This window comes from Mixophyes fleayi, chromosome 4, assembly GCF_038048845.1.
Source record: "Mixophyes fleayi isolate aMixFle1 chromosome 4, aMixFle1.hap1, whole genome shotgun sequence".
Classification (NCBI taxonomy): Eukaryota; Metazoa; Chordata; class Amphibia; order Anura; family Limnodynastidae; genus Mixophyes; species Mixophyes fleayi.
The window spans coordinates 161382604-161454692 of NC_134405.1; the positions used below are offsets into that span (position 1 = coordinate 161382604).

General features: G+C 39.8%; 1 long non-coding RNA gene across 1 annotated transcript; it reads left to right on the forward strand.

Moving 5' to 3' along the window:
- The first annotated feature begins 6046 nt into the window (after window positions 1-6046).
- Window positions 6047-37798, forward strand: LOC142152260 (uncharacterized). The gene is made up of 3 exons (XR_012691311.1): window positions 6047-6096; window positions 12036-12173; window positions 35871-37798. It is a non-coding gene; the product is annotated as an uncharacterized LOC142152260 (long non-coding RNA).
- The last annotated feature ends 34291 nt before the right edge of the window (window positions 37799-72089 follow it).

Genomic DNA, 72089 nt, shown 5'->3' on the forward strand with positions numbered 1-72089 from the left:
GAGATAGTAAAAACATTAGGTGTGGCCAAATCAACTGTTTGTAACATTCTTAAAAAGAGCACCGGAGAGCTCAGCAACACCGAAAGACCCGGAAGATCACGGAAAACAACTGTGGTGGATGACAGAAGAATTTTTTCCCTGGTGAAGAAAAACCCCTTCACAACAGTTGGCCAAATCAAGAACACTCTCCAGGAGGTAGATGTATATGTGTCAAAGTCAACAATCAAGAGAAGACTTCACAAGAGTGAATACAGAGGGTTCACCACAAGAAGTAAACCATTTGTGAGCCACAAAAACAGGAAGACCAGATTAGAGTTTGGCAAACAACATCTAAAAAAGCCATTACAGTTCTGGAACAACATCCTATGGACAGATGAGACAAAGATCAACTTGTACCAGAGTGATGGGAAGAGAAGAGTATGGAGAAGGAAAGGAACTGCTCATGATCCAAAACATACCACCTCATCAGTGAAGCATGGTGGTGGTAGTGTCATGGCGTGGGCATGTATGGCTGCCAATGGAACTGGTTCCCTTGTATTTATTGATGATGTGACTGCTGACAAAAGCAGCAGGATGAATTCTGAAGTGTTTCGGGCAATATTATCTGTTCATATTCAGTCAAATGCTTCAGAACTCATTAGACGGCACTTCACAGTGCAGATGGACAATGACCCGAAGCATACTGCAAAAGCAACCAAAGAGAGTTTTAAGGCTAAAAAGTGGAATGTTATGCAATGGCCAAGTCAATCACCTGACCTGAATCCGATTGAGCATGGATTTCACTTGATGAAGACAAAACTGAAGGGAAAATGCCCCAAGAACAAGCAGGAACTGAAGACATTTGCAGTAGAGGCCTGACAGATCATCACCAGGGATGAAACCCAGCGTCTGGTGATGTCTATGCGTTCCAGACTTCAGGTTGTAATTGACTGCAAAGGATTTGCAACAAAGTATTAAAAAGTGAAAGTTTGATGTAGGATTGTTTAGTTTGTCCCATTACTTTTGGTCCCTTAAAAAGTGGGAGGCACAGATAGAAACAATTGTAATTCCTTCACTGTTCACCTGATTTGGATGTAAATTCCCTCAAATTAACGCTGAAAGTCTGCAGTTAAAGCACATCTTGTTTGTTTCATTTCAAATCCATTGTGGTGGTGTATAGAACCCAAAATATGAGAATTGTGTCGATGTACCAATATTTATGGACTTGACTGTATGTATTGTTTTGTGTTGTTTTACTAATTTATTATCCTGCTGTCCTTTGAGGACACATGAATAAAACTACTGCATCTTCATCTTCATGACCTGTATGCTTTAAATGTACAAGCTGACAAAAGTCACAGTAAAATACTGGAATAAAATATACATGAGGCGTTTTTATATTTAAAGATATATCCCTCATCTGTTTGTCTCCGGTTACCTGCACCCCACTCTCTGTATCTCTTGTCCATCCCCATAAATTCCTTTTCTGTGGTCTTATCTTGCTTCTATGCTGCTCTTATCTCTTTTTCATTACAGCACCATGTCTCTTGTTGGCTTTTTAGTCCCCACACGTTATTTCTTTGAGCAGCCAAGACCTGCGACCTCACAGGTTTAAAGCTCTGTCATCATTATCAATTTATATAGCGACACTAATTCTGCAGTGCTGTTCAGAGGATATTTGGCACTCACAGTAGTACCTGCCCCATTGGAGCTTACAGTCTAAATTCCCCAGCACACACAGACACACAAATTTAGGTAAATTTGATAGCAGCCAAGTGTGGGAGGAAGTCAGTGCACCCACGCAAACACGGGGAGAACATACAAACTCCACACAGATAAGGCCATGGTCGGGAATCGAACTCATGATCCCAGAGCCAGCACATTAATATAAATTATAGGGGAGTCCATGTGGATGGTGCAGATCTACCTTGTGTGGGGGCACATGTCGCATCACCCCAAATATGAGTCCTCTCCACTGCAAGCATAAATCCCAATGGTCCTGATTTTGGAGGGACATCCCGATTTGCAGACTGCAAAAGTGGCAGGGCTTATCAGGGAACTGGTTGGAGATTTACCCACATTTTGCCCATTGTGGGTGGAGTTTGGACTAAATGGGGTATGCTGCAAGTGACTGGTGACCCCCTGTCATTGGGGGCCTACTGTGGATTTCCCCAGTGTCTTGTGGCCAGTCCAACAGTTTACAGTTCTTACAGTACAGTAATAATTAGTATGTAGAGAAGGAATAAAGCTCCAGTAGATTAAGTGCAAATAACTTAGTGGTTGGACAGTGTTTTCCACAACTCTTATGTCAACATAGATCAAAATTTTAATAAGTATTGTTTTAATTATTTAATCATTGTTTTATTATGTAATTGCCCATCTTTATCATCGGGAATATAAAGAGTTTCCGTGGTTTACAGCAGTCAGTTCCTATATCTGAGGATGACAAATACACTAGCCCATTCTAGTTTAATACATCAATGGATGTGAGTTATGTTTGCAAAACAAACCTTCTGGATCTAATTTGCACATTTATATGCAAAGCAAAAAAAATACAATGCCTAAGTGATATACCTACCCATGTAATCAAATAATGTAGCTAAAAAAATAAGTATTTCTAGAATAAATAGCATGATACATCAGTAGTTTGTATATACTATATATTCAGAAAATATGAATTCATGGCGACAAGTACTTTTGATCTAAATTACTTCCATGAATATCTGCAAATATATTTAAACAATCATTTCACTTTACTCAATTTTAATTTTTAAAATGTAGGTCAACGTGTCTCTTGTGACTCATCAATCATAGATGCTGCACACTTAATTTGCACTAGGTTCATTTGATTTTCTTATGGCAAAGTCTGCCTGTTCATTCGTTAAATAATTTAGCTTATTAAATAATATCTATTTGCTGAAAATATACTAACTTTATCTGTTCTGTTTATTGGATCAGGCATTATTTAATTAATTGCTAATATTGCTCCCATTTCATAGAAAGATGTAGAGGAGAGTCTAGTAAAAAAAAGACAAAGGGGCCGATACAATTCTGCCACGAATAACGCGCCGTTAATACGGTAAAACTGCGCCTAATTACCCTTAATACGGTAATTTCAATGCTGGATTTTAACTCACAGCTCCCTGAGCCACGAGAAGAAATACAGGTTAAAATTACTGTATAAACGGTAATACTGTTAACGCCACGTTATTCGCGGCAGAATTGAATCGGCCCCAAAGAGTCAGCAATATCCTACACTGTATCTGGCAGGGCTTATTTTGCTGTACTCTAAAGTAAAACACATCTGGGTGTGATCACATCATCTTAGCATTAGAAAGAGGGACAATAATTTTAAGCTGCTTTTTGTAGTTTGTGGCAGAACCATTGGGAAAGAAGTGAATGACAGATATGTATCTAAATTCCTGTCATTTGTATTTTAAAACACCAGGGAGATTGTTTTTGCCTGAGGAAAAGCTTCTCGAAGTTTTCTCAGCTGTAGGAAAATATGGTAAGGGTCTACTGCTCTGCCAGTCTCACAGCAGACTGATCAGGAGTTGCACCTGCAAGGTGCTGTTAATAGGCTGCTAGGCAGTTCAGTGAGCCTCTTGTGAGCATCATTGTCTGGGGAGGAGATCAGATGGCTCCTGAGAGAGGCTGCAGTTTTGATCTATAAGTTCCACTGTTTGGTTTAAGTGAGGGACACTAGAACCCTCACTTTAGAAGGGGAATATCTCTGCATTAGCTAGTGGCCAGACGACAAGAATTTTTGTTTATGTTGTGTTTTGTGTACAACCTAGTGAATAAAAACTACTTGCGACTATTGACCTTAAGCACTGGACTTGTGTGAATTATCTGGCTGAAGTGCAGCCGTCTATCCCAGAGGACGGTAACCCCTATATGATCTTATGGCAAGTTATATTAAAGCAGGATGTTGGAGAAAGACCAGTTGAGACACTAAACATTTTATCCCATTATTACTCAAAAAAAAGTCTGCAAACAAAACAAATTTGAGAATGCTCCAATTAACAGCAAGATTTCATCACCTTCATCATCATTTCATCACCATATCAGTGTGGACCAGTTCTTAGCTTAAAATTTGGCATAGTCTAACATAGGTACTATTATCTTTCATATTGTATCAACTGGTAGTTTTTGTTTTGTGACTGTTTAATAACTCTATCACTTCATAAAGAACTAATTTTAAAAACTGACATATTTTTATGAACTTTACCCAACCACCTAACTTGAAAGTTGCCCCAAACTACCTGACTTGTGGATTTTTCGTTGCTCTTTATATTATTTTTTTCTATGAATTGTATAAAATTTTTATATTCAGAAAACTTACATTTCAAAATTGTGAATTAGTATTGAAGCACACAGGAATTTGATTAGCCAAATGATAGTTTATCTCAGAGACATAACCAGTGCTACTGAAATTTTTTAAGTTTTGTAACATATCATTGGCCTTACTCATGTAAATTATAGTGTTTGCAGATTGGTTTGCTAGAATTCCACATGACTTACTTAAATATAGTTGTGTGGTATTCTACTGCTGACAGGCACCTATAATAAGGATCTCAATATTGCCTATTAACTTTAATTGTACAAAAGAAAAATCGCTCTCCTACTTAGATTTGGTGTTTTTAACAGTGTTGCATATCTTTACCTATTTTGTAGTTACGCATTGAAGTTAATTTTCTTGTATGATTACATTTATTGATGATGTAAAGAAAATAATAACAATAATAGTGGACTGTTTACAGAGGGATAAATAAACAGAATGGAATGCAAGACAGTAGGCTCTATAATTGCATGGAGAATAAATATACATAGGAACATATATACAAAATGCTTTTTAGATTTAGATACTCTAAATATGTTATTTTATATGGGTAGGGGGATGTAATCACATTGCTGCCTTATACAGCAATAAAAACAACACTTTTACCATTACTTGTACAAACAATTGTGTTATTTTAGTGCACAATATAACATACAGTTATTAATGCTGCTTTCAATTCAAGATCTATGACTATTGGAGAAACTACTAATTCTATGGAGAGAATTCAATTCTGAGTGAAGTCCCGTCAGAACCTCTCGTGATGAGATTCTGTGGGATGTTAGGGCTCTGAAACATTGCAGATTGTTGCTCATACCTCAAAGAGCAAAAATAAGCAATGTTTTATTTACTGTAATAACTGGAGCTGCTTGCAAGGTGCACATCATGCAAGGCTCCAACAGGACTTTGCTCAGAATTGAACTCCCCCAATGTAACAAAAGGTATCAGTTAATTTTGAGTCTCTATGTAATCAGCTAAGCAGTTCTCAAATGTACAGATGTATATTCTAAATGACATTCAATATATTTTCAACTTTTTAAACCGCTTTTAACCATTAGTTAAATGTTTGTAAATTGATGCACTTAAAATCAAACTATTGTATCAGTATCACAAATCATACGGCACATAGACTAAGACCGCCTCATTATCTTGGCCCATCCCAGGATTTCATACGTGCTGACTATGAAAGTCCTCAAGGAAGAGTTAAAGGATTTGTCAACTGAGCCATTGATTCTGATGTTAGGCTACTAGATTATATAACCTTACATTAACTTTGTGTATTTTAATTGCTTAAACTTTTTTTCTATTAATAATCCTTGATCTTATATGCAATTCTTTACATCAACAACATATTACTGGAAATTGCGCTTAGCAGCCAGACCTTCATTTGTTAAAGGGATTTCTGTACGTGACTTATAAAATGTCCTAGGACAAAAGAGAGAAGAGAATGAATTTGTCAGTCTGACAATAACATCTGTACTTCTGTTTCTATGACAAATGTTAACAATGCCTAAGGGATTTTGCTTAATTAGATATGTGATCTTATGTGTAGAAAGGCAGAGAGAATAGTCTAAAAATTCAGAATGGAAAAGTTAAGTAACCATTTCCATAAACAAATTTGTGTAATTACCCAGTAGAAATGAATGTGTATTTATAAGAGTAACTTATCTCAACTACATTTTAGTTTAATATGTTATTTTTTTTTTCTTTTCATTGTCTCATGATGATTTGTCCTTACAGGGGAGAGGAGAGTCATCTTGTATGGTGAGTCTATCCAGGTATGCAACTAATCTCTAAATAAACCTGTCTGTGGTCATTCTCACTTCATATAAGCTTTGGGCAGAGGTGTAACTACTGCCAGAGCAGCCCATGTATCTACTATGGGGCTGGGGATATGTGTCCATCTGCTATGAAGGTTTCTGCTCTCCGTGGGCTGCATTCGAGCCCAGTTTTGGCTACTAGTGCCAAATGCATACAACTGCAGGCCCAGAAGAGCTGAGATCCACGGTGTGGAATTAAAAGCCCAAACGAGGCTCAACTGAACATTTGCCGATCCCCACACATTCTAAGAAAAGCAGATCGGTGGCCTACTAACATTAGTTAAACATATCTGAGCCCCCCCCCCCCAAAAAAAAAGATTGCACTGAGGTATGCCGATTGCAAGTTATGTCCCTGCCTCTTGGTTTTGATTTACTCCACATTTTCCATTTCCTGTTCTGCTATTTATTTACTTATATTCAGTTTGATGCTTAGCTGCGTCTTCTCATTCACTGATCACACAGCTCTAGGCTCTATTTCTCAATAAACTGAAGTTGCAAGCATATAATTTGTGCAACACAGTTCCTGCTATTTAAAAAAGGGCTTGTGCAGATCTGTCAACCCAGCTGTGCTCACCGGTTATTTAGTTAGCACACTGGCTGGCTGGTGGACAGCTGATGAAATCCATGACCTGATTACTGCTCAGTAAATAGTATTTAAGGACAGATTTTATTTGAGCAACAGAATAGAAGGAGAAATGATGCGTTGTTTTCACAATTTATTGGCTGTATGTTGTCTTATTATTTCTTGAGGTCACTTTCTTCTGATTACCATCATCTTCTGTTAAGTAATATGCATAGAGAAAAATACAATTGATGTACAGAGAAAAATACAATTGATCATACCCAGTAGTAATCAGATAAGCAATTTAATTTCACACTCTAAAAGCCTGTATAGACCACACCAGATAGCAATGTATAAACTGATTGATAGAATTTGCAAACCATAAGAATGGCATTGTTACTGTTTGGCAGCATAAAGATATGCAGTATAGCATACCACAGTACTATATATGGTGTACTGTACAATGCATGTTATTGCCAGAAAACCTAGATACCTAGATGTTTTATTTTATATTGGTTACAAAAATTACATTAAAAAAAGAAAATTTGCAACAGACTTCCTATCTACGCTATTTTCTTGTCATTTTCTAGAACTGCCTATGTTTTAATAGACCTTCAAAGTTAGGATGAGAAAAGAGTGAACAAAATGCACAAGGAGAGTTCTCATTCTGTGTATTTGCTATAGTCAATGTTGCCAGACATCTGCATTCAATTAGTAACTGAGCATGTCAATCAGAAAAGATGACCTAGATTTCAGTACCACTAAAACTAGCTAGCACTGAACACAGTTTTCATTTAAGAAACCTTGATTGTTGTACATAGCTATTAAGGGGGATACCTGCATACATAATATGTATTAACAGCTAACATATATTATGTATGCATATAATAATTAACATATACTTTGATACCAATCAATCTGCAGTCTCTTGTTTCAATAAGGATGGTATTTTTGACATGTTTGCATATTCCTACAGTACTGTCCTTTCAAATGACCTGTGAGCAGTAAACCTAAATAATGTGCAGCAGAGAGTTTCATACAAGCAAAATATAGAACTCCTTTATTCCACAAATTCCTCAAAGTGCAATTCAATTCATTGGGTTTGATTTCTATTATATAATATATTCATTTCTATTTAACATCTATTTTATTGACGATTAGATTTTATCATTTACAATTAATACCTAAGTCAAGTGGTTCTTAACGCCAGTCCTCAAATTGACCTCCCATTATCACCAACAGTCTAGGTTTTAAGGATATCCATGCTTGAACACAAATGTTTGAATAAATATGTCAAATCCACCAATTAAGTTACCTGTACTCTAGCACTGGCAACCTTAGTACCTGACTGTTAGGGGAGCTTGAAGACTGGAGTTGGAAAATACTGTCTTCCACTACACTGCTTCATAGTAATCGCAATAATATTTGACAATATTATTTAATTTTTAAACAGTCATATACCTAACAGAAAATAGGCAAGATGTACTCTTATAGTTCATACAGTGTGGATGCTATCCAAGCTTCACAAGATCAGTAAGTTGTATATTCATGTCAATACAACTGGTCTGTGGGTATTATGACAAGAGAGGCAATTCAGCCCTGCCACAAAAGGACCAACTAACATCAAGTCAGTGATTCTCTTGTTAACACAGGTGAGAGTGTTGACGAGGACAAGGCTTGAGATCCCTCTGTCATGCTGATTGAGTTAGAATAACAGACTGGAAGCTTTAAAAGGAGGGTGAAGCTTGAAATCATTGTTCTTCCTCTGTTAACCATGGTTACCTGCAAGGAAATACGCGATGTTATCATTGCTTTGCACAAAAAGGACTTCACAGGCAAGGATATTGCTGCTATAGTAAGGTTGCACCTAAATCAACCATTTATCTGATCATCAAAAGCTTCAAGGATAGAGATAATCGGGAAGAAGGCTTCAGGGTGCCCAAGAACATCCAGCAAGCGCCAGGGCCATGTCATAAAGTTGATTCAGCTGCGGGATCGGGGCACCACCAGTGTAAAGCTTGCTCAGGAATGACAGCAGGCAGGTGTGAGTGCATCTGCATGCACAGTAAGGTGAAGACTTTGCAGGATGGCCTGATGCCAAGAAGGTCAGCAAAGAAGTCACTTCTCTCCAGGAAAAACATCAGGGACAGGCTGATATTCTGCATAAGGTACAGTGATTGGAGTGCTGAGGACTGGGGTAAAGTTATTTTCTCTGATGAATCCCCTTTCAGATTGTTTAGGGCATCTGGAAAAACGCTTGTCCGGAGAAGGAAAGGTGAGTGCTACCATCAGTCCTGTGTCATGCCAACAGTAATGCATTCCTGAGACCATGCATATGTGGGGTTGCTTCTCAGCCAAGGGAGTGGGGCCACTTACAATTTTGCTTAAGAACAGAGCCATGAATAAACAATAGTACCAAAAAATCCTCCAAGAGCAACTTCTCCCAACCATCCAAGAACAGTTTGGTGATGAGCAATTTTTGGGTCCATGGCCAGGATACTTTCCATACATTAATCCCATGGAGAGCTTGTGGTCAATTCTCTAGAAGCGAGTGGGCAAACAAAAACCCATAAATTCTTACAAACTCCAAGCACTAATTAGGCAAGAATGGGCGGCCTTCAGTCAGTATGTGGCCCAGAAGTTGATTGACAGCATGCCAGGGCAAATTGTAGAGGTTTTCAAAAGGAAGGGTCAACACTGCAAATATTGACTCTTTGTATAAACTTAATGGAATTGTCAATAAAAGCCTTTGACACTTATGAAATGCTTGTAATTTTACCTCAGTATACAATAGCAACATCTGGCAAAAAGTTCTAAAAACACTGAAGCAGCAAACTTTGTGAAAAACAATATTTGTGTCATTTTCAAAAATTTTGGGCATGGTTGTACAAGGCAGCAGGGTATTAACGTCATTCTATTACTGACCAATAAAACATTGTTCAATGCTATTGTTGTGGCTCCAAAGCACAAAGATATTTAATTGCAAGATGCAACAAATAACAATTCAATAAATAAAGTACAGCCGATACATACACCAATGCCCTGGATCCAGCATACAGTCATTGAATCCTGAAGTCTGTGGTCAAGGTAGACTGTATGATGGTCTCATAACCTGGTTTATATACAGTTTATGGTACATAAAAAACAGTAGTGATGTCATTGCATATTTCCATTGGGATTAGGATTCAGGACAGTCCAGTGTAATGCAGATCATAGGTCAGTTCAAACAATGCCCTTCAAGGGTGGGGGTCAACTCTCCAACAGCTGCATATGTGTCTTCCCTCCGAAAAGGTAGTTTAAGCTGGTCTATTTGCATTACACACACACACACACACACAATATCATTCTGATCATTAATCCTCTGTCTTCCATAACTTGCATATGCAAGGTGTGATCGCTTAGCTCAGTGGTCCCCAAAGTGTGCACCACGGCTCTCAGTGGTGCCGCGGCGCTGTCACAGAGGTGTCGTGGCCAGGACGAGGGAAAAAAAAAAAGAACCTTACCAATCCGGCGGCGCCCAGGAGCCAGCATCCTCCTCCCTCCTTGCTTCTCACTGAATGTCGGCATTCAGTGAGAAGCGGCAGGAGAGAGGATGCTGGGTCCCGGGCGCCGCCGAATCGGTAAGAAGACAGAAGACAAGACAGAAGAAATAGAAGAAAAAAGGTCAAGTATGGTAAGTAAAGAAACGGAGGGGAATGGTGATAGGAAACAGCAATAAAGAGGCAAAAGAATGAAGGATGGGACAGAGTGAGGATGCAGAAGGGGCAGAGTGAGGATGCAGAAGGGGCAGAGTGAGGATGCAGAGGGGGCAGAGTGAGTGGATGCAGAGGAGGCAGAGTGAGTGGATGCAGGGGCAAAGAGTGTGTGGATGCATGGGGCATAGAGTGTGTGGATGCATGGGGCACAGAGTGTGTGGAGATGAAGGAGGGCACAGAGTGTGTGGAGATGAAGGAGGGCACAGTGGGAGTTTGCTGTAAATTATTCTTTGACAGAAATATAATTGAAAAAAATATATAAAAATATTCTTTTCCCTTGGATTTATGTGTATTATTTTTGCATACAACTAAATAAGTATTTCTTCTCCTGACCTAAATACTTATTATGTTTTTTTGACCCAACTACTTATAAAACGGGACTGCTAATTATTTTGGAGCGGTGCCTTGAAAAAATTATGGAGACTCTAAGGGTGCCACGAACTGCAAATGTTTGGGAACCACTGGCTTAGCTGATTGTAGCGGATGTCTGGTGGTAAAAAGGGAATTAAAATGCCACTAAACATGATATGTTTCCTATATCCTGAACCTTAGATACCAATAAAGTGGATTTAACATTATTATATTAAACTATTAAATCTATTACATTCTCTTATAAATGACTGTGTGTTGGTACTTTATTAAGGTGAACTATTTACATAATGAATGTGTGAGTGTAAATGTATGTGTGCGTTATGTATCCATGCGATTGCGTTATAGCACGTGGCGTACTAATCGCAATCGCACTGTAAAACAATTTTAATCAATTTGATTTACTTCATCCAATTATTTGACTTTCACAAGGGAAACCTGCAGGTCCCTAATAGATAGTGTCCCCCCCTCCACACCAGCATCAACAGAAGGGGGGTTCACACCCCACAATCCCTTTTCAAGTTCATGAGATCTTAAGAAGGGGAAACAGTCACCGTATACCATTCACCCCCTCGCCACATCAGAGGTCCAGCCTTATCAGTATGGGAGGTGCCCAGCCCCCTTTCCTCCCAGCCCTTTTTTGTCACAGTCTAGATCAGGTGGTCCCTTTTCACAATCAACCCCCTCCCTCATATCCCCTGCCATCTCAGTTTCCCCCCTCCTCTTTTCCCTGGAAGCCCACACAGGGGGTCTGTCACATTCCCTTTCCCACACACCTTCTCCCCACATCCACGTTCATTCCACTGGTTAACGTCCATGGCACCACGTACCCCCTCTTTCCCGCCCATGTGCTCAGGTTTTCCATCAACCCCTTTGCATCAACCTCTGCCAACCCCCTGTATCCCTCTAATTCATGGCCCTTCCCTCTACCTGCCCTTTAGAACCCTGTCATTCCATCAGACTCATCCAGCTGGGCTCTACCCCATCCTCCTCCTACTAACTGATACAGCGGCCATGAGATGCCTTGATGGTCTGCCCCTTATCCCCCTTCGCCTTACCACCCTGTCCTCAGCGCTACATTCACGTCCACTCCTGAGATGCTCTTGGTTTTCCCCTTCCACCCCTGGGTCATGCCCCCCGTCCATCACGCGATGTTGCCCTCAACTTGTCAGCATCGGGAGAGGTGCCTTCTAATTCTGTTTCTTGTCCAGTTTTACAGGCTGCACATCCTACTGATGACATTCCGGGTTCTAGCCGTGAGCAGTCGGATAAGAATCCACGGGTGTCGCAACCAGCGGCGTCAGAAACAACACGAGAGGAAAATTTTGGGGGACAAACAGGTCACGCTGGTGAGTATGAATAAAGTTATGTTGTCTGTGAGGACTTGTCTGATTTAGAGCAGGGCCTGTGCACACTCTTAAAAATTTTACATGCACACTTCGGGGGCGGCAAGGTACCGAAGCCTGTAGATTCAGTGGCGGCTGGTCCCTTGACATTAGGTGGAGCAATGGCACTGTGTGAAAACACAGCATTCCTATCTGCCGTACGACCTAGTTTTAGGGATAAGATACGTAAAGGTTATTATGTGGATATATTTTTCTGGAAATGGCCAAAAAAAGAATTTACAGTAGTCTGCAAAAAAGAGGGATTCGGTGAAGAAACATTTTGCAGTTTCTCTTATGTGGAGGACTCCTTGACATGCCTTGAGTGGGTGCGCCAATATCGAGTCTAGAAGGCGTGAAGGCACCCCATTAGCAGTATTTAACACCAGTCAATCGTAAAGGATTTGCTCCTGGGATCAGTGGGTAATGGTCTGACCTTCCACTGTTAGACTTTGCATTTAGATTGCTGACTGCCCTGATCTTGCCACTACCAATGAGTTTACTTTCAATTAAATAAAATAAACTGTGACCAATGCCAATTTACATCTGGTGTATGTGGGGTTATTACATTACAAATACAGTAATAATAAATAACATATGAAGGGAGTTGGGTACATGAAAAAGAGACATTTACACTGTGCAGTTTATGGGAATTCATACACCTGTACTAATCAGAATAACAAAAGACTCTCCAGTACTCAGTATTCCAGATTTAATGGCTGATAAATCCAGTACACAGAAAAAAAATTGTACAACCATAGACTTATATGGTGACTCTAGGAAAACATTTTTAATGATATTAAACTCTGTCATAATGGACATTCTATTAATATCAAACTGTCTCTTGAATATTCACCAGTTGTGCAAGGCTGCTCGAGAGTAAGATCAGTATATTTTCAATAGAGCTGGTGTGGTCCAGGGTGCATGCTGGAAATGGCTAAACCTCCCAACATCCTTCAATGACACCAGAGTCCTCCACTCCAGTAATTTCAGCATATTCACACCTACAAGACTTTTCTTGAACAGCAGTTCATCAATGGCAGAGGTGCTCAAACCTAGTCCACAAGTGCTACCCAACAGGTTATGTTTTCAGGATTTCTGTCTGTAGAAATAAGTGGGATAATTACTGACCCAAAAAAATAGGTTAACTCACCTGTGCATGAATAATAAAATCCAAAAAACATGAACTGTTGGTAGCTCTTAAGAACTGGGTTTGAGCACCTCTGATCTATAGAATACATTACTTTAAAATGTCAGACTTTATTCCACCTTTAAATTTAAAACTTCTCTCTTCAGACAAGAATAGACACATACTCACTCACTAGCTTGGCACAACTGTTTAACCTTCTTCGCAAGTAGTGTTTCAACTTTTAAAGTCTCACTACATTATGTTTAAACCCTTGTTACTAAGACAAAACATCTACCCTTCCAGTCTCATGCCTAAACTTCCACCGGTCGGCTACCTCTCTTTCTCATCCCTTCTTCCCTTCTCCCCCTTCCTCCCATCTCTCCGTCTCATCCATGTGTCTGTCTGTCTTCCCCTCCCTTTAGATTGTTCGCTCCTTTGAGCAGGGCTCTCCTACCTTCTGTTTCCATCACTTTTAACTGCGCTCTCCAGCTACTCAGCTCACCTCCTCTCAGTCCCTCTGCCCTCTGTCTCCTCTCGCTTCTCTCCGCTCCCCTCAGTGACTCTCAACCTGTCATCCGTGCCCACCCTCTTGGGCCATAGTTACCTGCCTGTACTCACTTTTCCCCTCCCTCCCTCTCTTTCATGCTGTGCCTGAGCCCCCAGAGTTATAGTGCTTACTGTTACTTGTACTGTGCTGTTTCACCTTGTACTGTGCCATTGTTTGTCCTTGTACGGCGCTACGGATACTTTGTGGCGCCCTATAAATAAAAATTAATAATAATAATACTCTTTCCTTGTTTCTATTTATTGTAAGAAAAAGAACAGAGCAGTGTTCTCTTCTGAGCTGTGCATGCTTACATGTGGCCCCCTGTCTTCTTTTTTCAGAGCAGAGCAAGGGGTCCAGGAGGTTTGCCAGACCCCTAACCAAACTTTGCTATGGAGACCGGTGATGCAGGATCCCGCCCCTGGCTACAATCATTAAGGGATCAATATTTATAGTTAATAAAGAGCTGTGGGGATAAGTGTCATAGTCGCCAAGGACATGACCGAAAACGATGAACCATGCCACTTAGATCAGCTGCACACAGTTTTCGCACTGAAGTCCTATTACATTACAATGAAGTCACATGACAAGCCACTCAGGGGAAAGAGGGGAAAAATGTTACTGTTTTAAAAAGTGACCAAAATAGATTTTAAAAACCTATTAGGAATGCAGGCGTGAGTGGTGATGTGGACAGTGATGGTTCAGGGCACCAGCAAAAGTCTGCAACAAAGAGCATTTTCATACTTATACATATTTGGCACAATTTAAAAAATAAACAAAAATGGAATAAGCATATAATAAGCTCATGCATAAACAGCAGAAAACTTTTTGTTTGTTTAAGAAAGATAGACATTTGAAAATGTAGACGGTTTCTAAGATTTACCATGTAATACAAAAGAACATGTGCATATAACAAACAAAGCTAAAACATTAAAATAATAGTACAAAATATGAGTTCCTGTCCTATTTATCTGGTGAAGAATTTTGATAGACAGTAGCATGTTGACATACTACATATTTACTACATACAGCTAAATTACTTCTAATTTTATAAAACATGCATATTTTTAACAGAAATAGACATGCTTTGGAATTTCCATTGACAAAAAATCCCTAAACTATTAAGAAATGTATTAAAATGATTATTTTAACATGTGTATATACCAAACAAAGCTAAAACATTAAAATAATAGTACAAAATGTGTGTTCCTGTCCTATATATCTGGAGAAGAATTTTGATAGACAGTAGCATGTTGACATATTGCCAAATTTACTACATACAGCTAAATTACTTCCAATTTTATAAAACATGCATATTTTTAACAGAAATAGACATGCTTTGGAATTTCCATTGACAAAAAAAGCCCTAAATTATTAAGAAATGTATTAAAATGTTTATTCTTGAAACAGCTGGAGTCATGCATAATGGAACGACTGAAGGAAAGATTCAGAGCAGAGACTTGTAAAAAGGGAAATTCAGAAAGCTGCCAGGCTTTAGTTATAAATCTGATTATCTGGTAAAAGTGGATTCCTGTTTAAATAACATGTCACAATCTAACTGTAAACTCAAATATTCAAATACTTCCCACACTTCCACACAATGTGAACATAAGGGACACTTGACATATCTCATATTCTCAGTGATTTCTCTTTAGATATTAGATTTCATTCATTATTCACGGCATGTTGGTACCCAGAGATCACTCCTTTAGCTGTCCATTGTTGCAAAATTTTATAAACATACACTTTAAAAGGTAAAGAGCAAAGACTATGTAGTGTATGGTAGGTATCTAAAATCCTTGATCTATTGTTCCATTGCCTAAAACAATAAAACAAATCTTTCTAATTAAAGTGAAGATATTACAAATTATTGCTATATGCAGTGGTTGAAGTGGGGGTGTACACTGTCAAACTCCTAGCCTACACATACACACGCGGTCTAATGAGGTAATTATACCAAAGGGAGAATACCTGTGTATTTAAGCCCGTCTTTCAGTTATTAGGTGTCACTGATGCTGAGCAAGTCGGTTAGTTTAAAGAGACCTGGATTGTGATAGCCTGCATTAGGGTCACTAGGAAGTGTAGGCAACTGGGTATTTCTTACTGGTGTCTTCCTGAAATTAATGTATGTTGTTATTGTAATGTGAACAATAAAGCACCGATTGATTTCAAGCAAGAAGCTGTTGGTGTCTAATGTCTGTGGGGTGTCAGTGTCACAAGGTGAACTTCTGACACCCCTTGTGACACTCAGGGCCATCTTAACAACATTATGGGCCCCTGGGCAAAGCAGTGCATCGGGGCCCCTAGATATAGATATATAGATGTATACAGATACAGATATAGATATAGATAGATAGAGATAGATAGATGTAAATGCTCAGTGATCCTTGAAGGTTTTATTTGCAGGTTTTTTTCTTTTGCAGGATTATTTATTCTCATTAAGAGCCGTGCCTATGGGGCCCCCTTGCCCGTGGGGCCCCCGGGCAGCTGCCCATCGTGCCCAATGGAAAAGATGGCCCTGGTGACACTGACATCTGCAGACGTCAGTTACCAACAGCTTCTTGATTGAACTCAGTGGTGCTTTATTGTTCACATTACAATAACAGCATACACTCTTGTCAGGATGACACCAGTAAACAACATCAGGTTGCCTACAGCTTCTTGTTACCTTAATGCTAACTAACACATTGCAGCTCTCTAACCACTGGCTGACATGTTCGGCATCAGTCACAATACATAGCAGCACAGTACAGGTTTAAATACTATAAATCCCTCACTTTAATCTAATTACCTCTTTAGACCATCTGTGTGAGTTCAGCCTAGGAGTCTTGCTATGCAAATATTTAACCCTGTCTGCTACCTTAAGCTGCAGATTCCCCCAGACTTCACCTATCCCTATGCAGAAAAGGTGTGGCAAATAAGCCTCTTTGCTACTATATATCTTCTTGTGCTGATTTTATTGCAATAGTGAGTATAAACACTATTATATATTATTATAATTATAATTACTATAATTACTGGGCTCTGGCATTCCCCCGCAGCACTCCCAAATCTAATGGTTGATTAATTGGCTGCTACCTAAAATGGACTTGTGTGTTTTGTGCGGTAGGATGGTTGAGAAATTTTATAAGCTTACCTGAAGGGGTTGGTTTTCAGAAAACGCTTGAAGGTTTGAAGACTAGAGGAAAGTATTTTTGTGCGGCAACAGGACACCCCCCAAGCCCCGTTGCCACCGCCCCCCATCCCATCAGCCTTTACAGCATTTCGGCGCATGTAAGTACCATTGCCTGGCAACAGAAAGCAATCTTGAGCTCCAGCGCCGGTCTGTGATGTCACTGGCTGCTGGAGAATCCCAATTAGCTACCCTATTTAAACAGGACTCTGGCACCATTAGGGTTAATGTGTGCTAGGTCTCTCCTTGCTCCAGCACACATTCCTGTTCCAGTGTACTGTATCTGCTACCTCCTTCCTGTTTCCAGCATCTGGTTCCAGTTGTTTAGGACTTCTCTCTTGGATTTTAATCCCTGTACTGCAACTACTACTCATCTTTTGACCTCTGGCTTCCTGTCCATTCTTGGATATCGATTCTGTACTTAACCCCCAACTGGCTTGAAACCATACAGTCTTGGGGGCGTGGTCTGACAGCCATACCAGCTAGCTATGCTTTGGGTGTGCTCTGTGTCAATTTCCCTATTCTGGGCCTCTCACAGCCATTCCGCCACTGGGGTTTTATCTGTTTTGATCCCCGGCTCCTGGGACTACCCGACACCATCCGGTCATCTACTGGCGCAGTCTCCTAGCATCCAGCCGCCTGAGTGCTCCTGAGGCCTGCTAAGGCCGAAGAAACACGTCCTCAAGTAGGAGCCGCAGGTGCCCGCACTGCCATTGGACGTCTCTGCTCCACTGGGGCCCCTTACAGTTGGCCCTCCTGGGAGATAACTACCTCGACCTTTCCCCTTCAGCAGAGCTAAGCTCTGCTGTGGTGCATGGCTCCTGGAAGACAGATAGCTCCTCTCTTGGACTGCGGACCATGGGACCGGCAGCTCACAGCCTGTTTAATCGGCCTGCTTCCTCAACAATCACCTTGAAAGAAGTAAGTGCCAACTTATTCCCCTGAATTGCTCCATCAGTCAGCAGGCTTCAGCCTACCATCCGGAAAGAGACTCTGCAATTTAATCTACAGTGATAACTCACTCCTTTGGGGACTCAAAAAGTTGTCTACCCACTGACTCTAACGTGCCCAGCACTCATTCAGCCTGGCAATACCTTCCACCCTGGTTTGCTGAACCCCCTGCACAATCTGATCTCTGCAATTTGATTAGCCGACATGGTCTACCTTTTGCTGAGCTTATGCTGCCCCCTGTGGCTACTGTGTATAATTGCAGCTCTTATTTACCTCACTTGTTGTTACAATAACTATACATATTAACAGCTACTTACAGGCACAGTGTATGGACACTTTCTCTTTTAACATGTCCTGATGGCCTGAGTGACTACCTTCTATGTGAGCGTCTGCTATATGGTTGCTGGAATGTCAATCCCCCTTCCCTGTCCGGAATCCGCTGGGCCTTTATCAATTCTTCATAAATCGTTGTGCATCATTTCACCCTTCCTGTCACCCCTCTTAACTCATCTTGGCCTACCATCACTAGGGATCCAATGTAATTTTTCCTTCACCATGTCTCAGATGAACAAGAAGCCAGCCAGCAACTCCACTGCTAACTTCTTTTGAGCAAGGAATAAGGTCTCGATTACACAATCAATTGAACCCAGACCGTCTGACCATTCTCTGCTCACCTATCTACTTCACTAGTAACTGACTCAGAGAACCCCGACCTGTGCGTCCCCTTGCAGCTAAGCTCAAACCTCCTTGTGGCAGTCCCTGGTGAACACCCGTGACAGGTTATACTCCTCGCCAATACTGGCAAGTAGCTACCATCTCCTGCCTAAATCTGTGACACCAGGACACTTTTCAATATCCAAGATCAATTTGTGGTTGTTTACCTAGATGATATCTTCATATTGCAAAGCAGTCTTGGAGCACCGGAGAATCCATAGCTTGTATGCAAAACTGGAGAAATGCACTTTTAAAACCATTTCTATAGACTTTCTTGGGCACATTGTGTCTACCAAGGGACTAAGTATTGATCCTAGCAAGACACAGGCAATTGAGGAATGGCCTGCACTTCAGGATTTAAAGGCAGTACAAAGCTTTTTAGGAATTGCAAATTATTACAGGCAGTTCATCAAAATTCTCTCCTAGATTATTTAACCTATTTCAGCTTTGACAAGGAAGGCTTACTGTTATTCTGGATTATGTGAGCTCAAGAAGCTTTTTGGTAATTAAAGAAAGGTCTTTTGATCACTCCAATTCTGGTCTCTCCGGATTCCATTCAACCATTCATTTAGGGGTGGATGTTTCTGAAACCACAGTGGCAGTGGTGCTCTCTCAAATGGAGGGTGTGAAGGACTTACTACATCCCTGCATCTATTTTTCCTGAAAGCTGACACCAAACGAACAAATCAATTCAGTGGGAGTAAGGAAATTTGCTTGCTATTGTGTGGCCCTTAAAGAGTGGCAAAATTGTCTTGATTATTATTTACATTGTTTATAGCAACCTTGAATAGTTAAAGTCTATCAAGACTAAATTCTTGTTAGGCGATTCTTGTTCTTCAGCATGCTTCACTTTGTGGTCACATATAGGCATGGCTTTCCTAATGGCAAGGTAAATGCTTTGTCCAGAGAATTTGAAGGACCTCAATACTAGAAAAAAATATCTATTTATACAGCAAATAAGATTCTAGCCGCATACAATCTTACAGGAGCAAGATAGCAGCAGCTATTCAGAGGTTATAGGGTCGTTCAAAGATCAAGTTCATATATGCTATGGGACCAATCCAGCAGGAACTGTTTTACTCAGTTCTCTCATGTCTTTGCCCCTAAATAAAATTAAGAGCCACTTATAGGGGCAATTACAAGTTTGTTCAGGGTGGATTCCAATTGTAAAAGTTATAGTACAAGGGAAATGATCACATGGTCAAAAACAGGATATTCATTGGCACCTTCCTAAATTTTGTGGCATCTACAAGTTTATATATGCATATAACGGCAAGTATCTAAGTTTTTCAACCATACTTGTGCCACTGAAGGCACTACTCAATTTGAGTTTATGGCAGACTTTAACTTAATCTTGGTTGGGTAAACTGTATTGCAGCTCTTATAGATTTTTATAAATACAAATATGCAGATAAAAGTGGTTATCTATGTAGAATAACAAATACCCACTTGTTTACCAAAATGTATGGGAATGTAAAAACAATATCTGCTGATGTATAAATAATATTTTAACTTTAAAGTGTTTTTCATCTGCTAACTTGAACCTAGTTTTATAACAAGAAAGCACTGCTTACACTGCTTTCTGTGCTATTTCATGAAATGTCTTTGCTCCTGTTGAGTTAGAGTCCTGCTGAAGCTAAAAAACAGTGTTCATAATAAATCCATTACCCACAGCAACTGCTGTACTACTTTATCACTTTTCCTGCATTGATCCTTACCAGTAGCCCTAATTTGTGTAATGTCATGGTGTATATCTTTATTATATCTGTCAAGCTAAATTCATAAATTAAAATTTCAAACACTTGTGTTTCTGTAAGGCTGACTTCAAGAATGACATGAGCCAGGCCTTCGAAAAATCCTCTCCTTGTATTTCCAAAGTGAGCTAACTGTCTGAAACATATAGAAAATACAGTTCTTTTTCAGACCTTTGTAAATGACAAATAGCACAATACTAATGTAGACATTCCTGCTGATTTGCATGGTAGATATGCCTTTGCAGGGTAAAATGCCTTTAAAAAAGATTTAGGGGCATGTTGTTGGAACAGTTAAAGTGATGAAACTTTTCAAAATACAGGATTCAGCCTCTCAACGGGAATAGACACATAGATAATACACACATTTTTGGTAAGAGCTCCAATTTAAATGCAAGTCCATTTAACAATGCTCTGTATAGTGTAAGAAATGGGGTGGCCAACTATTCAGAGCCTAAGTGTCACGAAGGAGAATGCTGTACCTGCAGGTATTGGCACCGCTTAACTAGGAGGCGCGGAGTCTAACACGCCGCCGGTCTTCGCCAGGGACCCCCGGAAGGAAGTTTGGACTTCGCGGCGAACGACGTACAGGTCGCGGCCCTCCCAGGGAGCTTCCTGCGAGCTGGCGAGGAATCGTAGTTGTACAAGCTGGAGTCAGGAACCGAGCGGGCAGATGAAGTACAGAATCGGAAGGCAGAGAATGACAAGCCGAGGGTCAATCCGGAGAGAATTATGCAGAGCCGAGGAAGAATCCAAAGGAGGGTCAGGAGGAGCCGGGTCGGTACACAGGGAAGCAATAGGAGTAATATATATAACTATATAAACGCTGGAGGCTAGATTAAATAATAAACTAGTTGCTCTGGCACCAATATGGTGTCAGAGCCATCCTTATATAGGGAGAGGAAGGCTCTCATTGGCGGCCAGAGGGCGGTGGTCTGACCGCCGACAAGTCGCGCAACGCGTCCCGTTGCTGTGGCAACGGATGCGCATGCGCGGGCTGAGAACAGGAAGGAGCGTCTTCTTTGCCTGGCAACGGAGCGCTCTGTGGGAGTAAGACGTCCGTCCCCGGCCAGCGGGGATGCATGGGGACGGCGTCTGACACTAAGACACAAAAAATATCCAAAAGAGACAAAAATAGCATCTCTGGGAGATGCGGGGAGCAGGTGAGTGTGTGGGGACGGGGCCCAATAAATTGCATCGTTTGGCCCCGCACCCGAAAAACGCATCATCAGTTCTAATATGCCATCAAACCTCTTCACATGCACATAAGTCTGATCACATGCTCCAGACATGCCAACATGCCTCCCCACATGCCATGAGATCTACCCACATTCTTCATACATGTCATCAGATTTCCAAACATGCCCTTAATATGCCATAAGACCTCTCCACATGTCCCTTACATACCTATCAGCCTCCCCACATGCCTCCAGATCTCACCACATGCTCCTTAAATGCCATCAGAGCTTTCCACATGTCCCTTACATGCCCATCAGCCTCCCCACGTTTCATACATGATAATCAGCCTCCCCACATGTTATGAGATCTACCCACATTCCTCATACATGCCATCAGACTTCCACACATGCCCCATAAATGCCAAGCAAACCTCCACAATTCCATCAGATTTCCTTACATGCCCATCAGCCTCTCACATTGTTGTGGTATGATTCTTTTGGTGCACTGTCTTTACAGGTGCAGTTCTGCATTTTCCCCACTAGTGGATGCTATGTGGATTATGTGTCCTGGAAGCAGCTGAGCTGCCTCACTCAGCTGTAAATTGGTATGCTGATGACTAGACTATAAATACTCATCCTTGGCAATCAAGCCTTGCTGTATCATTGTGTTTTGCCACTCTGGAGCATTGTGTTTGCAGTTCATGTTGCGCAGCTCTAAATTATTGCTATTTCTGGTTACTGCTTTACCTGGCTTTTTGACTTTGGCTATTCCTGACCTCACTCCTGATTTTCTGGTACCCTGACCCAACAGCTAATCTGACTTTGCTGCATTTATGGAAACCTGATGCTAGCAAGTTTAAAGGACTTTGTTTATGAATATTATTTCTGGACTTTTGTTGCATACCTTGCCTGGCCCTTCAGCCAAAGAGATCCTAACGTGCTTGTAGTAACAATAAACATTTCTTAAGTTCATTATCACCATTGTTTTTTGTGTGATAATATTGTGTGATATACAAGAGAGCCGTGACACACATGCCCTTAATTACCTGTCATGTCTGCCACACAGATGCTGAAGCCTACACAGATAAAGGAAGTAGAGCACACTACACACTCTCCTCCTCCTCCTTCCCTAATTGGATTGCCTGTCACATGGCATGCATAATAATGTTTCACATGCATTTTTAGCTATATGCCATTCTCATTTTCAAAGTAGTTTTTCGCTATGTTATTTTCGCATAGAAACTATAGGGCTTGCAGTTCATTACATGCAATATTTTTGATTAAATCAAAATTGTTATTGAAGACAAAAGATAGGTTGGCGCTCTAAAAAAAACACCACATACATAAGTCAGAGCATTTTGTGTATAATATGGCCATTTCTGACTCTCTCCTTCTCTGTATGTGTATATATCTATCTATATATATATATATATATATATATATATATATATATTGCTTAGCATTCCATATATTCTTTAATAGAAGAGTCAATGAGAGGCAGTGGGGTCAGACATAAAGGCAAGGATGCAGACCATCAAAGGGGCAGACATAAGGTATGAAGTTCAGGGGTGCTATGGACCGAAAACTGAAAAAAGATCAGAATAAGCATGGAAAGCCTGTGATCTGAGAGAGGTTAGAGAGCAAAGAATGAGTTTCGTCAGGGGCCCTGGACCAGACCAGCCTGAATCCAGCTTTGGTAAAGTCTGAGAATCAGTAAATCTCAAATATTTGTAGGAATAATAATACATTTCTTCATTTTACACCTATCTGCATATTTCACTGTAAATGAGTAATGTAAATGTAGTTTTTTTCTTTTGAGCACGCCCCCAACACCCCTTGCAGCGATACATGCAGGGGCGCACGCAGGATTGTCAGGGGGGGTTCCCCCCCCCGACCAAAAAAAAAACAAAAAACAAAACCACGAGAGAGAGCTGCTGCGCATGCGCCCGTGCATGCGCAGCAGCTCCGTTTCGGCAGCACTGTCCTATACAGCAGCCACGGCGCTGCCAAAGAAGCGTCCACGTCGGTGTTGTATACACCGCCGCGGACGCTTCTTTGACAGTGCCGCGGCTGCTGTATAGGACAGTGCCGATATGGTGGGCACTGAGTTAGCGCAGGGGGGGTTTCTGGAGACTCAGAAACCCCCCCTGCGTGCGCCACTGACATGGTATTTGGTGGGTCTTGTCATTGGTTTCCCCGGTGGGCCCTTCAGGCCCTAGTCCGACACTGAATTGCCACCTCTAGGCATTCCCTGATTTAATATCTTATCATATATTCATATAGTCAAACAATATATCACCACTATTTCATGAGGAAACCTCTCCTAATTACCTTTACCCGTCACAAGTCGTTCTCTGCACACTCTTGACTTGGAAGCTTACTGTAAGGGAACCTCACATTTACCTCTCTCACAGGCTACAGATTTAGCTTTCCCTTTGCCAAAACAGACACACGCTTCTACACTTCTCTGCAACTGCCACCAGATACGTATTGGCCCGTAGCAAACCTAAGACTTCATTACCCAATTGCGCACACTCTGTGCTCTGGTAGCTAAACAGTTAACACACTTCACACACTGATATCTAAAGAGTTACCCCAGCCAAGCAATCTATCTCTTCTAAACAGGCAGTGAATTTGTTTAGAGCAATAAGGACATCACTAATAAAATGTTTGGTTTATTATATACAAAAAGTACAATGCTTGCAGGTTATAGAAAAACAATTAATAAACAAATGACATGATATACATAAGCAAAACAGATTTAAAATAAAGGGATTAAATTCTAAGTATTACTTACTGTAAGTATTACTTACAGACAAGTGGAAATTGCAAAGGGAAATTGGCTTGAAGAGGGACAGCTTATCAACGATGATTGATTTCCCAAAAGACTGACAATTTCTTGTAACTAGTCTCCGCTTTTTGAAGATACTTCCACACCTGTCCCCACCTTCAGGGGTTGTGGTCTATGACACTGTTTACGATCACCATTTGCATTTACTACCCAGTTCTACTATTTGACCTAACTCTCCTGTAGAGTGTCATGCAGACCCAATTTTATTATTAATAGATCCACTATGAATTTACCAATTTATTGGTACCAAACAGGCCTAGGTAGCCAGCATATTAGTTGAGCTTATACTCATTTCCTTAAACTTTTCTGTGTGACAGAATGCTTTATTTAGAGAGATATAGCACACCACAAGTAAGTTATTAAGACTCCCCAAATAGGTACAATTTAAACATATATTATTATGTAACTTATATAATATACTGAGGGAGGGTGCACCCACACACTTTAATAGGTCATGTACTGAAAGGGAGAAAAGAGAGTGTGCTTTTCTTGAGGCACTCTAATGACAATAGTATTAAGTTAAAATCTCAATCTTTATTATAATCTATTAAAATCAAGACAAATCGTGTTGAAAATTCTTCATATTCATAAGAAATCCTAGACATATTCTTTCTATTAAAAGAAGATTTAAAATGCAATGATATAATTATCCGGTAAGTATCTTCATACTTATATCATATTCCCATTATTGTATAGAGTGTAGTAAGGTTAATATACCAATCTAAATCTGAAAAAATTAATGTAAACTCCTACTAAAAGTGTTAAGGGGTACAAAATCCTACCATTTCATCGATTGTATAATAGGACTCGGTTCTAAAAAGAGCTCCCAAATTTATAACAGTAACATACTTATTATGTAATGAATGGATTATTTTAAATTGATGTACTACATCAAAAAATAAGTGACCCATGAGTGTTTATGAGTATATGATTATGCAATTTTAGCGAAAAAGATGTGTGATGCCAAGTGAGCAATAATAATTGTGAAAAGGTTTCTGTAATATTCATTAACTGTGAAAATAGAAATAATTAATAAAAAATAAGACTATAAAAACCCAAAACCTAAAAACCATAAGGCATAAACGCAAAAAACGTGATTGGTTGTGAATTAGTGATAAATTGATGAGTAGTATATAGATTTACATTAACATATAAATTAATGTGCCATGGTGAAGTGACTAATTTATATTCTCGTCATTGATTTAATACAATATTTATTATTACTGATTTTAACAGTGAAAAAGTTGTAGGAGCTTTTTGATGACAAACTTTTTTGTCATTAAATCCCATAATGTTAAATTGGAACCTGAGATAAGGAACAAGAAATATGTCTTAGATCAACTGTTATTAAAAAAACAGTATAATTATTATGGTCATTAAGCCCATGAGGGGCCATACTACCCATTAAGAATATTTTCTTGGCTTCTCTTTTGAGGAGCTCATTTTGAATATCTCCTCATCTTAGGCCTAAATTTACTTGTTCCATTGCGAAAGCAATCAAAGCTTTAGGATCACTTTTATGAAACTTCAGAAAATGCCTGGCAATTGTAGTTATTTATTTAAAGTTGGCAATATCTCTGGTCTCCCCACAAATTAATTAACACCATCCACCATTAAATAATTAGCTCCAACTCACAGTCCACTATTAAATTAATAGCCTACCTCCCACCCAATTGCAGTAGAGACTGCCACCCACCCCAGCAAAAAAATTATATGATTACGTTTAATATATATACCTATTTCCAGCAACCATCACTGTCATTAAATAATTAATATTCACATTTAATATATAAATCTCATTCTCCCCAAACTCACCCCCACTTCCAATTAATAGCCCACAAATCACCCCATCTTAAATTAATAGGTCCTACTATTAAATTAAATAGTCCCACCATCACCAGACAAACAAAATAGCACCCATTAATTAGCCAACACCCACCTCACACACACATTACACTGCCACAAGCCCCCCTTGCCATCACACATTGTCACGGTTTGGTATTTTGGACTCTGGATCTGTTCATAGATGTTGTGGGAACAGATCCTCGGGGAGTGAGAATATGGTAATACACTGGTAAGTGGTAATGATAGCCTGAGGTTCAAATAGATGCCAGATGCAGGATAAAAGTACAATCAGAGGTTTAATGGTGACTGGATGAATATACAGGAAAGTCTTGATATATGTATATATATATATATATATATATATACACACTAGGAGCGTAGTACAAGGTGAGCGGAGCCACCGGCAATATCATATGCAATATGAACAATCAGCATATAATTAGATATGGTTTTGAATGCACAGTCCAGCAATAAGGTGGAAAGAATAAGGCAGCAGGTATATGGTATCACAGTTGAGCAGCCCACATCAGAGGAGAGATTAACTGTTCAGGTAGCAGTATATGCACAATAGATGCGGCAGCAATCAGGAACCAAATAATGCCTTAATGCTTTCAATAATACATGAACAGTTCAGCCAGAGAAAAGAACAACAAGCAGCTTGATGATACGACCTGTGGAGTGTCATACAGCAGAGATAGTTGCAGCATGAGCTGAATAGTCTGTGGAATAGTACACAGCAGAGACAGTTGCAGTTTGATCTGTATGGTCTTTAACAGCAACACAAGCAGCTTGATGATACGACCTGTGGAGTGTCATACAGCAGAGATCGTTGCAGCATGAGCTGAATAGTCTGTGGAGTAGTACACAGCAGAGACAGTTGCAGTTTGATCTGTATGGTCTTTAACAGCAACACAGCAAGGCACTGACGATCCAGGTGAGAGCTCACAGAGTAGGTAGGAACCTAATCAGACTGGTAACATGATCAACAGGCCCAGAGGAAAGGAAGGAAGTGCCTTTTCAAGTCTGGAGCCAACGCAGGAACCAATAGGAATCTTAATTAGAAGTAGACAGATAATCAGTCTACACCTGTGCAGATCAGAACTTGGAGGTTTGAAGTCTGTTAATGAGACACCTGTGAGTGTCTCAGTCTTTGTCTGTGGAAGCCAAATGAGCAGTGTGTGACAGTACCCCCCCTATTAAAGGTGGGCACCGCACACCTAGGATTCGGCTTAGAAGGAAAGTTCTTGTGAAAGTTCTTAACCAGAACTGGAGCATGAACATCCGCAGCACGGATCCAGGAACGTTCCTCAGGACCAAACCCTTTCCAGTCTACTAAATACTTCAAACTTCCTTTAGAGATTTTTGAATCCAATATTTGTTTGACCTCGAATTCTTGATCCAAGTGAACTTTAGGTGCTGTAGAAGAAGTATGGGTAGACGAAAAACGGTTAATGATCAATGGTTTCAACAAGGAGACATGAAACGAATTGGAGATCCGAAGAGCAGCTGGTAAAGATAATTTCACAGAAGCTGGATTAATAATTTTTTAAATAGTATAAGGACCAATAAAGCGAGGAGCAAACTTCATACAAGGAGTCTTGAGATGGATATTCTTTGTAGAGAGCCATACTCTATCACCTATCTTGAAGGCAGGTGCGGCCCGACGTTTTCTATCCCCCGCAAACTTGTAACGTTTGGAAGATTTCTTAAGACAGCTCCTCACTTGATTCCAGATAGAAACAAATCTCCGTTGAACGAGATTAACAGCAGGAACCTGGGTGGGCGGGAGGGAAGTAAACCTGGGAAAGGATGAATGAATCCCATACACAATGGAAAATGGTGATGCAGAAGTTGACTCATGAAGGGCATTATTATGTACAAACTCTGCCCAAGGTAGAAGATCCACCCAATCGTCCTGATTGGCAGCAGAGAACATTCTAATAAAAGTCTCTAAATCTTGGTTTACACGTTCAGTCTGTCCATTAGACTGGGGATGGTAGGATGATGAGAAGTTTAATTGGATACCAAGAATTTTACACAAGGCTCGCCAAAACTTAGACACTAACTGAACTCCACGATCTGACACAATTTCTGCGGGACAGCCATGCAACCGGAATATCTCTTTAACGAAATATGTGGCAAGAACAGATGAGGATGGTAGGCCAATAAGTGGAATAAAATGAGGCATTTTTGAGAACCGATCTACCACAACCCAGATGGTATTATATTTTTTGCTAGGGGGTAGGTCGGTGATAAAGTCCATGCTCAAGTGGGTCCATGGTCTGTCTGGAATAGGAAGTGGGATTAATTGTCCAGCAGGAGATTGGCGAGATGACTTGTGTTGACTACAAATTTCACAGGAAGCAACAAAGTCCTTAACATCACAATGAAATTTTGGCCACCAATAATTGCGGGAGACCAACTCAATGGTTTTACGTATACCAGTATGGCCAGCAAAACGAGTAGAGTGGAACCAAGTCAACAGTTTCTTTCGTAAATCCGGTGGTACAAAAGTCTTCCCAGGTGGTGGTGTGCAGGCAGGAGACAAAGTAGAAGTAAATATACACTTGGGATCTAGTATAGGATGAGGTTTCACCTCTTCGGTCTTGGAATCACAGGAAAAGGCTCGGGAAAGAGCATCTGCACGTTTATTCTTCTCACCAGGTTTGAATGTAATTCGAATATTGAAGCGAGAGAAAAAAAAAGACCATCTAGCTTGTCTAGGATTTAAGCATTGAGCGGATTGCAGATATAATAGGTTTTTATGATCCGTAAAGATGGTAACCGGGAATTTGGCTCCCTCTAGAAGATAACGCCATTCCTCCAATGCTATTTTTATGGCCAGTAATTCTTTATCGCCGATGGCGTAATTCTTCTCTGCAGGTAAAAATCTTCTGGAGAAGAATGCACAGGGATGGAACTGGTTAAGATGAGACTTCTGAGATAACACAGCCCCTACTCCCACACTTGAAGCATCAATCTCGAGGAAGAATGGCAAAGACATGTTAGGTTGTTGAAGTATAGGTGCCGAGGAGAATGCTTCTTTTAGAAATTCGAAAGCCTTTAAGGCCTCTGGCGGCCAGGATTTGGGATTGGCACCCTTCCGGGTGAGAGACACAATGGGTGCCACTATAGTTGAGTATCCCTTGATAAAACGTCTATAATAATTAGAGAACCCTAAGAAGCGTTGCACAGGCTTCAATCATAAGGGAAGAGGCCACTCGAGTATAGCTCGAACCTTCTCTGGGTCCATCTCTAATCTTGAGCCTGAGACAATGTAGCCAAGGAATGACATTTGGGACTTTTCAAATAAGCATTTCTCTAGCTTGCAAAAAAGTTGATTCTTACAAAGACGTGAAAGAACCTCTGCCACTTGAAGGCGGTGAGAATGAATGTCCTGGGAGAAGATCAAAATGTCATCCAAATATACAACGACACAATCATAGAGGAGGTCTCTGAAGATTTCGTTCACAAAACCTTGAAACACCGCAGGGGCATTGCACAAACCGAAAGGCATCACTAGGTATTCGTAGTGGCCATCGCGAGTGTTGAACGCTGTTTTCCATTCATCGCCGGCTTTAATTTGGATGAGGTTATAAGCTCCCCTGGGATCTAGTTTTGTGAAAATCTTCGCCCCCTTTATACGGTCGAATAGTTCGGTGACGAGAGGAATGGGGTACCGGTTCTTAATGGTGATGGCATTAAGACCTCTGTAGTCAATACATGGGCGAAGGGACCATCCTTCTTTTTAACAAAAAAGAACCCGGCCCCAGTAGGAGAAGATGAAGGTCTAATGACATCAGGGCCCATCGGGGAATTCCCTGGCCCCTCAGCTGGTCAGTCCGACGCTGGCTATATTGGGATAAACTCACCTGCCAACATTAAGGCATCTCCTGTAGGTGAGGCTTTTATCTGTGTAGTAACAAATGTGCTCATGGTGTCACAATTAAAACTTTCCTGAACCTATGAGGGAAGGGGATTTGATTCCCCAAAAAACAAACTAGAAATCACTGAAACCAAGGTGCGCTCCTTTAAATTAATGAAATGTGTACAAGTAAATAAAACATTTGAGAAAGTGCAGCCAGGGCAATTAAGACCACTGTATATGAAAACAAATCAAATAAATAAACAATATATAAATCACTATATATTAATTTAAAAGTGTGCACCTAGTTTCAAAATAAGTTATTATTGATTAAATTGCTCACCGCACTTCGGGTGGCAAAATGATTTAGGGACTCAAGCACAAATTGCTTGAGTCCCTAAATCTCATACAATCCATATAATAATTTTATAGACACACAATACATGCTCTATTAATGTAATCTCAATTAATAGAAGAGATCACTGAAAACAATAATTTATTGATAAAATTATTATTATTTTTTTCAAGGCAGGTGCCTTGCATGTGAAAATACATATGAACAATATTATTTTTATTTTATTATTATCATTGATTTGTAAGGCGCCACAGTGCTCAGCAGTTTCAGACTGAGGAAAAAACAGAACATACATATAAAGGGACATTCAAGGTAAATAAAATAAATGAATCTACGAAAACAAACAGTAGGGAGGAAATTGTTGATAAGAGAGTTTACATTGCAATTGGAAGAGGGTGCAGATGAAACGAGGAGCAGAATGGAGATCGGAACAGTTATGAAGGTGCCTTAGTGTGGGTAGTAGAGGTGGGAGAGGGTTAAGCTCTAATAAAGACACTGTTTAAACATTTGAAGGCTGTGGGAGAATCTGATTGTGCATGGCAGGGAATTCCATGGGTGGGTAAGTAAAATGCATTTAATTAAAACCAGAAGCCTTTGTGAGTGCTATTGGGAGGCTGCATACGGTTATCTACTTAGCATCTTGTTTTAACCATTGTTTCTTAATCTAACTAGGAATTGAGTAATGCCACTCTTGGGTAGAAACATTTTTCATGAATTTAGTTTCACAGTGAAACAGACAATTTGGTTGTTTTAAAGCCTGCTTGCCAATGTCAGCTTTGCATTGCACTTGTCACCAGTCCACTGAATATAACGAGGGTGAATATTAATACTTGACTATATATTTTCCCCAGGAAGTAAATAGTTATATTTTTAATTTTAGGTGGAAAATCTAAACAATTCTTTTGACAGCTGGGGTACGTTATTCTGACGAGTCTATTACTGACAACGAGTATACTGACAAAAGAATTCAGACGACTATAACAGTGACATGATTTAAGTGCAGACATACATTACAAAAGACAGAGGACATTTCCGACGACACTGGAATCTAGACTGCTAGAAATGGCAAACAGAGTGAATGCCGGCACTTCACCTTTTCGTCACATAACAGAGTGACAATTGGAATTTATTTTGTCCTTATACTCGGTGTCGGTAACTAGAGATGAGCGGGCTCGGATTTTGCTAATCCGAGCCCACCCGAACAGTGCGGATCCGACAGGATCCGAGCACTGTTCGGGTACTTCCGGCCGCCCAGGACTCAAAAACGAGTCTATGACATCCAAGTCTCGCGTTGGATCTCGCGAGACTCGGATGTCATAAATGCCCCGCTCGCGGCCGCCATCTTCATTTTCCCTGTGGTTAGTGGAAGAGGGAGGTTGTTTCTGATCCTGCGCTCTGTCCTGCTGATTAGTTTATTAGTCAAGTGGTGTTTTGTCCTGCTGAGTCCAGTAGTACTTTGTCCAGTGCTCTGTCCTGCTGATTCCAGTGGTGCTTTGGCCAGTGTCTGTCCTGCTGAGTCCAGTGGTGCTTTTGTCCTGTATTTTTTTCTGCTAAGTCCATAGTAATTTGATAATTATCTAAAAATCTTAAAAAAATGTAAAAAAAAAAAAAATACCCAAAAAATAAATAAAAAATAAAATAAAAAAATAATTAAAAAATTATAAAAAATATTATAGGGCAATATATTATTGCAGTCCCAAAAAATAGGTACTGCAATCTAGATTACTACGTTCACTGTTTCTGCAGTCCAAAAAAATAGGAACTGCAATCTATATTACTACGTTCACTGTTTCTGCAGTCCCAAAAAATAGGAACTGCAATCAATATTACTATGTTCACTGTTTCAGCAGTCCCAAAGTGTGTGTGGTTTAGGGGTACGTTCTCTTGTGCTGCATATAATGGAGTACAAAAATTTGGAGGATAAAGTAGGGAAAGATCAAGACCCACTTCCTCCTAATGCTGAAGCTGCTGCCACTAGTCATGACATAGACAATGAAATGCCATCAACGTCGTCTGGCAAGGGCATTGCCAAATCTCTTAGTAGAGGGCATGTAAAATCCAAAAACACAAAGTTCACTAAAATTAGCAAAAAAAGAAAAGTGAAAACATCTGAGGAGAAACGTAAACTTGCCAATATGCCATTTACGACACGGAGTGGCAAGGAATGGCTTAGGCCCTGGCCCGTGTTCAGGACTAGTGGTTCAGCTTCACCCAAGGATCTAAGCCCTTCTCCCCCCCCCCCTCAAAATTTTTTAAAAGAGTTATGCTGTCAGCAACAACACAGCAAACAACTCTGCCTTCTAAACAGATGACATCCCAAATCCCCAAGGCGAGTCCAAGGGAGTTGGTGGTTGCGAAGCCTGACCTTCCCATCACTGTACGGGAAGAGTTGACTCCATCTACCATTTGCAGCACACCCTCTGCATATGCTGGAAGTATCACCCACAGTGTAGATCCAGATTTGGATAATCAAGGTGTCAATGTTGTACACCGGGAGGAGGCTATTGATGTAGCTGGCGCTGAGGAGGAACTTGACGAAGAGGATGCTGATGTGGTTATTTTAAATGAGGCACCAGGGGGGGAAAAAGTTGATGTCCATGGGATGAAAAAGCCCATCGTCATGCCTGGTCAGAAGACCAAGAAATGCACCTCTTTGGTCTGGAGTTATTTTCATCCCAATCCGGACAACAAATGTATGGCCATATGTAGCTTATGTAAAGCTCAAATAAGCAGGGGTAAGGATCTTGGCCACCTAGGGACATCCTCCCTTATACGTCACCTGAATAACCTTCATAGTTCAGTGATTAGTTCAGGAACTGGGGCTAGGACCGTCATCAGTCTAGGGACACCTAAATCCCTTGGTCCTGTTGGATACACACCACCAACACCCTCCTCGTCACCTTCCTTCACGATCTCCATCATATTTAGTCCTGCAGGCCATGTCACCAGCCAGACTGCGTACTCTTCAATCCGGGATTCATCCGAGGAATCCTTCAGCGGTACGCCTACTACTGCCGCTGCTGCTATTGCTGCTGGTAGTCGGTCATCTTCCCAGAGGGGAAGTCGTAAAAACGCTACGTCTTTCACCAAACAGTTGACCGTCCAACAGTCGTTTGCCATGAGCACAAAGTACGACAGTAGTCACCCTATTGCAAAACGGATAACTGCGTCTGTAACTGCTATGTTGGTGTTAGACGTGCATCCGGTGTCCGCCATCTGTGCAGTGGAATTTAGACTAGTTGAAGGAGGTATTTTGGCCCCGGTACCAAATTGGGTACCGGGGCCACTCCACTACGCAGTCCAGATAGCTGCGTATCAGATATTAAACTACGTTCACTGTTGCTGCCAAATCCAAAAATAATGAAAATGCCCTGTCATCATCGAAAACAAGAGGTAGTGACGCGCTAGAACTACACCCTCTATATGCTGCAGAGGATGTAGGAGCAGCCATCTGTGCAGCGGTATTCAGACCAGTTGGAGGAGGTATTATGGCCCCGGTACCAAATTGGGTACCGGGGCCACTCCACTAAGCAGTCCAGAAAGCTTCGTATCAAATATTAAAGTAATTAAATTACGTTCACTGTTGCTGCCAAATAAAAAAATAATGAAAATGCCCTGTCATCAACGAAAACAAGAGGTAGTGACACGCTAGAACTCCACCCTCTATATGCTGCAGAGGATGGAGGAAAAGAAAAAAGCCATTCAAGCCTACACAGCCACCTACGATGGGCCACATGTTTGTGCAGCCCACTTGTGTCGCTTAGCTTAGACATTCAGCTACCTTGGTGCAATGTTTTGGACTAAAAACAATATTGTGAGGTGTGAGGTGTTCTGAATAGACTGGAAATTAGTGGAAATGATTGTTATTGAATGTTATTGAGGTTAATAATAGTGTAGGAGTGAAAAAAAACCAAAAGGCTGGATTTTAGCACTTTTTATGCTTTTTTAAAAATAAATCAGAACCCAAAACCCTAAATCAGAACCAAAACCTTTCGTCAGGTGTTTTGGCAAAACAAATCCGAACCCAAAACCTCAAGCTAATCAGAACCCAAAACCCAAAACCCAAAACACTAAAAGTGGCCGGTGCACACCCCTATCGGTAACAGACTCTTTGGATTAACGAGTACCACTGCTTTTGACAATTTAAAAATTGTTTTTGGAAGCACTTAGAAGATAACATAACTTTTATTGACCAAACTAGATTCATGTACTGAATCAAATTTAAATCAAGTATTAAATTGTTTCATACTTATGATGAGACAATGGATAAGAGTTTTGGTTGCGTCTTGGTAAGAAAAGGGCATATTCTGGCAATATTTTAAAAGTAGAGGATACAGGACTGGGAGAGTGACAGGGTGTGAGGAAAGAAATAAAGGGCAGAGTCAACTGTGACACAAAGTCAGCGAACTTGGGAGACTGAGGAAATTGTGTTGTTATAATGGTGAGGGAGATTTGAGGTGAGTTGGTAACTGTTGAGAAGCTATGTTTTGGATATGTTCAGCTTTAGGTAGTATTGGGACAATCATGTGCAGATTGCAGAGAGTTGGTTGGAGATAGTTCAGAAATTGAGAGATCAGGAAAGGAGAACTAGATTTGTGTGTCATCAGTGTAGAGGTGGTACAGGAGGACAAAGTATTTTACCAAGACTAGAGGTGTACAATGAGAAAAACAGAGGGCTGAGGACAGACCCTTGTGGCACCCAAACACATAGTGGGAGTTGAGGGGAGGTGCTGTAGAAGCATTTTGATAGGTAGGAAGTAAACCAGGAAAAAATGTCACAAATCCATTGGAGTTAAGGGTGTGAAGGAGAAAAATGTAATTAACAGTGTGGAATGCAGCAGAGAGGTCCAGAAGGATGAGTTTGGAGAAGTGACCCTTAGACTTTGCTGTAAGTAGATCATTGATCATTTTTGTGAGGGCAGTTTCAGTGGAATGGGTCCATTTGTAAATGTTGTAGGGAAACCAACATGGTCCAGGAACTCCAAATTACTTTTTCTAAAATAGGAAAAATATTAAGTTGGCAGAGGTATTCTAAGAAAACTCTAAAATGTTTTCAGTGTTCTGAAAGAGACTGGGAATACACCAGAATGTCATCAAAGTATACCACAAACTGGTACAGGGAAGTGAAGTTTTGAAAAATTGTGGCGGCTCTACAAAGGCCAAAGGGCATACCACAATATTCATAATTGACATATATGTATGAAATGCTGTGTTCCATTCATAACTTGATCTGACTCAGATTAGATTATAGGCACACCAAATGATGGTAATCAATGCAGGGATGTAAAGATCAGTCTTTTTCCCAACAGAAAAAGATAGGGGCCCCTGGAGTGGCAGCAGAATGAAGTATCAGCATCCACTTAAGGCTATAATCCAGATACTCTCTCAAGAACTTTAGTTCCCGTTCTGATAAAAAATAAATCCGGCCAAATGGTCCCAAGCAAAAGTCCAATGGTTCGTATGGTCTGTGAGGTGGTAATTGTTCTGAATGATGTCTATTAAAAACATCTAACAAATCATGGTAGGCTGCTGAACGCTCCAGTGAAGCAGATGTGATAACAGCAGAAAGAGAAAATGGCAGGATTTGGGGAAGCATACACTTTCGGATACAGTGCTTGAAGGCGAAAGCTATTACTCTGGTTCCACAATTGAGGTTATGGAAATCCAGCCATGGCATTCCAAGAATGACAGTAAACTGTGGGGAGGGGAGAGAATGGAACTCCTGATGATTGTCACAAGTAGTGACTTGTGGGGCCTGATTCATTAGTGCACGCAAAGTGAACGTAAACGTATGTCCGTATTGAACAATTAGTGGATCTGAAAATACGTCTGTTGTTGTTGAATACGGGGCTAGGTGGTCTCTACTATAACAGACAATGCACGATATGTCTAATACATATGTGGAATATAAAATCACAAAAGAGCCCACCGAAAAAAAGAAGACTACTAATATTACCTGTTAATAATTTAGTCATTACTGACAAAACATTAAATAAAAATGTTCTTTTTTTTTCCAAAATTTTCTCCCTAAAATACATTTATGTGGATGTTATGAATGTGTACAGTAACGGCCAAAAGTTTTGAGAATGACACAAATATTATTTTTCACAAAGTCTGCTGCCTCAGTTTTTATGATGGCAAGTTGAATTTCAATTCATTGTCATTGCCATGACAATGAACTTTATCCCAAAAACAACATTTCCACTGCATTTCAGCCCTGCCACAAAATGTCCAGCTAACATCAGGTCAGTAATTCTCTTGTTAACACAGGTGAGAGTGTTAATGAGGACAGGGCTGGAGATCACTCTGTCATGCTGATTGAGTTAGAATAACAGACTGGAAGCTTTAAAAGGAGGGTGGTGCACGCACCTCAATACAAGCCAGCAGTCGGTAAAAGCTTCCTCCCAATTAGCCTGGGAGAGAGATCTTGGCCGGGAATTTGAACCGGAACAATGGGACTGTATCTACCAGAATGCCCACCGGATGTCGAGGTGCTTGAATCACACGGAGATGCTCTATAAGCTGCTTCACAGACTCTATATGACCCCTGACAGAATGCATAAGATGTGGTCGGCCCAGACTAGGGCCTGTTGGTGCGAATGTGGGGAAGTAGGGGACATCTTCCATGTTTTCTGGAGTTGTCCCGTCGCCCGTGTTCTCTGGACAGAGGTATATGTACTAGTATCTAAGGTCATTCGAACTCCGATCCCTAAAACTCCGGAAGTAGCACTTTTACACTTTTTCCCACCAGAAGTGCTACCAGGAGATCGGTATGTCATAGGTCACATTTTTATAGCTACCCGTGCGGTGATAGCCCAAGCGTGGAAATCAACTACGCTACCTCCAATAGCTAAAATAATCTCTAAGGTTCAGTTGAGCTGTGACATGGAAACTTTGGGAGTACCGTACACCTCTTCTGCCTCCTCTCCCCACATTAAATGGTTTGACTAGAATCGATATGTCTCCAAAACATCAGTTCAGTCAGTCTCCTTGGGATCCCCCTGCAACCCGTTACAGTAATATCTGGAAATAGCCCCCCAAGCTGCATACTGAACAATTTGTAATCTGTTAAGATGTTGGGATTTATGCTTGTTGTTGCTATTGATGTGTACTGATATGTACTGCCTCCTTTTTTCCTTCCCCTTTTTCCTTCCCTCCGCCTGCATCCCCTTTGTTTTTTAAAGTGTGTAATATTTTCTTTTTTGTGTGTGTATACCCTGTAATTAAAAGCTTTAATAAAAACCATTATTGAAAAAAAAAAAAAAAGGAGGGTGGTGCTTGAAATCATTGTTCTTCCTCTGTTAACCATGGTTACCTACAAGAAACGTGCAGTCATTATTGCTTTGTACAAAAATGGCTTCACAGGCAAGGATTTTGCTGTTAGTAAGATTACACCTAAATCAACCATTTATCGGATCATCAAGAACTTCAAGGAGAGAGGTTCAATAGTTATGAAGAAGGCTTCAGGGTGTCCAAGAATGTCCAGCAAGCGCCTGGACCATCTCCTAAAGATGATTCAGCTGCCTGATCGGGGCACTACCAGTGCAGAGCTTGCTCAGGAATGGCAGCAGGCAGCTGTGAGTGCATCTGCACGCACAGTGAGGCCAAGACTTTTGGAGGATGGCCTGGTGTCAAGAAGGCCAGCATTTCCGGAGACAGAATTGTGAGCACAACCATAAGTCCTGTGTCATGCGAACAGTAAAGCATCCTGAGATCATTCATGTGTGGGGTTGCTTCTCAGCCAAGGGAGTGGGCTCACTCACAGTTTTGCCTAAGAACACAGCCATGAATAAAGAATAGTACCAAAACATCCTCCGAGAGCAACTTCTCCCAACCGTCCAAGAACAGTTTGGTAACGAACAATTCCTTTTCCAACATGATGGAGCACCTTGCATAAGGCAAAAGTGATAGCTAAGTTGCTCAGGTTCAAAACATCAAAATTTTGGTTCCATGGCCAGGAAACTCCCCAGACCTTTTTGGCCATGACTGTACTGTATATAACCCCGAACTATAGCTGGAGCAAGTGATACGATAGGAAAACACATACCTTTTGCTGATCTAATGAGGAGGGCTGGATTTACAGGCATTAGCCTGCAACTGTGTCTGCCCTGATTGGCCCTGTTCTGTCTAAGCAATTAGCCTGCAGGAGTGTATCAACTCCTGATTGGTTTGTGTGAGTATTTAAGGCAATGAGGTCTGCTGCTTCATTGCCGGTTATAGCGTCCAGTCTGCCTGTCAGCTAACCTGCTCCTGCTCCTGCTCCTGTTTAGTATTGGTGAAAACCTGTTTGGACTGATTACCTGTGTATGACCCCTTGCCTGGATTTTGACCCTGCCTGTGTATCCTGTGACCCTGACCTTCTTGCTTGTATCTGGACCTTGCTACCGTGCTTGTGACCCTTGAGCCTGGATCGTGTATTGGATTCCCTGTCTGCTGCCGGCCCTTGACCCTTGCCTGGACTTCACTCCGCTTACCTGGGATCCCCCTAGTCGGTACGCACTTCACGACCCTCTGCTAGTCTGCGGCCAAGTCTGTCCCCACCATTAGGGGCTCCAGTGAACACCTGACTGCCAGAGCAGACTCCGGGTTGTGCTGTACCGGCTAGAGGGGTTCCTAACACTCTTCAGACAAGCTATTGATATTCCTCAACCAGCAACTTAATCTCCTTAGGTTACCCTATTTACACCCTCTACACAGCTAACAAAAGACAACAGCCCTCAGACCAACATTGCTGTGTGACTGATCACACAGCCCACTCAATACTTTTTACCTTTGCATTCTAGCTGGTCCAATGTGCAATCTGATGCATCATGTGCCCTTGTGTTGCAAACTCCCATTGTCCCATAGATTGTAAGCTTGCGAGCAGGGCCCTCTTACCTCTCTGTCTGTATGTCTTACCCAGTATTGTTTTATTAATGCTTGTTCCCAATTGTAAAGCTCTACAGAATTTGCTGGTGCTATATAAATAAATGATGATGATGATAATCATTGAGACCAACTCAAAACTGATGACATCTGCTCGTGGCGTTTCAGTGTGTGTCATTCACTCATCTTTTGAATTCTGTGGTATAGTCTGTGACAAATTTGGAATTTTGCCGTAATCTAGTTAATATTGCTTCTGCTGCAGAACAACGATGAAGGTTGCCCAAAACCGCTGAAAAATCCTGCAGAAAATAAGGTAACAAGTTGAGCATTGGTTCTCCTCATTCCACATAGGAGGTTGCCCAATCGAAGACATCTCTTTTCAAAAGTGTGAAGATCTGTGGAATATGTGTGTGGTTTAATTATAAAAAGTAGCTTACACTCTGCCATAAATTGCCAATATTTTCCACACTTACCACCAAATTTTCAGACATAGTCAACTGAGCTTGAAACTCCAGCAACAATCAAATAGAGGGTGCCACTGAATTAATCAGAGAAGATCCAGCTGGGACAGGATAAGTACTGGTAACCTGAAGCTTATGCAACTTTTCCTGTATAAGGGTCAATTGCTGAGTGACTTGTAACAGATGGTTCAGGGATTTTAGCTCATGCAGAATCCATAGTTATGGCCAGTTTATTCATAAGGTGAGTGATGTATTCCAACAATACAGATATTAACTGGTGAATTTCAATAGCATCAGTACCTTTAAATACTTGGTGGTATTCGAAATGAAGAATTGAAGCTTCGGTAAAAAGACTCATTCAGTAGATAGCCATGGAGGATAGTTCAAAGTCTAGAGAAGCTGGTTCAATAAACCGGTGATTTGCTAGTGATCATCCTGCTTTTTATATAGAGGATGTTTGGTCATAAGCCTATGATGTGTGTCAATTCGACGTGCAGGAATCCTTGTGTATGTATGCAGCAAGGCTGAATTGCACATATATATCATCATCATCATCAACATTTATTTATATAGCGCCAGCAAATTCCGTAGCGCTTTATATATATATATATATATATATATAGACATTGTGCAGACGCAGTAATGTCTCACTTACTTGTGACATGGATAAACAGATTGTGTGAGAAAACACTCCAATTTTTAAAGAATTTTGAATTTTAAGTTGTGAATCCTGTGTACATACAAAAAAGTATTTTTAGACATACAGCTCCTGAATAAGCAGGACAAGCCTTTGAGGCAACTTTTATCAGGGACTTTTTTAGAAAGGACCCGGGCACATACCCTTTGTCAATTTAGATTAAAGTCAAATAATGTAAGTATATTTTTTTTCCTTCGCCAACAAATTACTATGAACTTTACAAGGAAAGTTATTCTTCCCTCACTTGAGCAACCAAACGTATAAACAATAGTACTGTGTTGATTCAGACCTGAATCTGTAATAAACATAACAAGTTGGCTATATGAACATTGTTTTATAAAGAAGTTCATTTGGCACCAATTATCCCACATCAATTTAACAGGTCCCTCACCTCACTAATCCATATTGTTGGAGGGCCTTGAGCTTCTCACTAATTTAATTGCTCTCAGCTTCCCTCAGTTACTTTCCTCATGGCACTGTCTCTGATCTACCCCTGTCTACACAAACATTATCACATGAGTGGATAGGTCACAGCTTTCCAAAAGATCAGCACATTTCTCTCCTGAAATATTTTATCTTTAGTGAACTTTGGGATTATCCAATTGGCTAAAGAACTGGACATATCAAACAAGCAGATTGAAATGGATCAGCAAAAAGTAAAATAAAATATGTTATTTACTAAAACACATACACCTTGGTATTTTCAGCTTATCATCTACTTTTAAAAGTAAGGAGAACCATGCTTTTATCTCAGTAACATCACACACTGATGTCCTACATTTTCTATTTGTTGTACACAATGATTTTTATTGCAAACAATTAGTTAATGGGTTGTTGAAATCCCAATGACATAAGCATGAAATACATTTGACTCACTTTTACTGGGTCAGACCGACAGAGCTTCAATTCTGAAATAAATGCATCCCAAAGCCCCTATTATTCCTTAATTAGATAGGGACCTTAATGTAGCTTTTTTTCTTCTCTTATATAATAGATTTTCTTTTAATCTGTTAGAGTAAATTGTACTGGAGTCATTTGTAAAAACAGTATATATACTTTGCATCTTGGGAAGCAACACAATAATATTTTACAGCTGGGATTAGGCTTTTGAGGATTTGCATTTCATATGCATTTTCTTTTCAAATGGGAAGCATGTAATCTGCTCAACAAGATATTGAAGCAAAGATGTTTGCATCATAAAAAGTACTGCACAGCACCTAATGAAAATAGGAAAGGTATGGCACAGTTTAGTAATGCATTTTTATCTTCATACTCTTGTTGCTCCTTTGCATATATTCAGATCACACACAACACAAAATATACTGTATTTTTAGACATGAGAGCCTTTTTATTAAATGTAATCTTTGCTCACACTGCTTATAGGTGATTGGAAACTTCATGACAATATTATTATAGTTTTTTCAAACAAAAACTAACTGTATAGTCAAACTCCCCTTAGCAATCACAGGTAAGATTAACATAGTAAAAATATTCAATTTATAAAAAAATTGCAATCCTATTACAAAATTGAACTATGCTTAGTTATGCTACCTTACAAAACACAACATTTATCGGAGGACTGGCACTCTATAATTTTCATCCAAATTTCTTTACTGTTCAAATACATTATGCATACCATTAGTTACAGCCATGGAGTGAGACTTTAGATGTGACACTGGAGGAACAAATCATTGAGCCTCTATAAACACTGGCCAAGATATTTATGATGTAGTCCTGTTCACATAGAATTACCATGGCTATTGTCTAGCAGTTTTCAGAGCATGAAGAATGGCTCAGAAATTAGTATGGGTTCACCAGTATTACTCTATCACTATCCCCTTCCGGGGCAATAAAAGATTTTCAGAATTAATTTTACCTCCTAGTCATCCCTGCTTTTAGATATGCATTTAGAGAAGGGGAGAGGGATATTTACAAGAATTTTATAGCTGAATTATGGTACATGCAAATGCCTGTTTTGCAATATGCACAGCTCCATTGTGCTCTGAAACACAGACCCAGAAATGCAACTCTCTAATCTATTAAGTACTTACTGTTTAAGTGTCCCAAATTAAATTTATTCTGCCTATGCTTGGCACTTGAGTGCTCTGCTGACCTACTTTCCAAAAATTACACCACTGGAAGGAGGACTTGGAACCCATAGATTGAAAGGAGTGCAAAAAGGTTTTAGCAATTCTCAAGAGGTTAGCTATTAGCATCCATAACTAACTGATACAGTTTTAATTTGTTAATAGAATTAACTATACTTCATAAAGCCTATACCAAATGAATGATAAACCCAGTTTAGTGCTACTGTACAGTCATTTACACTCTTAATTCCACATGTATGGAATTGTGTCCAAATCCAAACCTTTTAGAGAGACATCACACATAAACTCTAACTGATGCTTTGCAGACAGTTTTACATCTAAATGATGTCTTCTAGTACTAGTTCCTATTAACCCAGACAAGGTTTTATGAACAAATGTTTTTGGCTAGACACTGAAGAAAACCTGCCAAGCCAACTAGAACTCAATGGAAGGCACTAGAGTACAAGAAACCCCTCTTTCATAGAACTACCTATAACCATAGAGGTTGTCATTCCCTATAAAATTGGTTGGTATGGATTTAAACTATACTGCACAGCAAACTGCATAAGAATGAGAAAAGCCAACAATTTAAGAGAAATGGCAGGCCAGGTGATGTCAGGGAGACCTCTGCTGCCTCCGGGGGTTGGTCTTTTCAGGACATTGGCCGAGATCATTAGGGGTCCATGATTTTAGATATAGCGGACGAGGGCCTATACTAGACCTTTTTGTATTGTCTTCTTCGATCCACAGACAAGTTTCTGCATCTCCTGATACTGCAACAGTGGCTAGATCTAAATATTCTACAAATAATTGCATGATTTGATTTAATTTCTAGTTTTCCCAATTAACATCTCCACACCTAACTTTGTTGTTACTTAAGCTGCATCCGCATGGGCACCTGTCTGTGTAACCACCCACTGTATCCTGGGATGAAGAGGACTGAGCTAAACCTGGGTGGTGAGTATGAGAATCTCCAGAGTGCATATACCTACACCACCCTAAAGACAGACAGCTACATCAGACTTTTCTACATGACAGCTTAAATTAGGCAGATAATTCTTTAGAAAAATGTTTTTCAGGTATATAAACTATATTAAAATATTCAGGGAGATGGTCCAATCAAGGAATGACTAGATATAACTAGACCCAAGAGCATTTTTGAATTTTGAAGAGGTGTGTCAGGGAAAACTACCTCTAGCCACTCCCTGATCTAATATCTTATCATATATTCAAACAGTCAAATAATATATCACCTCTATTTCATCAGCAAACCACTCCTGACCACCTTTACCAGTCACAAAATGCACTCTGACTTACAAGTTTTCTGTAAGGGGACACACAGCATAAATCTCTCACTCACCACTCTGTAAGGTTACAACTTAAACTGATCCTTCCCCAACACATGCTCACATTTCCATAACTCTTTGCACTGCCACCAACTACATATAAGGCCCGTAGAAAACCTATGACTTAATTACCCAAATGTGCATACTCTGCACTCTGATAGCTAAAAGCGTTAACACTTTCCACACTAGTATACTAAGCTCCTTGTTACATGCAGGTGAGCCCAGCACACACTAGCAATCAAAGGGTTAATACTTAACACCTCAAGGCCCTTTTAAACAAATGACATGCAGGCACACACTATGCTTGGTATACAAATGTATTAAAAATTCACACAGCAACATTTAAAAGGTTAGCATGGTCATTCAATTTTCTTCATAAAAGGATGTGAATTCGTTTAGAGCAATAAGGACAGCACTTAATACATTTTTAGATGTAATATACAAAAAGTACAATGCTTACAGGTTATAAAAACAATTAAGAAAAGGTAACAAAAGATACGGCAAAACAGATTTAAAAATAAAAGTACAAAGTGAATATAAATTACATATGAGTTGTATAATCTGCGCCAAGGCAAATTGGCTTGGAAAATGGACAGCTTAACAATGTTCATTGATTTCCCAAAAGTCTAACAATTTCTTGTAAACGATCACTTTTACACCTTTTCCTTCCCCCTGCGGTTGCGGCCTCCAGTGGGGATCTGTGACACTGTTTACAATCACAATTTACATCTCCCTGTTTTAATTCCCAATGCTAAAATGTGACCTAACTTTCCTGAAAAGTGTCACACAGACCCAATTTTATTATTAATAAATCCAATTAAAATTTACAAGTCTCCAGATATCAAACATCAATAGGTCCAGTGTATTAGGTGAGCTGATATTCTTTTCCTCATATTTTCCAGAATGACAGATAGCTTTATTCGACATATGGGCTGCTCTTTATCATGTTATTTATAAATATGTGGTTGATCACTAATTATATTGATTGTAAGTTGCATTTTGTAAACTGAATTATATTTGTCTATAGCAATCCATCATAACCTCACCCCAGGAGGTCTTTGAAGCTGCTCAGCTTCCCCACAAGGTAATGCTGTTTTTTTTAAACACAGAGGTGGGCAAAACCATCAAATAAACACACACATGTACTTTTGGCTTCACATTTTACATCTTCACATACAGAGAAGCTCAAATTATCAATTGATTCATTTGATATACATTAATCACTTGAATTTATTGGACACAACTTATATGATGAGGGTTTTTTTGGTGGTGGATGGGGTGAATGGAGAGTTTGCTACTGTAATTAATATGCAGCTACAATGTGGGAGACCATAGAGGTGCATTGTATGGCCTGCTGCTGTTATTGATTTGCAAATAATAAGCAAATTGTTGCTCCCGTTTTACAATGTATTTATTTAAAAAAAAAACAATGTATGTTCTGGGTTGTATCCCTTATGGCACGACCAAGAACGTTTCACAAATAGCAGATCCAAAAGAAATATATTTTTTGTTGTGTGCAAAATAGATTTTTAATTATTCAGAATTATTTATGTTTCAATCAATGGGTCTCAAACCAAAGTAAACATAGGACACACATAATGAATGTAATGAAATCTCCATTTTTTGTTTCTAAATTAAAATGTTAAACACATTTTTCATTATTAGATACAGAACTGATATTTTAATTTTTAGGTTTATATTAATGACATAGTATTATTTTTCCTGCAGCATAAGGAGAAGATACTAATATAATTTCTCCAAACATAATGAATTTGATTTACTGCTAAATAAAATAGAACAGTCCTATTTAGATAATTTAATCATGATAAATATCTTTAAAAATAAGAACACACAGACATCACCTTGATCTAGGAAGTAATTAGCTAACCACTGGTCTGTTGGCGCCAATACAAAGAAAATACTATTTTTTATAGAATTCATCTTAGAGCTAAACAATAAACTCAATGGGGCTGATTCAATTAATAAAAAATCTGCCCAAGATGCCTCCAGAACGGCCACGAGACACCTTGCGCGGATATTTCTTTATACACAGAGCGTGGATTTTTGCTTGCACCCCATAGAAGTGCAAGGAAAAATCGGTGTTACTTATTACCATAATAAAGCGTGTCCGTGATGTTTTTAGGAACATTGTGGACAATTGAATCTGCCCCAATGTTTCAGTTACAGTTTAAGTCTAGATATCAATCTTAGAATAGCCTTAAAGCAAATTATAATTATGTCAGCACCATCTATTTTAAATACAACAAAATTAGTAACATTTAGTCATTTATTAATGTTCGTTTCTTCATTAATTATTAATTGAAACGGGGTGGTAGACATTGGTAATATCGTTCACAAACTAAGTGAGGCTAGATGACTTTCAGAAAAATATTTACTAACTATTATTATAATTTACTGTAGAAATAGGAAATGTGATACATCTTTCTTAAGTAAAATATAAATAGGCATGCTAAACATTTCCAGCGCTATTTAAAAATGAAGTGCTCTAGTGCAGTCTTGGAAAGCCAGCCAATCACCACATTTACTTCATCTGAGGTATCCTACACAGATAAGTAGAAAGGGAGTCGACAGCTAATAGGATGCACTCACAAATAATTATTAAAATGTTCTTGCTATGGTCTCTTTCAGCTACTGAGATCCAAAGCAACTTGGGCCACAATGGGTATGTCTATCCCTAATAATTCTGACTAGTTAGGGAAGTTCTTCTTAGAAGATACATAAAAGTTAGTTATATAGAATACATAAAAGTCCAGATAAAAAGTTAAGCATCACAATTAGAAATGAGTGAAAAATCAGTCATAATCATTTAGAGGAATATTTTTCTCCACATTTGGCTCTGAAATTTCATATGTGTCAAAGAGAAATTTGTCTCCAAGGTCCTAACAACACACCATAGCAGAATGAAGTGACTGTTCTCTGACTGTTGTCAGCCTAGATAATCATAAATCTGAAAAATTACAGTGTGGAATGGCATTCCATGGTGAAGCAAAGAGGAACTCCAACATTTTTATCTGCATAATTCTTTACCTCTGCGAAATGGCTTTTTCAGCCTCAAAACTATATTTATGTGAAATTTTGTCAAAATTATGCTTTATTTATGTCATTTCTAATCTCTAAACAAAACACAGTAATTATCTGCCTTACATTTGTAGTTTTTAAACTAGCAACCCACAAATTGGTACACAGGCATTACAACCCATACATATAAGACTAGGAGGTATATTTACTATGTGTAGCTTCCTTAGAACCGCCGGTTCTTGGCACTTTGAAGTAATTTTCTTCAGACAGCAATTTTATTAAAGACAAAACCTGATGGGCTTTGTCTTTAATAAGAGTGCCTTTTAAGAAAAATGACATCAAAGCGCCAGGGAAATTTGCGGTTCTAAGGAACCGTCTCAAAGTAAATATACCCCTAGGAGTATATATTTTATGTACAGGTTATGGAAACAAATCTGAAAGAAATAAAGGAAAGTATAACCAACTGAAGCAGCTTAAATCTGTTAATAAAATGTACTATACTTCACATTACCGCTAACAAATGAATTAAAATTCACAAATTATAAAATGGTAATGAAATGGAAAATAGTGCCTAGGTACATTATTGCAACCTCAGATTATATGATGAATGTCTGAATATAATTATAGTAGCTTATAGTTCATGAAATGAAAGGCTGAAAAACATTGAAATTCTTAGAAATCTAAAACTGAAATTGTTTTGCTAATGTCTATTTACTTGAATAACTATTATATACATGATTATGATATTTACATAAATAAAACAGTTTAGAATTTAATCTGGTGTCAAAAGAAATAAGGTTTTAGTGATTATGGGAAATTATTTGACATTATTTTTTTCCATCTCTAAACTTTTTAGCACTCACAACATGGATAACTGTACTGTCCTTGCACTTACATTAAACAAAAATATATAAATAGTATACCTTTTTTAATAGTATCCCTTGAAAATATTGCAGCCAAAAACGTTGTTGATAACATGCAGAATACAAATAGTTCAGAGAACTACACTGCATGCCCTAAAGTTTTATCATTTTTTTCCTCATCATGTTTATTTGTCAAATGTTACAGATTAAGTATTATACCTTGGTCTTATAAAATACATTCAGAAACAATATATAGAAATCACATACATTAATCTAACAGGAAGGTACTACATAGATCAATATACAGTACAATATATCTATAGTGATAGTAAAATAGAATAAAACATAGAACACAAATAATTAAGTCAAAAGCATTTAAAAAACTAAATACCAGGAAAACACCCATCTAATGTATAAAGTGATACAATCCATTTGGCCAGACTTTTAAAGATTTGGATTCATTATTTCTACTAATATATACAAACCACTCATCACCCAATGTTTCATTGACTATGTCAACCCATCTCTGGAACTCAAGGCCTCAAAGTCCCATCCAAGCTCTGGCTATTGATACTTTGGCCAAGGTGAAGTGATTAAGCACATATTGGCTATATGTTTTGCCTAAGAGTTTTTTCAGCAAAAAAAATGTTTTTTGGTGACTGCAAACACATGATACTCCAGTTGCAGTTTAATCCCGCTAACCAAAATCTCTGAATTACAGGGCAAGCCCCAAATCAATGCCAAACAGTACATGACCTTTCTCTACATTTTGGCCAATTAGTTTCCTCCATTGTACTAAATTGTATTAATTTTTTCTGGTGAGAGGTACATCCTAAGTAATATAAAAAGCTGAAGTTGATGAACCCTATCACAAAATGTTACCTTCCGGTCAATGCATTACACCATTCCTCATCTGTTAAAGCTCCTAGGTCACCTTCCCATTTTAATCATAGTGCCGGCAAATTATCACCATATAACTCGTTTATTAAAAGTTTATAAATTAAAGAGATAGTTTTACTAGTCCCCGTAGTTTTAAAATTAAGCTCTCATTTAATGGCTATAAAGATGATGCTCCAAAACTGTGATGAGTAATCTTTAATTTTATAGTAGTGTGTCTTAATGTCAAAATCAATAGCTCTTTATATATATGGCTAGTAGCCATATCTTTTGAAATCAAACTGGAATTGAATTGAGATTAATAAAAAGTCTATAATTACATATCTTCAAGCTTATCTCACCAAGGATACAAATATTTCAACCATAGTTCTTTATTAGTATACATAGAGAAAAGAAAGAGTAAATCACAAATGTATCCCTCAGGACAGTTGTCTGTATTTAGGATGCTAAATGGGCTAAATGCTGTAATAATGATTAATTAACCTAAATGTGTACAAACATGGCTTTCCAGAAAATGTGCATTGCTTGCATTTCTGTAAGGGCCAATGATTAAAAAAAATGGTAACAGACTGGGGCAAAGATGAACCTCCAGTTAAGTTAATGTTTTAGTTTCTCTTGTGATTTTTTTTATCCACAGTAAATTAAATGTTTCCCAAGTTTTTCTTGTATCCAACTTGCAAGTAAACCACTTAAATTCGGAGCCTTCCAGTTGATCTCCTGGTAACGTTAATGGACAGCCTAAGCTAAGTACAACCTGACTGGTATAATTATACAGCCTATATATGGTCGTCATGGTAATGGCCGGGACGCCGGGGAGCACAGTAAGCAAGTCGCGGCGGCTGCGAGTACCGCCACGGCTCGTGACAGTCCCCCCCCCCCCTTGAGGAGGGGTTAAAGAACCCCGACACCCAGGTTTTCTAGGAAATTTTCTGAAAAATTCCTTCAAATGTCTTGAAGCATGCAGTCGTCTTCGCAGGACCCAGGACAGCTCCTCTAAGCCGCGATTCTTCCACTGCACTAGGAAGTGCACCTGACCCTGCACTTTTTTAGAGTCGAGAATCTTCTGGATAATGTATTTTTGTGGTTTGTTCATATTTCTCACCGGCAAACTTGAAGGCTGGGATTGGTTAGGATATAGTACCGGCTTAAATAGAGAACAATAAAATGTGTTGGGGATCCTCAGTGAACCAGAATCTTTAATCTGAAGGCTACCGGATTAATCTGCTTGATAATCATGAATGGACCAATGAATTTATTCCCCAGTTTCTTAAAAGGCTGTCTGAACCTAATATTTAGTGTTGAAAGCCACACTTTCTGGCCCACTTTGAATGAGCAGGTGGTACGGTGGCGAACCAAATTTTTTTTGCAGAAGATGAGGACCGCTTTAAGGAGGACTGCACTTTCCTCCAGATTACTTTGAGATCAGCGGCTGTGGAACGAATTTCCGGGATACCAGCAGATTTGAGGGAATATAAAGAATTAGACCTGGGATGAAACCCAAAATTACAGTAGAACGGGGAGGTTTGAGTAGATGAATGAGATGAGTTATTGTAGGCAAACTCTGCCCAGGGTAACAAAGAGGACCAGTTGTCATGAAATTCTGAAGTATAGCACCGTAAGAACTGTTCTAGGGACTGGTTAACCCTTTCAGTTTGCCCATTAGACTGAGGGTGGTATGCAGACGACAGACTGATCTTGATTCCGAGAAGGGTACAGAAGGACTTCCAGAATTGTGCTATGAATTGTGAACCACGATCGGAAACAATATCAGAAGGGAGTCCATGGAGACGGAAAATATGTTGGATGAACAGGATGGCCAGATCTTGGGCGGTAGGAAGCCTGGTTAGCGGTATGAAGCGTTCCATTTTGCTGAAGCGGTCTACCACGACCCAAATGGTATAGTGTCCCGCAGAGGGTGGAAAATCAACAATAAAGTCCATGGACAAATGTGTCCAAGGTTTTGCAGGAATGGCCAATGGGATTAACTGGCTTACTGGACGAGTCCTGGGAATTTTATTCCTGGCACAAACTTCACAAGAGAGGACATGACTTTTGACGTCAGCAGACAAGGATGGCCATCATACAGTGCGGGAAAGAATTTCCAATGTTTTAAAAATTCCAGGATGTCCAGCAGTCTGATTATCATGTGCTTCAGCACGGACCGCTTTCCTTAAATGAAGTGGGACAAAGAAGCATCCTACCGGAGTATTATCAGGAGCTAACCTTTGAAGCGTGATGCTCAGATCTTGGGTCAACCCGACATGGATTCTGGAAGAAGGAATGATAGGCTCCAGATCTGTGACTGGAACATGATGTGCCAAGAAACTTCTAGACAGGGCATCTGCTCGGACATTTTTTGAACCCGGTCGGAACGTGATCACAAAATTGAACCGGGTGAAGAATAACGACCAACGGGCCTGTCTGGGATTCAGGCGTTTGGCCGTCTGTATGTATCGTAGGTTTTTGTGATCCGTAATAATGGAGATCTGATGTGGAGCACCCTCCAGCCAATGCCGCCACTCCTCGAAGGCCCATTTAATTGCCAATAGTTCCCTATTACTAACATCGTAGTTGGCTTCTGCTGAAGAGAACTTGCGGGAGAAATAGGCACATGGGTGTAGACGATGAGTATGAAGGTCTTTCTGTGATTGGATAGCACCGGCACCGACTTCAGAGGCGTCGACCTCAAGAACAAATGCTTTGGTTGGATCCGGGTGTCTAAGAACCTGAGCGGACACAAAGGCCTTTTTCAAGCTTTCAAATGAGGCTACTGCTTGGGGCGACCAATTAGTTGGATCCATTCCTTTGCGAGTCAGGGTGACAATGGGAGCAACGATGTCAGCAAAGCCACGAATGAACCTTCTATAGTAGTTGGCGAAAGCACAGGAACCTCTGTACCACCTTATGATTGTTTGGTTGCACCCAATCCAAGATAGCTTGAACTTTAGTTGGATCCATTCAAAATCCCTCAGAAGAGATTACGTAACCCAGAAAGGATACCTTCTGCACCTCGGACTCACATTTTTCTAATTTAGCGTAGTTGTGTTGCTCTCCCAATTTCTGTAGAACTTGTCTGACATGACCCTGATGTACTGATAATGATTTAGAATTTATGAGGATGTTGTCCAAATAGACGACCACAAAATGACCAAGGAACTCCCGTAGCACCTCATTAATCAGATCTTGGAACACCGCAGGTGCGTTACTAAGACCAAACGGCATGACCAGATATTCGTAGTGGCCAGAAAGCATATTGAATGCCGTCTTCCACTCATCACCTGCTCTAATACGTATGAGGTTATATGCACCACGAAGATCAATTTTGGTGAAGACTGTTGCACCTCTTAATTGATCGAACAATACGGAGATGAGAGGAAGGGGATAGGTGGTTTTGACTGTGATGAGGTTCAATCCTCTGTGTGTGTGTAGTCAATACAGGGTCTTAGTCCTCCGTCTTTTTTGGACACAAAGAAACATCCAGCTCCTGCTGGAGATTTAGATGGCCTGATGAACCCCTTTTTTAAATTCTCCTCAATATAATCCTGCATGGACTTGGTCTCGGGACCCGAGAGAGAATACAAGCGTCCCTTGGGTAACTTGGAACCGGGGTATAAGCTCGATGGCACAGTCGAAGTTACGGTGAGGTGGTAAAGTATCCGCTGCTTCCTTGGAGAACACATCCCAGAACTCGTGGTATTGTGAGGGAAGTTGCTCCGGAATAGACTGGATCATTCGCAGAGGCAAAGTCAAGCAAGACTGTGAACAATACGAGCTCCACTGAACAATTTCTCCTTTCTCCCAATCCACAACAGGGTTGTGACGAGAAAGCCAAGGATGGCCCAGGACCAATGGAACTGATGAGCAGTCAATAAGGAGGAACGTTATGGACTCTGATTGAAGCGCTCCAATATTCAAGTGTAATAACGGAGTCTCCCATTCAATCTTGCCTCCAGGCAATGGATTCCCATCTAAGCCACAGACTATAATAGCGGATGTGAGCTTTACAGATGGAATCGAAGCGGGCGAGCCAAACAATCCTATTTCAAGTTTCTCCTTATTTTAGTTATCCAACCCCTGTCGCCTCTTCGCTACTTTAAACTCTTTACTCTCCTCTTCCGCCCCTTCCTTCGACCGTCATTGCGACTGACTTTGCCACCTTCTTCTCCACCAAAATAGATTCCATCAGAAACAAAGTCTCCTCCAACTTCTCTCATAGCCCCCAGCCCCCCCCCCCCTGTTGCCCTCCTACCATTATCCTAGGTGCTCCTTCTTTCCCACTTCGGATGAGGAAGTCCTTTCTCTACTCATGTCTTCTCTTCCTTCTATCTGCCCTTTTGATCCCTTTTCCCTACTGCCTGCTCACATCTTGCCCATTTCTTCAACTTATACCTCTTCTCTGGTATCTTCCCCTTTTCCTTTAAAAATGCACTTGTCTCGCCCATCCTCAAAAAAACCCAAACCTTAATCCCACCATCCTGTTCAACTACCGACCCATCTCTCTGCTCCTTTTTGCCTCTAAACTGCTTGAACGCCTTGTCTACAATTGTCTCTCCAGCTATCTTTCCGACAACTCCTTCCTCGATCCTCTTCAATCTGGATTCCGCCCCCTCCACTCCACTGAAATGGCCCTGTCTAAGGTCACTAATGATCTTCTTTTTGCCAAATCCAAAGGCCACTACTCCCTCCTTATTCTACTGGACTTATCTGCAACCTTTGACACAGTTGATCACCCTCTCCTGTTGCACACCCTTAGCACCTTTGGTCTTTCTGACACTGTCCTCTCATGGTTCACCTCCTATTTCTCTAATCGCTCTTTCACCATTTCCACATCTGGCTCCTCCTCCCCATCCCTCCCAATCCCTGTTGGTGTACCCCAGGGCGCTGTCCTCAGCCCGCATTCAGGACTTCTCATTACCTGTATCAAGCTGTCTCCTAGTCTGCACATCTTCAAATGTCCCTTAAAACCCACCTGTTCAGGGAAGCCTACCCTTCCTCTGACCATCCAACCCCTTTCCTATGCTCTATGTACAGCGCTGCGGACACTTAGTGGCGCCTTACAAATAATAATAATAATAATAATTGTTGCTATAAATGCCTTTGTTTAGTTGAACAGTGGTTATTATCCTTTACAGTTTTGTTATTGTTTACTGTGCTGCAAAATAGTAGCAAGCTGTGACATCACGAATAAGCTGATTATGTTGCCTATGGCATTATCCAGGCATATGGAATGAATGGTGCAAGAGATGAAACTACTATGTCAAGCTGTTGTGCATGGCTCTTACATAGATACAATGGATTAAAGCACATAAATATTAGTTAACAATAACTTGATAGTTATTATTGCAAAATAGATTAAAAGACACTACAATATATTTTGAAGGGAAATCATTTTTTTTCATTATGGTGCCTGCGCAGATCAAAGTATTTTCTACTATTTCTAAAATTAAACAAACCAAGAACAACATTTTATTTTTATGTATAAAAGTAAATTTACATTAGAATGCACACAGAAACAAAAGCATTTGAACAGTGCTCATATTATGCTAAATTAACGAAAAAAGGAATCAATATTGCAGAATGACAGCAAAGAAATAACTTTAAGAATATATTTATTAAAAACTGAAATATCCAAGCAGGGCAATTAAACAATAAAAAGTTGCAAAATATATAACAAAAATGTTAAAATAAAATAAAAAAATCGATAAAATAACATAGATAGCATGTAGCTTCAGTGACCACTTTATTAGGTACACCTTTCTAGTACTTTGTAGGTTTAAACAACTGGTATTAAGGAGCCTGAGGTGTGCCAAGGAAACATTCCTCACACAATTACACTACCACCACCAACCTCCACCATTGACACATGACAGAATGGATCCATGGATTCATGTTGTTTATGTCAAACTTTAACCATACCACCTGCATGTTGCAGCAGAAATCGAGATTCGTCACATCAGGCAATGTTTTTCCAATCTTCCACTGTTCAGGTTTGGTGAGCTTTGGTGCCGACTATAGTCTCAGGTCCCTGTTCATAGCTGACAAGAGTGAAACCTGGTGTGCTCTTCAGCTGATGTAACCCATCCACTTCAAGGTTTGACAGTCTGTGCTTACCAGGGAGCTCTTCTGCATGCCATAGTTGTAAGACATGGTTATTTTGAGTTACTTTCGCCTTCTTATCAACTTGAACCAGTATGGCCATTCTCCTCTGACCTCTCTCTTTGGCAAGGAGCCCACAGAACTGCCACTCACTTGATGCTTTTTTATTTTGTGCACCATTCTCTGTAAACTTTAGAGACTGTTGTACGTGAAATTTCAGGAGATCATAAGTTTCTGAGATACTCAAACCACCCCCTCTGACACAGCAATTTCACAGGCAAAGCCACATTTCTTCCCCATTCTGGCGTTTAGTGTGAACAACAAGAAAACTTTTTGACTATGTTTGCATTGTTTATGCATATGATTGACTGAACAGTTGTACAGGTGTACTTAATAAAGTGGCCACTGAGTGTATATCATTAGCAAGTAAGTTCAATGGGGTTCACATATATTCTGTAATATGCAGAAAGATATAAGAGAAGTGCGTTAGGGTAACAGAGCAATCTTTCCTTGTGTTATGAGCCACTTGGAAATTTCTTAGACCCAATCGATCCTCATGGCTCTTTGAACTGCACAATACTATAGTGATAAATTCACCCTCGATCTCATAAGTGCTTTATCCAAGTGGCAAGTAATTACATTTCAAAGTTAGAGGTGGCTGTATGCCCAAACTATGTGCAGGACAGCCATAAGAAAGTGTACAAAGCGGTTTACGCAAGAGCCAGGTAATAGTTGCTGAACAATGCTGTTATCTCGTTTTTGCATACTTCCTTTTATCAGTCCAATCAAACATTGGGGATTGGGGGGGTGAAGTATTTTTTTTTGTTATGGTGTTCGTGACTGCCATGAGGGATGATACATTACAAGCTCAGCATAAATCAATTGTCTATGATGTGTGCTCCATATACGATGAACTGACAATGCCTTGTTGAGGGTATAACATTTTGTTCTGACTTTCCAAAGTCGGGCTTGTTCTTATTTTGTGGCTGCATTTCTTTCTTACAATAAGTCCATACTCAATCAAAATCTGTTTGGATCAATTGCCATAAAAGCCCTGAAAAATCTGAACTTCCCTGCATATTCAATTGCATGCATGAATGCACATATACATTAGAGAAGCATCATATACACAAATGCACATTAAACACAAGCACTCTATACACACATTCTAATACAGGGGTCCTCAAACTACGGCCCGCCGGGTGTTTATGCCGCCGCTGCCTGTCTGTCATTTTTTTTACATGAGAAGGACGGTCATTGGTGGAAGAGGGAGAGGGGGCGGCGGCCGCCGCCAATTGGCTGGCCAGCTGAAGTGCTGGATCATGAGAATTGCTGTCCGGCTGCAATCTAGCTTCAGGCGGTGAGAGGAACCGAACAGCGCAGCCGGACTACAACTCTCATCTCCCAGGATTCAGAGGAAGCCAGGGCATTTGGGAGGGCCGCCTGAGCGGTGACTTGTGGGCAGTGAAGGTCGGAAGCGGGAGCGCGAAGAGCTGGAGAGAGAGTGTGGGAAACGGAGGCATCACAGCCAGGGCCGCCTTCAGAAAAAATCGGGCCCAGTACGGGCCCCCGTGCCACCCGGGCCCACCCCCCATGAGCACCCCCCATCATGAGCAACACATACTTACCTGGGGCCAGCCGCTGGTCTCCGCTATTCTGTCTTCAGCCTGGCTGTCACCGTGACAGCCAGGCACCAGGATCCGATCGCAGGGGTGGAGGATTCATTCCCCCTGCGATCATGTGCTCTGCCTGTGACAGATCACATGATCGCAGGGGGAATGATTTCTCCACCCCTGCGATTGGATCCAGGTGCCTGGCTGTCACGGTGACAGCCAGGCTGAAGACAGAATAGCGGAGACCAGCGGTGGGCCCCAGGTAAGTCTTTGCTGAGCTGTTGTACCGGGCCCCCTGGTGAGCCTGGGCCCGGTACAACAGTACCCCCCGTACCCCCCTGATGGCGGCCCTGATCACAGCGCAGAGCCATCTTGGAGGAAGTTGGGAGCATTATTACCTCAGTGTGCGCCTGAGGTAAAAGCGGAGTTTCACCAATCAGACTACAATGACTTTACTTCATTTTAAATATTGTATTTGTTCCCGTTTTGTTTCTTCACTTCAAAATAAGATATATGCAGTGTGCATAGGAATTTGTTCATAGTTTTTGTTTTTACTATAGTCCAGCCCTCCAATGGTCTGAGGGACAGTGAACTGGCCCCCTGTTTAAAAAGTTTGAGGACCCCTGTTCTAATAGATACATTAAATACATGTACCCAACATAAATAAACAAAGCGTATAAGTAATCTGTTTCCTCTATGAAAATATTGCTAATAAGTATTCATTTCATAGACTTCCTAAAAGCAGTGTCAGCTGATCCAGCTGCAAATACATTCCACATACTGCATATGACATACATTTTTACATAATCATTAAAAAAGTCATCCAAACTTATAAAAATGTGATATACAGGTAAACAGTTTTTTAAAATAAAACCTGCAACTGCTTAATACAATTATCATATTTAACAATTGCACTTTCTGTAGAAGCTCTGATTAGCTACACACACCACAACACAACATTAATCAATATAAATAAATATATGTTTATCATATGTGATATTGAAAAGTAAATATGTGAATATCCAATCAGGTTGTGGTTTCGAAGCAGAAAAGTGATTTATCAAAAATAAAATTGCATTCAGAAGTTACGCACAAAAATAACATAAAAAAATATCAGCAAAAGCCTGAGGGTAATGCACACGTGCAACATGTATCAGCACCAAGCTTCAAGAATGAACCCTCTGCTGTCCAAAGGGCAGTGCTGAGTTATTTATGCACAAGAGAATGCAGGGAGGTCAACTGTACAACAGGAGTTTCAGTCACAGTTACGCTGATCACTTTCCTATAGTTCAAAGGCCAGAAACAATCCAATAACAAGGTTTAATATAAGTCAGCTCTTCACTTCTTTGTTCCTGAGGCATGGGTCTTTCTCCATGGTAACTGTATATGTGACCAACTGCTCATCCCCTGAGCCACCCACCAAATACTGGTTACACAAGTCTTTCTCCTCAAGCTCCAGCCAGAGTTACATAAGCGTACTTAATATAATATTATATAAAGCCTGATTTTATACACAATAAAACAATAATATTAATAAATGGGATGTGATCGCAACAGTGTATGATACTATAACAGCTAACCAAATATGTGTAAATTTATTTGCAATCGCATCGTACATGATATAATCATAAATATACATTGAATCAGTTTGATCTATCATACAGTTTTAATAGTTTGACTTTAACAGTCCCCCTTTGATAGTGCATGATGCTAAATTACTACCCATTCTTAAATAGGATCATATTGCAGATTGTCCTGCTCTGTGTTTTATGCTTTTAATAAAACTATTTCAGTATTTACCAGTTCCGACTTATTTTGTTTTACCCACTTAACACACTTCATTATCAAAGGAACACATTTACAGTACAAGCAGGTGAGTAGCAAAATACCTAAGATTAGGATCAAGAGCTTTTCTAATGCAGACACCAGTTCTTTTAATCATTCATCAATTACTGAGATCCAATTTACTGGATTCAACCATAAGACCCATCCCACTACTTCCTCCCAACTGTGGTCAGAGAAGCATTATGTACTCTTTTAATAGCAGGATCTCAACCATGATTTTCAGGACTCGGTCCTTATTCTGCATCAGGTCTGCAGTACCTCTGTCAACAGAAGTGCTGCTGTTATGACTTTGGAAGTTTTCTCATCCTCTGTAGGAATTAATCTTATTCCTCTGTTGGATCACCAGCACCTGCTTCCCTGATTATTTATTCCTGCCCCTTACCCTGCACCTTGCTGGTCATTGTTTGTTGTTTTCCTTATCCTGTGCCTACCATTCATTGTTCCTGTATAACTCTGGCTCTATATTCTATTCTCACAGTTTACCAGGATTCTTTCAGCATCTGGTTCACAGTATTTGTCTATGCCTTGTAATCTATTTCATTGTACTTTTTCTTCCTTGTTCCTGCAAATTACCTGTTATTCCATTTATGTTCAGAGACTGTTTATTTCTATCCAGCCACACCCGGATTCTGTTAAACCTGGACTGTGTTCTGATTATTACCTGCTATTTCTGGATTGTGTTTGTTCATTGCATTGTTCCTTCATGTTTAGCAACAGTGTGTTTGTGTTTAAGTAAACTGATATATCCTTCACCTATTCTGGACTACTTTGCTATGATTACAAACACCTAATTAATCATAACAATGTTATAGTCAATAATTTTCTTGGGATCATCAGTGTTACTGGTTTTATAGGTACAACATTTAAATCCAAACTTAGTGACTAAAGTGATAGCCATCAGTGACAGCTGTCAAATAATTGATTACCATCCTGTGCTGTACTCGTTCTTTTTTGTATGATTGTAGCTCTTGACCCCTGTACCTACAAATATCAATATATATCTTTGCAACATTATCACTTCATTTAGCTAAGGCTTGAATGTAATTGAAATTAATAGTTTACCTGGTAACCATAGTTATGTCCAAAGCTGCCAAGAACTGATAGGCTTCGGACTCCATGATTAGATTTCTGGCTATGGGCTGTCAGGATTCCCAATATAAGACGACAGAGACAGCGTAGTGAATGAATTGGTATTTATTAAACACCGGTTACACAGGTTTCAGGATGCAGTATGGTAGGGTATGACAGAAATAGCAAGAGAACTCAGTAAACAATAGATGCAGGATGCAATGGTCTATAGGACTTTACCACAAAGTAGTGGAGATGACACACAAGGTGCAACGGTCTGCAAAGCAAGGCACTGAAGGTAACAGACACAGAATGTGATGATCTGCAGGACTTTACCACAAAGTAGTGGAGATGACACACAAGGTGCGATGGTCTGCGAAGCAAGGCACTAAAGATAACAGACACAGCATGGGATGATATGCAGGACTTTACCATGAAGTAGTGGAGATGCTAGTAACAATATGCAACAAGTTAGTCCTCTGTAACACTGGAGAGCAGAAAGCGGGTATTGGTAGTAATACACTGCAGCAGGATAACGCAGAAACACTGGAGAACTGAAAGCAGATATTGGTGGTAATACATTGCAGCAGGATAAAGCTGAAACACTGGAGGGCTGCAAGCAGTTACAGGGTCAAAGACAAGCTGAGTCAGGGGTCACAGGAAGAGGAGCAAGCACGGAGGGACAAGCAGAGGTCAATACCAGTAGATCAATCAGGATAGGACACAGGAACAGCAACACAGGTAAAGGCAACTGATGGTCTGGCAAAGACTGCTGGGACAAGCAGGCTTTTGTAGGCCAAGGACAGGTGTTAATCATCCTGGAGTGACGAGCCTAGCTCTGGCAGGTAAGATAGCAGTCTAAGTACCACGATGACTGTATGTGTATATATATATATATATATATATATATATACATACAAAGGTACAACATAGTTTCTGGCAGAGAGGAGCTGTAGGATGCAGATCGTGACATGGGCTCTTCAACAGGTCACATATTTCTCTTGGGTCGGTCATATGCTGTGTGTACTAAGGGAGGTGGTACGGTTGTTTGTATGTTGGTCATTTGTTTGTGTAACAAGGTTATTATTTCCGGTATTTTCTTTACAACAAAGCAAACTCCCTCAGAATTAGGAGGTAACCATTGATAAAGTTTTCATCCACAGATATAGTAAATGTCATCAGGGAGGATATATGGCATTGAGTTTACTAAAATAATAAACACAGTGTGTAAGTAAATCTACCTAACCCAGCTTTCCCTTCTGTTGATGACATATATTATTCTGGTTGGTTTCCCTGTTGTACTTAGGCTGTACCTTACCCACTAGTACCATTCTAGCCTTATTCATATACCCCATACTACTGAAACTGTTGTCATCCTTGATTCAATTGACTTTATCTAAGTTAGGCTTGTCTTCTGCCCTTCTGGGTATTTATAGTTTCAATAAACCATATAGGCATGTGGTACTGTTATCAAAACTTGGTATGGTCCTTCCCAAAAATCTACTAAACAACCTGAGTGTAAAAATTTTCTTATCATTATATATTCTCCAAGTTTAATGTCATGACATATCTGAGGACAGCAATTTCAAGCTTTTCTGCAGTTGTCTCAGCTGTTTGCTTATTTTTATCAGATAAATGACAGTCACGTCACTGTTACATTTCAAATCATCCTGCGGATCTACCATCAAATAAAATTGTCTGCCAAAAAGTATCTCAAAAGGTGACAGGTTAAGAAGTGCTCTAGGAGTTGTTCTGATACTATGTAATACAAGTGCCAGGGCTTCAGGCCACACCAACCTTGTTTCAGCCATCAAGGTGATGTAATCTAATCCGTTAATCCGCTCAAATTATTCTTGATAGTGCCATTAACCCTCTCTACTTTTCCACTGACTTGTCTATAGGGAGTGTGTAATTTACTGTCAATGCCCAAGAGATTAGATATTGTTTGAAACAGATCACCAGAAAAATGAGTACCCTGATTACTTTCAATAACCCTGAGGATACCGTCCCGACACACAAACCCCTGCACATTTTTTTTTGCAGTAAACACATCAGTATTTGCTAAGGCTGGATTGGCTTCTACCCAATTAGAGCAAACGCAAACCAACACATACTTAAGATTTCTACAAGTTGCTATTTCTTAGTCAATCTGAATTACCTGGAAAGGGGCTTATGTAGGAGGGATGCAGGACTGTTCACTTCGTACTGCAGCTGTCTTACTAGCATGAGAGGAAAAAGACAGGAGCACACCAGTACTCACCTACTAACCTACACATACCTTCAAACATGTAGAGAAGGATCTGGCTACAGTATTCAATTGTGCATTGTAAGAGGCTACTGGTTGATGAGCACGGTGGCTAAGTGGTTAGCACTTCTGCCTTACAGCACTGGGGTCATGAGTTCAATTCCCGACCATGGCCTTATCTGTGTGGAGTTTGTATGTTCTCCCCGTGTTTGCGTGGGTTTCCTCTGGGTGCTCTGGTTTCTTCCCACCCTCCAAAAAAACAACAAACAAAAACAACATACTGGTAGGTTAATTGGCTGCTAACAAATTGACCCTAGTCTGTGTGTGTTTAGGGAATTTAGACTGTAAGCTCCAATGGGGCAGGTACTGATGTGAGTGAGTTCTCTGTGCAGTGCTGCGGAATTAGTGGCGCTATATAAATAAATGATGATGATGATGATGCTCTTGTCCTGCCAAATGGTTTGTCATAGTCTGGAATGCCCAATGCAAGGGATTGTGTTACACTTGCATTGAATCCTAGGAAAAATTGTTCCATTTGCTCAGTGTTACACTCTATCTGGTTTGTTAGACAACACTAATTTCTGCAAAGGTAATGCCAGAATAGAGAAACCTGGAATCAAATGTCTAGAGTACCCACACATTCCAAGGAATGTGCGTACTTGCTGTTGGTTTTGAGGCAGTGTCTTGTCTAATATGATCTATACTCTGTCCAGTGTCAAGTGTTACAGCCCTTGTGTTAGAAAATGTCCCAAGTACTTAACTTTCACATAACATGGTTGTAGTTTGGGCTTAGCAACCTTGAGTCCTGTTGCTGGTGAAACAACAATTGTTGTTTCAGTTAGTGTGTCAGTTAGTGTGACAGGATTGACCGCCTATGCCACCCTGTCTGTTGTGTTGCTGGGGACCGCTTGGGCTTGCCTTGCCACAGTACCCTTTCTGTCTCCCAAATGCACCCTCTAACCGCAGTAGGAGGGGCTTAAGCTGCTACTTCCACTGGACTCCTTAGAGGCATCCAGAACGGCGTCCATCCGGGTAACTGTAGCTGCTAGTGTAACCCTTTACTTGTACACCTGGACTGATACCTGTGACCTCTTGCCTTCAGGATCGCTGTGGATGGTTCACCCCTGGCCTATCACACTGGCCAGAGCTTCAGGTAGCGGGCAACGCATTAATAATATAATGCTGGGTCCAAACCTCAGAACAGTCAGAAAATGGATTAGATATGGCTCTAATCTGCAGGTCACAGGAATTACAGCAGGGAAGAAGTTGTCAAAGCAATATTTTGAAGCTAATGATGTTTATTAGCTCAAGTGTCCTAATAAGGACAGTTCATACACTAGTGTGAGGGACTAGTAATCTCCAAAAGTACAGATGGTATAATACATACATGGTCAAACAGGGGCCTTTTTATACAGACTCTGACACAAATCCTGGCAGGGGGTAAGCCAGCCCCTGATCCGAGATGGCTCCACAAAGACTGAAATATTTCAATCATAGATTAACATTGGGATGTTCTTTAACCTTGGATTTTAAATGCAACTTATACACTAATCAGTGATATTCTAAATCACATTGATCAGAGGTTTTCTTTCACTTTAACCAGGCAGGATACAGGTAACAACTCCCTGATGTGTATTCAAGTGATGGTCACTCACAGATGACAAATATCTAATTAGTCAACATTCGGGTTAGTCTAATTTAATTATACACAACAGTGTATAATTCAAATAACCGAAAATGTGTATGTTTAATAGCGATTGCATCATACACAACATAATCATAAATGTACATTGTTTGGCATAGAGACCTATTTGCCACACCTTTCATGCACAGGGACAGGTGAGTTCCCGGGAATCTGTAGAGGAAGGCTGCATACAGGGTTAAATCTTTACAGAGTCAAACTCCTTGCCTGCACACACACATGTGGTATAATGAACTAATTAGACCAAAGGGAGGAGACTTGTGCATTTAAACATGCCCTTTTAGTTGCTAGATGTGACTGATGCTGGAAGTGCTGGCCAGTCGGTAAAGAGCCGCATTGTGTATAGCTAGCATTAGGGTCACCAGGAAGTGTAGGCAACAGGACATTGTTTACTGGTGTCATCCTGACAAGTGTTGCTGTTTATTGTGATGCAAACAAATAAAAGCGGTTTGATTTTTAGCAAAAAGCTGTTGGTGTCTGATATCTGCAGGGTGTCAGTGTCACAAGGTGTCAAAAGTGCTAAAATTGATTCAGATTGATCTATCATGCAATTTTACTCACAATTCAGTCTTGGTTGGAAGAGAGAGGCTGGCATTAGTAGAAGCAGGCAAAGAAAGATCCCAGTGTGTTGTGATCTCTTCCAGCAGTAGCTACACTCAATCACATTAGAACACAAATTCCTTGGAAGAGCTGGGTATGTAAATATCTCCCGGCAGCTATTGAAGGGAATTACCAAACACAAATCTAAATAAATCAACAAATACAACAGTGCTCAAGTTACTGAAAATAAAAATCTAATGACCCATGAGTATATTTAAAATACACATTTATTAAGAATAGTTTCATATAATCTGCTCACTTAAGTGCACAGCATTAAAATTCACATGTATCTCAAAGGATATGTAAATTCTGTAAAATGTTTTGATTGGTACTGTTTCATGCTATTGATACGTACTGATATGTCCTGCCTCCCTCTCTCCAACTTCCCTCTGACCTCTCCCATTTCTCCCTTGTAAATTGGAATGTATGTCTTTTTTGTTTTTATGTACCATGTAACCAAAAGGAAAAACTTCAATAAAATCATTATTGTAAAATTCACATGTGAGCTTATACATATCTGGAAAAATAAAATAGACTAAAAACAAATAATCTGACATATAGTTCAATTTGCAGCCAAATTTTGCAGCCATAAGGTTAGTATTAATTTTTGGCCCTTTGATTGATTCAGTGCACACTCTCTACCATAGAAGAGATTGGTGAGCTGATGCACATAGAACCTCACAGCCCTCCTGATACATCATCCACTGATAATACAGGTGAACAAAATAAATTTACACAAGTTAAAAAGCTGTCCTACAAACTCAGAGCTAAGGGTAATGTTGCAAACATTTGGTCACATTCAGAAATTAATTAATATTCCGAAATCCGGTCTTGAATAGTTAGCAGGAAATAATCACCAAACTAACTTTTAATTTTCCACTAACAACCAGATGAACCACAAAATCACAATGGATGTGACAAACTACAGAAATGTAAAGTATATTCACAACTCTAATATACAAAAATATTATCCAATACAGCATGTAATAAACTAGCGGACAATGTTCTTATCGTAGTGTCCTCCTTGCATTTAATACTCCCGGATTAAGTTGACACACTTTAGATAGTATTCAGAGCCATACTCACTATCTTCACGTCTCATCAGTTGGAGATAGCTGACATTGGTAGTTGTCACGGGCACTAGGAGTCTTTGCCCAGGATATCACCAGATGATGATCTTACCAGAGTAGTGTGGGTTACACAGTGGTCCTCTGGTAGCAGGGTGACTAGCGGAACATATGACTCAGCAGATGGTGAGAGGATGCAAATAGAAAAGTCAATGACTAGCAGCAATCTGGTTAATGATTAGGTAGATATGAACACGAGGATCTTGATGGACGTGAAGAAGTGCAGGAATGTAACGGGGAAGTCAGTGGTCTGCGGACAGCAAGTTGTACCACTGCTATAGTGAGAAGACTTGTCCAGGTGTAGGTAGGTAACGGGGAAGTCAGTGGTCTGCGTACAGCAAGTTGTACCACTGCTTGTAGTGAGAGGACTTGTTCCAGGTGCAGGTAGGTAACGGGGAAGTCAGTGGTCTGCGTACAGCAAGTTGTACCACTGCTTATAGTGAGAGGACTTGTTACTGGTGCAGGTAGGTAACTGGGAGTCAGTAGTCTGCATACAGCAAGTTGTACCACTGCTATAGGTGGGGATAGGTACAAGTGTCGATGAGTGGAAACATAGAATGTAGACACTGAGAGCACAAGGAACTTGATCCCAAACAATATGCACAAGTCTATGTTGGTGTGGCAGGCGCTGCTTGACAGAGACAAATTCACTACTGGAATCCTGGTTAATAGCAGAAGGTCAATTAGCATATGTATTTTACGACTGAACAAAGAGGTAAACTTCCCAGCAGATATGCGGAGTAATAACACAGTCTCAGGGAGATAGAGGATTCCATGGTAAGTGGAGAACAGTCCAAGCGGATATGCAGTAAACTAATACAGTCAATAGAAAGTAAGCATACCGCGGTTCAGTTGAGCAGGCTGTCCACGAGAGGATACAGGAACAGCTGAGCGGCTGCACGCCAGCACGAGTAAAGAAACCACAGGTGAGTGGTAGCGGTAATCAGGGTCCGGGTCAGCACACAGGCAGAGAACTTGACACGGGTAGAACAATGATGAGCAATGCAGGAATCACTGGAGATAGCGAACACGAGTAGAACACTGTAGGTAGAAGCGGACTGGAAGCAGCAGATGATTAGAGCAGGAATCAGCAGGGAACTGAAGACATAGTAGAACACGGGAGACTTGTAGCGGTCTGGAAACCGGCAGGAATCAGCAGGGAACTGAAGACATAGTAGAACACAGGAGACTTGAAGCGGTCTGGAAACCGGCAATGCGTTGAGCAGGAATCAGCAGGAAGCTGAAGACAAGGAGAAGTACACAGGAACACCTTCAGAGACTCACAGGGAATGAGACTCCAAGATCAGACAACGAGGTAATGAACACAGGTGCTTTAAATAGGGAGCATTGCCTGATCAACCAATTAACTAAAAGCAAAGGTCAGAAGAGTTCTTAGGAACTGCGCATGCGCAGACCATCAGGATGGCGGGCGGCCACGTTTCAGGATAGTTGCTGGCAGGAATACTGGAGAGCCACGCACCAGTGAAGAGGAGTGACAGTAGTATAAAATCTGTATTCAAAGTCTGCAGAAAGGGTGTTCTTTTGAGAAATCACAATTCCAGCTGTGTAAAAGCTTCTTACTTGTATCCTTTTCTAGGGACTTTAATATATTAGAACATCTGCAAACGGCTGATTTTAATCATTGGTGGGATATGGTAAATTTGCAAAAACATGTGGATCAAAAAATGGTTCCTAGAGGTTTGAGATAATTTAAGACATTTTGTTTTCAAGATAATGAAGATGTTGTCATAGTGGAACCAAAATTTAGATGAATATTCTCTGAAAATCATTAAAATATTAAGTATGGAGATATCAAATTGAAAGCACTTGTAAAAGAGATATAGGCTGTAAAAGCCAATTTGGAAACATATAAGGATCTACACAGAGAGATAAAACAAAACTCAATCGCAAAATAGATGAATATGAAAGATATCTATGCAATAGAAAAACCACTAAAACTTTCTACAAATTTAGAGGACTATAACATGATAAAGCCAGTTCTTACCACAGAAATAAGAGAATTCCCCTTAAAGGAGACAAACAGATCTCAAAATTCAAATCAAAGTTGCAAAAGAGTTTTTAATATAGGATGAGAGAAAGTCTTAGTGACCTTAAGGATAAATATTAGATATCATTGAATGAGAATAGAATTATAAGAGAGACTCTCAAGTGATCTCCAAAAAGTTGATTAGAAGTTAGGTGCTAGACCTAAGATGAGAAGGTTTCAAGAGACTATTCATGATCCTATAAAGGAAACTGTAAAACATAACTTGCCAATTTTTTTTTAACTATTTACAGAGCTTAACAGATTTGTGAAAACATTATGGAGAAAGACATATTTCACTGCTAAAAAGCTTAAAAAAATTAAATGAGGATCTTCAACCAATTTTCTTAGACACTGATGATAATGCCGTATTAAATATTCTGGAAGAACCCTAAGAAAATAATAATATTTAGGATAATGATGTAATACCTCTTTGTTCTATTCTTTTTATTGAAGTTATAATACAAGGCGATAAATAACAACAAAAAAGTTTACACACATTTAAATTGCAACAATATAGAAACAACCACATTTTCTATATCACATTTTACAATTTTAATATTCCCAAAATCCAATGTGACCTACCCCCCCTTTTCCTATATTTTCTATTATACTTAATTCAATACTACCTTATACATAATAAACAGGCATTCATCCTGCTAATAATTTAAGATTATAGCAAGAGGTAAGCTGGAAGGAAGACTTAAGGGTCTCAGTTCATGTGTGGGGATAACTTATGAATGTAAAGACTTCACGTCCCAAAAAACTTTTCCTTTAATTTTTCTTTATCTAAAACAATTTCCATCCAATCCATATAAAAAGAAGAGATTTGATTAGTCATTAAATTTATATTTTGGGTATCTGATGATATCCACTGAGATAATATAAAATTTTTAAATGCTGCTGCTATCATTAACAATAATTTTATATTAGTTGATGAATGAGTCTTAAATAAATTTGCTAAAAATTTCCCAGATGTATTACCCCAGCAAAAAAAAATATATACTTCTGATAATCTAACTTCAACTGAGCCCTTTCTCTACATAATGTATCATATAGAGACTTCAACTCTATATTTTTCCATTTGTAAATCAGAATAAGTTTCAGTAAATTCCACCTTAAAGACAAAAAGATGTTGGTTAATACTTTCTTTGAGCCATATATGCTATAATATGACCCCATAAAACTGGTTTCGAAACTTCCTAAAATAAATTTATATCTTGCACATGTTCAATATTATTGTCTATGTAATTTAATAAATTTATATTCTAGTTGTGATTTAAAAGTCTCTGACTTAATCATATAAGAAGGAAATCACCAATTATAAGATCTAGAGATTGTGTTAACCAATTTCAGGGTAAACCATATTGGAGTATGATCGGACAGAATTGTGCCTTACACCCCATTCACACTGCCTCAAAAACCCGGAATATTGCCAGGACAAGCGCAGATGACCCGGGTCGAGGCTCAGTGTGAACAGGTACAGGTCTAATTGCCAGGACGGCAGTGTGAAAGTGGTTTTAGACCTAAGGAAAAAAAATACAATCTATTTTATTCTAAGAGATTGGCACTGACAGATCTCTAATCAGACACCTCAACAATAATCAAAGCTACTGATAAAGACACTTGTGTTGTCATCCAAAATACATCAGATAATAAATCCAAAGCTTATAGACAAATGATTAATACCAAATTTTATAAGAAACTTTCTGACAATCCCACAGTGCCTTTTAAACATGAACACAAACAATTGGACATTACCACAACCTATGATGCTATTGTTAGGGAAATATGGAGGTTTTTAATTGTATCCCATCCTATCACTCCCATTTATTATCATTTGTCAAAGATACATAAATGATTACTGTAACCTCCTGGGTGTCCTATAATCTCTGATTTAGGTTCATCACATCTAATTTATCTAGTTATTTGGATCTTTTCTTCAGTCCCTGGTAGTCTCTCGGAGATCCTATATTAGTGTCTCCACACATATACTCAATTCTCTACAACTTACTATTATTATTGTAGATTTGTAAGGTTCCACAGTGCTCTGCAGTGCCATATAGTTGGGAAAATAGGAAATACATAAAACAGGGACATACAAGGTAGACAAAATAAATGCAGACATGAAAACAATTGCCATCTTGCTCACTGTATTTAAATATGCACTGTAGCACATGCTTTTTAGTTGACAGATGAGATGTTTTTTTCAGGCTTGAGTGGGACTGTAGTGTTAGGAGCATGTCTTAGGGCCATATTTAATCTTAATATGTTACTGAATGCGAAGTTTAAAAAGGAATAATGCTTCAGGGACAGAAAAACCCCAAACAAAAAACACAAAACAAATTAAATCATACTTATGTTTGTATTGTGATCTCAATACAGTCACATTCAACAAGCACCAAGCTAAACAGCAAAAATATTCTGAAGTGCACATTTCCTGTTGCTTAGGTTACAAGTATGCCAAAGCATTTTCTTTCAAAGGCTACAGCTGGACAAGAAAAGGATATTTTTAGAAATTAATCTTGAGTATGTACACTACTGATGTCAGGAATAATACAGAGGTTATTTAAAGCAGTGCTGTTCGGTCCAGACTACATCTCTTGAAAAAAATTAAGAGATGAGAGACAGTGCTCTTTTTTTAATGTGAAGAGACGTATGTTGCCATCTTTCTGGTTGTTTTCTTCCAGAAATATTTCCATATAAGCAACAGTAATAATTAATGTCTAGATGTGAAGATGTTAACATCCTGTAAGCGTGGATAAATATTTATTTCTATGGTGACACACCATCTAAAAGAAAACCAGTAGAGTTAAATTAATAAAATTAAGTCAGTATTATGTTGTTCATTCGCTAATTGTCAACTTCTATAAACAAGACACTAGCTAAATATATAGCTTTATTATTGCAAACACATCCGACAAGGTGATTTAGCATAGAAAAAAACCCAAAATGTAGTTGTGTCAGTGTGAACTATTATACTACAATTAGATTTATAGCTAAACATTTTTATTGAGTCCTAACTCACAATTTGAATGAATATTTTGTATGGATTTATACAATTATAATAACACAAAATATATGTTTGCTTCAATCTGTTGTTGTGGCCCATACATATTTGTTTCTTAAAGTCATATTGAATGGACACAAGTTCTATGCTAAGCAGTAGCTGTATCTATATACAATGGAGGCGACCATTTTGTAAGCTGAAGTAATAAACATGAGAATGCTGATCGTTAATTCTCAAGTAGCTACAGACATCACTGACTAGAAGTGATGTCACTAGTTCCTACTGAATTGATGGCTGAATATTGTTTCTGCCTACAAAACGTTTTTATGTGTGGGTCACATTTAGAGATGAAAAATTCTATTTGTGCTGATTGCCTCAAGTTCAGATGCTAAATTCTTAAATTGTGGTAAATTTAAAATATCAGTATATAGATTTTAAGTAGAAATACAATAGCAGCTCTTTTACTGGTTTACAGTGGTGTGACCTGTCTAGCATCTGCTGTGAACTTATCAATTGATTGATCAACTTCCATTTCTGCATTGCTGTCAACTAAAATTTGACCACTACTTTCTTATCGCTTACATTCTATCAAAAGTATTTACTTATAAAATGTCCCTTTTAGTTCACTTACACAGGGGGCGGGGGAGATACACTTGTTGGCTAATGCAATGATGGTGCAGGTAATGATCAAATAAAAGGTTTCAAGATGTCAAAATGAATTAGCAATACGTCCCTTGGGTATTTCCTTAGTTTGATAATAAAAGTTGTATTTATAAAGATGATGATGATGATAAGTTTGTCGCACTATCTTTTTATTTTACTACAAACACAAATAGTGAGCAAAGTGAACACCTGGGGGTAAATGTATCAATGTCCGGATTCTTCAACTCCGGCGAGATCTGCAAATCCTGACATTGATACACTTACCCCCTGTAATTTTGAATTTCATACACACTTCTGAGTCCTCCATAACTATATATTTTCTTTGACTTTGAGATATTTATGCCTTTTTAAGTAGGCTAATACGTCTTTTGTAAAGAGGAGCTAAATACCATATACATTTCAGAATTTTTTGGGAAATGCTTTTGCCCAAATTGAATAGTTCTTTTGAGGTGTCTTTAGTCCTTATTTTTAGATAATTGATTTTAAAATTAAAATATCTTTACTAAATGTAGCATGTTATTGTTACGAGCCGCCGCGGCCGCAGGCACCGCCTCAACTCGCCTTCCCCTGTCCCTAGCGTCAGGCCGTCTCCATGACAACGGGACGTCATTTCCGGTTCTCAGCCCGACCGTTGCCAGGGCAACGGCCGGGCGCCAAATGGTCAGATTATCGCGCCCCAGCAACATAGGGCAGCTGAGCGCGTGCGCCAGGACTTCTACTACGCCTGCGGGCTATCAGCATTGATTACATTTATTAAACCACACCTGGGGGGCTTCTTATGCCATTTCATTGCCTGTTCCTGATTGGCTGTTTTGAGTATTTAAGGCAGGTTATAGCGTGGATTCTGTCTGTTGCTGACTTGCTCCTGTCCTGTTCTTGTGGATACCCTGTTCCTCTATTATTGGACCTCCTGTTGTGACACTTTGCTTCGTTTCTGAACTCTGCTTTTTTGCTGGTGACCCTGACATTTTGGCGTGTTATTTGACAACTCTGCTTGCTTTGGACCACTGACCTTGGCTTACGTTTGACCATCCATTACCATCTGCTCTGCCTTCTCCGGCCCTGCCACTGCAGTGTTGTTAATAAACTTACTCTACATTAAGAGTGAAGACCTGGGGGCATCCAAGTACCTGTGAGCACATCAAGCTCTACGGAAATGGCAGCTGCTATAGGTGAAGACCTCTACCGCTAGTTCTGTAAGTTTATTACGACACCAGCAGTCTAACATTATAACCGGTCTAAAACTTTAAGAAGGAACTC